The sequence below is a fragment of the Nomascus leucogenys genome, unplaced genomic scaffold, assembly GCF_006542625.1.
Source record: "Nomascus leucogenys isolate Asia unplaced genomic scaffold, Asia_NLE_v1 000914F_71817_qpd_obj, whole genome shotgun sequence".
In the NCBI taxonomy this organism is placed as follows: domain Eukaryota; kingdom Metazoa; phylum Chordata; class Mammalia; order Primates; family Hylobatidae; genus Nomascus; species Nomascus leucogenys.
This window is the reverse complement of record NW_022097334.1, coordinates 3,668-71,760: the sequence shown is the minus strand read 5'-3', so window position 1 is coordinate 71,760 and position 68,093 is coordinate 3,668. Positions and strand designations below refer to the sequence as shown.

Here is a 68,093-nt window from a genome sequence, read left to right as displayed (position 1 = left end):
AGAGGTTTGCACACAAGTGTTCATATTAACCCATGGTCTCCTGTGGCTTGCTTTTCTTTCACCTCCTGTTTTTGATGTTTGCCATCATGGAACACTTCATAGAGAAATTCTTTGACTGTGACTCCAAATTACACAAGGAGGACCCAATTTGTGAAGTTTTCATATATTTAGGAGAATCTCCATATTAATTTTTTATCCTTATGTTCATATTGTCACCAGTAAAATACTATTTTAGTCATTGTGTTCATTATCATGATTATTAATTTTTTTCATTTATCATTTCTTTTTATTGGTTAATTTTTGTGGCAGCTGTTATTAAACAATCACTAGAGTTTCTCTATTCATGAAAGGTGTCCAAGTTAATGAAGAAAACTAGGAGTGTTACTTTACAGGTATGTAAATACAGATAATCTTGGCTGAACTGTTGCTATATTGTCTGGTGGCACTTTGAAGGTGAAGACTCTTGTATTATTCTAAGTGACCTCTGGAGACGAAACTGTCTCATAATTGCAGGGATGACTTGAGAAGGCATCCCGAGCCTATACAGAAATGCAGAAGCACTTCCATGATCTAAACAACCTATGTGAAGACCTGAAAGCCAAAAGCAAGTTCCTCTTATTACAAAGCTGTCCAACAAAAAGTTTCCAAGTAACACTGGAGGTCCATCAGTCACTCTTCCTGGTCTGGAAATGCCAGAAATGTCCTCCTTGGTCCTTCTGAGAGTTGAGATCTTTTCAAAATCACCTCAAGAACCACAGAACCACTCCATCCTTCCTGAAATTGCAGGATGACTTCTTCTTTTGACCAGAGTCTCAAAAATATATTGTTGATAGTTTTCATTCCTGGGAGCCACAATTGCTTGCAAAAGATGTGCCAGAGACTAGACATTTTCTGTCTCTCACTGTCCAGGGAAGACGAAGTTTTACTGAAACACAGATGGGAATCTGACCCTCTGAGCAGCCTCAGGATTTTCTAAGTCTTCCAAGCAGAGTGGAAATACTGGTGGGACCCATTGCATCCCCTGATGGTCTGGAATCACATAGGATGATGCCTTCAAACAACTCTAGGTGGAGATACATTTTCTGAGATATTCCGAGGAGGAGGGACACAACTGGACCAGATGTTAGAAGGACAACTGAGCATTAAGTGCCTATGTAGTGTTTGCAGCTTAGTGTCCCATGCAGAAGGGGAACCTGGGCCCTGGTGTTAGAATTCAGTGTAATTCTGGGTTCCTGCTTTCCTTCCAGGAAATCCCACTTCCAACTGGATGTCTGGATGAACTACTGAAGGCTGCTGAGTGTCCTGCAGCAGGTGAGCTGTGGCCAGAGCCCAAGGATTAAGGGGGCTCCCTCAGTCTGCGACTGTGAAGAGGAAGCCTGAGGTGTAGCAGGCCCAGGCCCCAGAAGTATGGAAAAAATAAGGTAGAGAGGGAGGGACCTCAGGAGAAGACTGAAATCTACAGAATCCCAGGGTCAAGGGGATGATGCGGTGTCCTGGCACTGTCCTTGATGTTCCAAGAGGGGCGAGAATCCATCTCCTGAGTAAAAGCTTCACATGGGGTGATGAGGGGAGAAGTGAACACAGAGGAAGCAGGGAAGGCCAAGACAGCGACCAGCCTTACAGCAATTTTAACCAGAAATGGACACAGAACCTGGACCCCATTACAGAGGTGCAGGCCTAAGACCGTCTCCAGGCGATGCATAGCTCCCTTGTCAGGTTAGCGGGTGCAGGGATTGTGACATCTGCAGGGGTGTGGAAGGCTGGGCAATGAGAGCAGCTTACTGGGCTGGACCAGAAATAGTGAACTTCTTTTCCATCAGTGAAATCCGCTTCCAGGTCAGAAAAAACTGCAAGTTCTAGAGTGGCAGGGCCTAGGAGGAGGTCAGGGCCTGAGCCTTCCTGGTTTGACGCCCCCCCCACCCCATGTGTTTCTGGGTCTGTCCTCACTTCCACCCAGTGGATCCTGAGTCTCCTCCTTTGAGTCCCTGCGAGTGTGTTGTGTGCAGTGGGGCCGGGCTGCTTCATCCACTGCGCGTTAAATGTTTCCAATACTTTCCAGCCAAAGCTTAGAGTTGTCAGACGACTGACTGAACGTTGACTTGGTTCCTTGTGGAATAGGGTAATAGCTATTGAAGTTTAAGGTCACTTTTCTGCGTGGATGGTGAGGAGGAAGGATGTCCAGGCATAACTGCCCTCAGGCCTGGAGGGTGGTGGAGGTCACCATGGGCGGTGGGTGGATCTGGAACCTCTGTGGCTCTAGACTTTCAAATACTTCATTTTTTCTTTTGTAGTTTTTGTTTGTTGCCTGTTTTTTTACAATGGGAATTGGAATGTAAGATACCAAACTCATCCTGTGGGGAACATGGATTTTCACAACAGCAACCACAGAGCGTGGTTTCCATTTCTATTCCCTGTTCATGTGGGAGGCAGAGAAGGAAATCAGGTGCTCAGTTCCAGGGACATCACAGGACTAGGACATGTGCAGTGAGGGTGGAAGGCAGAGGCATTGCTTTAGGAGAATAAAATTACTGCATGCACACACATATGTATGTATATGGATGTATGTACACAAACATGTATATTTATAGATTCTGTTCTCCCTCTGTATATATAATTTTCTTTGTTTTACACTTGATGTGATTTCTAAATTTAAATACCTTTGAGACAAACGTGAATTGTGAAGGGATTTAAAATGTCAGTGAAAAATGAAATTAAAAATAAAAATATAAATATGAACTTTATTTCTCAATATAAGCTCTACTGAGGTCAAGACACTCCATTAAGGGATGATCCCAGCCATCCAGTCCATTGCTAAAGAACTGAGGGTAACGGGAATTTAACCGTGTCAATGCAATCTTCTATTATTAACTAAAGAAAAATGGGTGCCCTTTACAGTTATTTTAAGATTAGGGAAAAAAGGTCAGAAATAAACAAATCAGGTCTGTAATGTTGATGCCTAATAATTTTCCATGAAAACTCTTGCAAAATTACCCATGTTTGATGAGAGAAAGGAACAGAAGTGTTGTGGTGCAGAGGGACTCTCTAGTGAAGCTTTACAGGGCACTTTTCTGAAAAAGTATTTGCTAATTTTCTGTAAGAACTCTCCTAGTAAGCAGACGTTATGGTGCTTTGATCCTACAGAAAGTCAACAAGCAAAATGCCTTGAGCATCCCCAAATCCTCCATGGCTTTTGCTTTTGAGAAGTTTGCTTTTGCTTTGACTGGACCACTTCTACCTCTTGGTAGCCATTGCTTGAATTGTGCTTTGTCTTCAGGATCTTATTGAGAAAGCCAGTTTCACTCCCTGTTATAATTCTTCAAAATAATGCTTCAGGATCTTGATTCTGCTTGTTCAAAATAGTCACTAATAGCTCTGCTTTTGTTCACTGCTGATCTAGGCACAAGGGTATTTGGGAATCATCAAATGTAAAGTTTCTCAACTTTCACGTTATAGTCAGTATTGTGTAAGCTGAACCAATTGAGATGTCTGTGGTGTTGGCTATAATATCTCTTGTTAATTGTCAATCCTCCTCAATTAGGGCATAGAAACGATTTTTTTTCTCAAAAATTGGTATGGATGTCCCTCCTCTGTGGGCGTCATCTTCAACATTGTATTATCTCTTCTTAGAATAAGGTATCCATTTGTAAATGACTGATTCTTCAGGTCATTTTTCCCATAGACTTTTCAAAAATGAATCAATGCCTTCACACCATTCTCTCTCAGCTTCGGTGGGACTACAGGCCCGCACACGCCGCTAATTTTTTTTTTTTTTAGAGACGAGTTTCACCGTGGTCTCGATCTCTGACCTGATCCCCCCCTCGCCTCCCAAATGCTGGATTACAGCTGCCACCCGCCCCCAAGATTTCCATTTTTTACCCCAGCTTCACCATAAATTTGATGTTTGTTCTTGCTTCAGGTTTGGCAGAATTCACGTTGCTGTCATAGAGGGGCTCTTTCCAAACAAATGTCTTAAATCTTGTTCAGATATGTTAAAACAGGGCCAGGCACGGTGGCTCACGCCTGTAATCCCTGCATTTTGGAAGGTTAGAGAAAATAAAGTTTTTTAAAATTTTATTTTATTTCATTTTAAGTTCTGGGATACATGTGTAGGATGTGCAGGTTTGTTACATAGGTAAATGTGTGCCATGGTGGTTTGCCGTACCTATCAACCCATCACCTAGGTATTCAGCCCACATGCATTAGCTATTTATCCTGATGCTCCCCTCCCTACTCACATCCAGACAGGCTCCAGTGTGTGTTGTTCCCCTACCTGTGCCTATGTTCTCTCATTGTTCATCTCCCACTTATAAGTGAGAACATGTGTATTTGGTTTTCTGTTCCTGCATTAGTTTGCTGAGAATAATGGCTTCCAGCTTTATCCATGTCCCTGCAAAGGACATGATCTCATTCCTTTTTATGGCTGCATAGTATTCCATGGTATATATGTATCACATTTTCTGTATCCAGTCTAACATTGATGGGCATTTGGGTTGATTCCATGTCTTTGCTATTGTGAATAGTGCTGCAATGAACATATGCACGCATGTATCTTTATAATACAAAAATTTATATTCCTTTGGGTATATACCCAGTAATGGGATTGCTAGGTCAAATGGTATTTCTGATTCTAGGTCTTTGAAAAATCACCACAGTCTTCCACAGTGGTTGAAATAACTTACATTCACACCAACAGTGTAAAAGTGTTCCCATTTCCCCACAGTCTCACCAGCATCTGTTGTTTTTTGACTTTTTAATAATCACCATTCTGACTGTCATGAGATGGTATCTCATTGTGGTTTTGATTTGTATTTCTCTAATGATCAGTAATGTTGGGCTTTTTTTTCATGTGTTTGTTGGCTGCATAAATGTCTTCTTTTGAGAAGTGTCTTTTCATGTCCTTTGCCACTTTTTAAATTTTTATTTTTTAAGACAGAGTCTTGCTCTGTCACTCAGGGTGGAGTTCAGTGCACAATCTCGGGTCACTGCAACCTCTGCCCCCCAGCTTCAGGCAATTCTTCTCTCTCAGGCTCCTGAGTAGTTGGGATTACAGGCCCCCACCACCACACCCAGCTAATTTATTGTATTTTCAGTAGAGACGTGGTTTCACCAGCTTGGCCAGGCTGATACTGAACTTCTGGCCTCAAGTTATCTGCCCACTTCACCCTCCCAAACTGCTGGGATTACAAGCATGGGTCGCTGCACCTAGCTTTTTCCCACTTTTATATAGGGTTGGATTTTTTATAGTTTTGGGTTTTACATTTAAGTCTTTAATCCATTTTCAGTTCATTTTTGTATAAGGTATAAGGAAGGGGTACAGTTTCAGTTTTCTGCTTATGTCTAGCCAGTTTTTCAAGAACCATTTATTATTAAATAGGGAATCCTTTCCCCATTGCTTGTTTTCATCAAAAATAAAATGGCTGTACATGTGCAATCTTATTTCTGATATCTCTATTCCATTCCATTGGTCTATGTGTCTGTTTTGTACCACTACCATGCTGTTGGGTTACTGTAACCTTATAATCTAGTTTGAAGTCAGGTAGCATGATGCCTCTAACTTTGTTATTTTTGCTTAGGATTGTCCTGGGTATATGGGCTCTTTTTCCTCTCCATATGAATTTTGAAGTAGTTTTTTCTAATTTTGTAAAGAATGTCCATGGTAGTTTATAGGAATAGCATTGAATCTATGAATTACTTTGGGAAATATGGCCATTTTCATGATATTGATTCTTCTTACCCATGAGCATGGAATGTTTTTCCATTTGTTTGTGTCCTCTCTTATTTCCTTGAGTAGCGGTTTGTAGTTCTCCTTGAAGAGGTCCTTCACTTGCCTTGTTAGCTGTATTCCTAGGTATTTTATACTCTTTGTAGCAATTGTAAATGGGAATTCATTTGTGATTTGGCTCTCTTCTTGTCTATTGTTGGTATATAAGAATGCTTGTGATTTTTGCACACTGATTTTGTATCTTGAGACTTTACTGAAGTTGCTTATAAGCTTAAGAATCTTTTGGGCTGAGATGATGGGATTTTATAGATATAGGATCATGTCATCTGCAAACAAAGACAGTTCAACTTCCTCTTTTACTATTTGAATATGCTTTATTTCTTTCTCTTGCCTGATTGCCTTGGCCAGAACTTCCAGTACTATATTGAGTAGGAGTGAGAGAGGGCATCCTTGCCTTGTGCCAAATTTCAAACGGAATGCTTCTAGTTTTGCCTATTCAATATGATATTGGCTGTGGGTTTGTCATAAATGGCTCTTATTATTTTGAGGTATGTTCCATCAATACCTAGTTTCATGAGGTTTTTAACATAACGGAATATTGAATTTTTATCAAAGACCTTTTCTGAGTCTACTGAAATAATCATGGGGTTTTTGTCTTTAGTTCTGTTTACGTGATGAATTACATTTATTGATTTGCATATGTTGAACCAGCCTTGGACCAAAGGGATGAAGCTGACTTGATCTTGGTGGATAAGCTTTTTGATATATTGCTGGATTTGGTTTGCCACTATTATATTGAGAATTTTTGCATCAAAGTTTATCAGAAATATTAAAGTCTAGTAAATACATTGAAAATAATAACAGACTGATTAAAAGACTAAATAATATGAATCCTAAGTGTTCTCACAACTGATTTATAGAGTAAAAGCATTGTCAAACCAAATGAGCTTGGCCAAAAACTGCACAGAGTCTGAGATGTTGTCTGAACTTCCAGTTACTCATTGTGAGGTGGACCTGCAGTAACTATATTTGGTGCAAAATTTCATGTTGATGGAAACTGAGATGTCCCACAGTCTCAGAGGGACAGAATTCTGGTATATCTCCCTTTGGCCTATGAGGAATGAAGATCTAGGCTCTGAGGGTTTTGTCAAAATTTATAAGATGTAAGAAATGGGGACATATTTAGGCCATGAGGCAAGGCCTAGAGGTGTAAAGAAACAGCTTCTGACCCAGGGCTCATGAAGTCAGGATAGTGTCAGAGGTGATGGTAGAGTGAGCATAGTACAGTCTTTGGAACCATTCCTTACCCTTATTTCTTCATAGGCCAGGTATGCTCAACAAGGGGGCATCTCGGGCCAGATGAACAGAGTCCTGAAGAGACAAAGGGGCAATCCTGAGGAAGAGACTTGACAGGGAGGAAGGAGCCACCATTTTCACTCCTGAGAAAACTCCTCCTCCCTAGTAAACCATAGGATTTTCCTTGGTCCCAGTGAGAGTTTTCCCGAGTGAAGAGAAAAGACAGAACAAGAGACTGATGTGTTATCTGTTTCCACTAACTGCAGTGATTCTGAAACTTTGGGGGACAGGAGAATTATCTTCAGAATCATGAGCAATCCAGATGCCATGGTTTCACACAAGACACTGGAAGTTCTTGTCTCTGGGGGGTACGCACTAGGCATTGATATTCGTTAAAGCTCATTCACTGATTACAAAGTGAGACAAATAAATACTCTGCTGCAGGTTTTACTAATGGCATTGTACTTCACACACAATGCACTTGTCTTCAGCACAAAGACCTCTTGATTCCATGCCTATGGACACACTGTAACTGGGTATTCGCAATTCATTCTTCTGGATGTAAAAGAGGACATAGGCTTGTTGACTCAGGACAGAAGTGATGCCAGAGGCAGTGACCTCAGCATCATCCATTTTATACCACTGGCCTTCTTGAGTTTGACATAAGAGAAGTAATGTCCATTGTGACAACTCCACCCAGTGTGGACCAGCACAGGATAGAGGACATAGACAAGAGGTCCTGTGTTCTGCCGAGACATATATAGCTGCATGTCAAGGCACTCAGGATACTGCACATTCTTGGCAAGTTTGTTGCCTGTGACATCAGAGAATCTCTTCAATACAAGGATGAGGACCTTGGCAGAAGTATGTAAAGTTAACGTCTTGGAGGCAGGCGCCTCCTGGAGACAAAGACCACAGTGGTAGGCATTCTCTCCATTGAGTTCTTTGGGCTTCACCAACTGTTCCAAAGCTTGCTTCACACTCTGAGCTGCCTGGATATCCAGGGCGATGTCCAGGTAAGGGTCAAAGGTGTCTGAAATGCCCTGGCAGTGGAGACACTTGATTTAAGATCTCCAGTCCCCTCCAAATATTTGGTGGATGACGGTGGTGTCCTTAGAGTGTTGATCTACCTGCTTGTGCCTGGGAAGTCATGCCTTTTTTCATGGCAACCACAGTGAACATCAGAAATTCATGGGCATCTTCCTGCTTGCCTCTATGGAAGCCAGTGGCCAATGCCTGTGAGGGCTGGATGACATAGGAGGGCCCGTGTGATGTGAGCTTGCATAGTACAGAGAATCAGCACTTGTGATGATGACAAATTAGAAAGTGCTCCCGGGACAGCATGTAGTTGGCAAGGGGTGGTGTGAATGTCAGGCACTGCAGGGAAGCATTCACGTAGCAGGTATTTCCCATACTCTGGAGCCCACAAGCTGTCTTGCCACAGTAGCCAAATCATCACAGAGGTCAACACGGGTCTCAGATGACAGTGGTAACTTCTCAGGGAGAGAAGTCCGCTGGATTTCAGCAAAAGCTGCATCTGGCCGAGAAGATGTGAGCTTTGAAAAGTGGTTGAACTGCCACTCACCTCCCAAGTAGAGTGAGTCGTCATCTATGTCGCCTGGAACAAGGATCACAAGGTTTTTCTGCTGGGACCGCAGGTTGCAGAAAGACGCTATCTCTTCCGAGAGAGTCTTGAAATAACCAGCTCTCTGGCCACATCAGCCCTTATATAACTCACCCCACCAACAGCGAACACCCCATCCACCCATCAGGTGCACGATAAACCAATCCACTATCAGCACTCAATTAAGGAATGAGTCACAGGGTGCGCCCCCTTGCATTCCTGGGAATTCAACAGACACAGCCCACATCATGATTTCTAGAACACCTGAATGAAACTGCTCCTCAGGATGATAGGCATATATAATATGAGTGTAACCGGGTTAGGACAGTGGCCACACAGTTGCCTTATTTTAGTTAAAACAATGTCAGGGAAGAAATCTTTACCTATGAAACCGTGTGTGTGTGTGTGTGTGTGTGGTGTGTGTGTGTGTGTGTTTGTACTGGGATGTACTTCCAAGTATCTGCTTTTGGCGGATATCATCATCCTTTCAGCGACTGAAGGACAAGAAGTCAGAAGTGCGCTTTCTGACTTGAGAATAGTCAATGAAGTATAGTAATTAGCACAGCATATTTTTTTCCTTAAAAAAAAAGGAGTGATCCGTGGAATCAAATAGATCTTCCAGCAATAACCTTTCCATATTCAGCCTATTGATTCTATATCCGAGTGAAATTACCTGCCAGTGGGGAACAAGACAAGTCTTTGCATGAAATGCTCTTGTGGAAGCTAGATTCCCAAATAATAAAGCATCAAGTGGTAGAAACATGCACTGAAGTTTGAAGACAAACTCAGCGCACAAAGTAGACTGTGAAACACTTTCTGGAAATCATGCAATCACGGAGAGACTAATTGATGACATTCCCCAAATTTATGTTTGCCAGAAAAGAGAAATAGTCATGACATTGTATAGTCAGTGGTTTCGGACGTACGATGGCAGTTTAAGAAAACATGAAACAAAAAACTTGAGAAATCAGAAGGTATCCCAACTAAAACCTTTGGTTTATTAAAGAAATGATGAAAATAAAAATGATGTATCTCACAGCATGGGTGATAATATTTTCACACGTATGTGAGAATGGATCAACATTTGATAGAGATGAAATAAAAAGTTCTAAATTTGACAAAAGCAAACAATGAAAATTATACCATAGAAAAGCCTGGGTGACAGGAGTGAGGCCCTGTCTCAAGAAGAAACCATCGGAGAGATTTAAAAGCAGACAGAGGATTGTATAACATTGTTAATACTGGCACTTGTTTCAGTGGCAAAAAGCAAAAATAAGCCGTGTATCTCATGGATTCTTGCATCAATTGTTCAGGATCCGAGATGTTGCCTCCATTTCCAGGTATGCATTGTATGGTGGAATTGCAGTTAGCACATTTGGTGCAAATTTTAATGCTGATGAAAGTGGACATGTTCCCTGAACTAAGAGGGACAGAATTTTGGCGTGTCTTCAGGCTCTCTGGCTTACCAGGAATGAAGATCCTGGCTCTAGGGATTTTCCCAAAATATCTTAGACGGTAAGAAACAGGGCAGAATTTAGGCCTGGCTCCAAGGCCTTGAGGTGTAAAGAAACAGCCCTGGCCTCAGGGCCCATGAAATTAGGATGATTTTAAGGAGGCTGGTGGAATGAGAGGACTGTGACCTTTCTTTTATCTTTTCATGGGCCAGGTGTGCTCACTCAGAAGGCTTCCTGTGCCTGATGTAAAGAGTCCTGGGGGAAGAAAGGAGCACTGCTTAGAAAGATGCTCCACAGAGAGAAAGGAGCCACCATTTTCAGGAGAATAATCCCCAGAAGCATGAGCAATCCAGATGCCGTGGCTTCACACAAGACGCTGGAGGGTCTTATTCCTGGAGGCGGGACCTGGGCATCGGTGTCCTTTAATGCTCATAACTGATTTTGAGGTGATCCCAATCGATAACCTGTCTGCGAGTCATGCTCATCGCACTGTAGTTTTCACACACATCACACGGTGACCCTGTTCATATGCACATTTGGGTGCTTGAGGAGGGTTGCACCCAAGATTCTGTGGTTCTATGGAGCCCTGAGTTGTGCCCTGGACAACTTTCCTCAGGGGTTGGTCAACTTTGATCACTGCACCTAATGAGAAAGGGACCATGAAATCTAATCAGCAAATACAGAAAAGGAAGGGGCCATTTCCCACAATCATTTCCACTGAAACACCACGTCGAATAAATAAGTCTGATTGCAGGACAGGGATTGTGCTTCAGAGATGCACCTTTCACAGCTGGACAAATGACCTGGAATCTCCCCAAATGCCATTTGTAAACACACCAAGTGAGATTTATTTCAGGGCTTTCTGATTTTATTTTAGTTGAATACACACACTCCTGTGTTTGATTTTCTTTATTATCAATACGACTTACTTCCAAATGACTTACGTGCCAGTGGGAAAATTTTCTGTTTCAATTCTTTGGAAATGGACACCATGAAACAGGCAAGTCGGTCTGTCTATTTCCAGCATTATGTGCGTTCCACCAAGAGCACAAGTCCTAGGGTGCCTGAGGTCCTTTCAAGAAACAATGTAAAAACGGCGAGCCAGAGTAAGAAAGAACACCCTTCCTATCTTCCAAATGCATTCCAGTTCTACTATTCAAGGTGGCAAGGATGATCCACAGATGTCCCACATTAGCAAAATTTCACCTTCTCCTGCCGACCAACAACTGACAAATGAAACACACTCCAAGAGAAAATAGTAAAACCAGTTCCCTGCAATAACCTCATATGCAAACCTACATGTCAATATGTCATATTCAGAAATGCACACTGAATGTCATCTGCCATAAACACAAACACACAGACAGTCCCTCCACTGGTTCAGAGCACTACTGACTCCAAAACTCAATGTTTTCCATGTGTCAGCTCATCCTTAGACACAGCCATCACTCTCCAGTTTTCTCTCTTGTATAGACAGAACCCTGGTTTCCTCATTACTTTATGTAGGATTGACAGTGTAGGTGTTTGTGTGTTTGTGTTCATGTGCCTTTGTGAGTGTGTGTATGTGTTTGTGTTTGCTTGTGGGTGTATGCGTCTGTGTGTGTATATGTGTGTCTGTGTGATTGTGCTGGGATGTACTTCTAAGCATGTGCATTGTCAGATACCATCATCCTTTCAGCGATTGAAGGGTAAGAAGTAGGAAGTGGGCTTTCTGACTTGAGAATAGTCAACGAAGTATAGTAATTAACACAGCGTATGTTTTTCCTTAACAAAAAAAGGAGAGATCCGTGGAATCAAATAGACCTTTCAGCGATAACCTTTCCATGTTCAGCCTATTGATTCTATATCCAAATGTAATTACTTGCCAGTTTGGAACAAGACCTGTCATTGCATGAAATGGTCTTGTGGAAGCTAGATACCTGAATAATAAAGCATCAAGTGGTAGAAACATGCACTGAAGTTTGACGAAATACTCAATGCACAAAGTAGACTGTGAAACGCTTTCAGGAAATCCTGAAATAGGTGAGTTACTAATTGATGACATCCTCTGAATTTATGATTGCAAGAAAAGAGAAATCATCATGACATGCTATATTCAGTGGTTTTGGACGTACGACGGCAATTTAAGGAAACATGAAATAAAAAAAGTTGAGAAATCAGAAGCTTTCCCAAATAAAACCTTTGGTTCATTAAAGAAATGTTGAAAATTAAAACAATATATCACACAGCATGGGAGATAATATTTTAATACGTATGTGATAACGGATCAACATTTGGTAGAGATAAAACAATACTTTTGAAATTTGACAAAAAAAAAAAACAAAATTAAACACTGGAGAAGCCTGGGTGACAGGAGTGAGGCACTGTCTCAAGAAGAAACAGAGAGATTTAAAAGCAGGGAGTGAAACAGAGGTTTTTATACCATTGTTAATACTGGCACTTGTTTCATTGGGAAAAGGCAAAAACAAGCCTTTTATCTCATGGATTCTTGCATCGATTGTTCAGAATCTGAGATGTTACCTCTATTTCCAGTTAGGCATTGTGTGGTGGAACTGCGGTTACCACATTTGGTGGAAAATTTCATGCTGATGAAGGTAGACCTGTTCCCTAAACTAAGAGGGAAAGAATTTGGGTTTGTCTTCAGGACTTTTGGCTTACCAGGAATGAAGATCCTGGCTCTCAGGATTTTCTCAAAATTTTTCAGACAGTAAGAAACAGAGTAGAATTTAGGCCAGGTGCCAAGGCCTTGTGATGTATAGAAATGGCCCTGGCCTCAGGGCCCATGAAATCAGGATGATTTTAGGGAGGATGGTAGAATGAGGGGAGTGTGACCTTTGGCCTTGTTCCTTTCCCTTGTCTTTTCATGTGCCAGGTGTGGTTAATCAGAAGGCTTCCCCTGCCTGATGGACAGAGTCCTGGAGGAATAAATGAGCACTGCTGATAAAGATGCTCAACAGGGAGGAAGGAGCCACCATTTTCAGGAGAATGATCCCCAGATGCATGAGAAATCCATATGCCATGGCTTCACACAAGATGCTGGAGGGTCTTATCTCTTTAACCGGGACCTGGGCATTGGTGTTCTGTAATGCTCATAAGTGATTTTGAGGTGAGTCCAATTGATAACCTGTCTGCGTGTCATGCTCATTGCACTGTAGTTCACACACATGTCACACAGAAACACTCTGAATAAGCACATTTATGTGCTTGAGCAGTGTTGCACCCAAGATTTTGTGATTCTACGGAGCCCTGAGTTCCGTCCTGGACATCTCTACTCTTGGGTAGGTCAACATTGATCACTGTACCTAATGAGAAATGGACCATGAAATCTAATCAGCAAATATACAAAAGGAAGGGGCCATTATCCACAATTGTTTCACTCCGGTAGGTCAACTTTGGTAACTGTACCTAACAAGAAATGGATCTGTGATGATTCCAAATCAAAGAATCTGTTGGTTTTTTGCCATCTGAGTGAATTCTGTTAACATTTAAATAGAGTTTAAAACCTGAGATTTGGCATGAAATCTAATCAGCAAATACACAAAAGGAAGGGGCCATTCTTCAAAATCGTTTGCACTGAAAGACGACCACTGATAAACAAGTCTCATTGCAGGACAGGGATCCTACTTCCAAGATGCAGCTTTCACAGCTGGATGATTGACCCAGAATCTCCTCTAATGCCAGTTTTTTACACTCAAAATGAGATTTATTTCAGGGCTTTCTAATTTTATTATAGTTGAATACACCCACTCCTGGGTTCCAATTTCTTTCAAACACCTTTAAATAATTAAGTATCTTGCTGCATCAGCCCTCATATAACTAATGCCCACCCACCGAGACCATTACATTTACCCATCAGTTACCCTATTTACCAATGAAATATCAGCATTCAATTAAGTTTTTTGTCTTAGGTTGTATCCTCTTGCATTCCTCAGGGAATTTAATGGACACAGCTTACATTGTGATTATGGAACAGTTGAAGCAGATTTACTTGTCAGTGTTATCAGCAAATATGACTGGAGTGGAACCAGGTTAGGATAGTGGCTAAACATTTGCCTTATTTCATGTAAAACAATGCTAGTTAAAAATTGTATACACATTAAACAGTTTGTGTGTATGCATTTGTGTGTTTGTGTCTGGATGTGTGTGTATGTGTTGAGAAGTACTTCCAAGCATATGCATCTAGGAGATAAGATCATTCTTTCAGCGACTGAATGACAAGAAGTTAGAACTACACTTTCTGATTTGAGAATTTGCAGCAATGTTATGTAATTAACACAGCATATTCTTTGTCTTAATTAAGATGGAGAGATCAATGGAGTCAAATAGACATTCCAGAGATAACCTTCCCATTTTTGGCCAGTTGATTCCATATCATGTTGTAATGATCTGGCAGTGGGGACAAGTCTTTGCATGAAATGGTCTTGTGGAAGAAAGATATGCAAATAATAAAGCATCAGATGGGACTACTGCCTTCAATAGTGAATGTAGAAACATTCACTTAAGTTTGATGAAATTCTCAATGCCCAAAATAGATTGTGAAACTTTCAAGAAAACATGCTATAACCCAGAGACTACCTGACAATATCCACCGAAGTTATGACTGCAAGAAAAGAGAAATATTCACAGCATTTTTAATCCAAGGGTTTCTTGTATATGACAGCATTTTTAAAAAAGTCAAAATCAGAAAAGCTTGACAAATTCGAAGATATCTAAGCTAAAACCTTTTGTTCCTTAAAGGAATGATGAAAATAATTGCAATGTAACACACGGCATGTGAGATAATGTTTTAATTTAATACATATCTAAAAATGCCTTGAAATTCAATAGAAATAAAATAAAAACTTCTAAAACTTGACAAAAGGAAACAACAAAAATTACACATTGGAAAAGCCTGACTGACTGGAGTGACATCCTGTCTCAAGAAGGAACAAACAAGCACACAAACAAGCAAAGGATTCTAAAAGCAGGTAATCAAACAGATACTTGTACACCATTCTTCCTACTAGCACTCTTCATAGTAGGAAAAGGCAAAAACAACCCAAATGTGTGACGAATTACTTCATCAGTTTTTTAGGATCTGAAATACTGCCTCAATTTTCAGTTACTCATTGTGGGGAGAACCTGCAGTTACCACATTTGTTCCAAAATTTTATGCTGATGAAGGTAAACCTGTCCTGCATTCTCAGAGGAACAGAACTCTGGTGTTTCTCCAGGTTCCTTGGCTTACCGGGAATGAAGATCTGGGCTGTATAGACGTTTTTCAAAAGTATGTACGTATGTACGTATGTATGTATGTATGTATGTATGTATGTATGTATGTATGTATTTCCTCTTTTTAAATTAAAAAATACAGGATACATGTGCAGAACATGCAAGTTTGTTATATAGGTATCCTTTGCTATGGTGGTTTGTTGCACCTGTTGACTTATCCTGTAAGTTTCCTTCCCTCACCCCCAGCCCCCAACGGGCTGTGTTGTGTGTTGTTCCCCTCACTGTGTCCTTGTTTTCTCAATGTTCAACTTTCACTTATTAGTGAGAACGTGCGGTGTTTGTTTATTTTTGGTTCCTGTGTTAGTTTGCTCAGTATGATGCCTTCCAGCTTCATCCATGTGCCTGCAAAAGACATGATCTCATTCCTTTTTATGACTGCATAGTATTTTATGGTGTATATGTACCACATTTTCTATATCCAGTCTAGCACTGAAGGGCATTTGGGTTGCTTTCATGTCTTTGCTATTGTATATAGTGCTGCAACAAACATACGTATGCATGTGTCTTTATAGTGGAATGATTTATATTCCTTTGGGTATATAGCCAGTAATGGGATTGCTGGGTCAAATGGTATTTCTGGTTCTAGATTCTTGAGGAATCGCCATACTGTCTTCCACAATGGTTGAACTAATTTACAGTTTCACCAACAGTGTAAAAGCATCCGTCTTTCTTCTGAGCCTCACCAGCATCTATTGTTTCTTAACTTTTTAATAATCACCATTTTGACAGGTGTGAGATGGCCTCTCACTGTAGTTTTGATTTTCATTTCTCTGATGATCAGTGTTGTTGAGCTTTTAAAAATATATTTGTTGATTGCATATATGTCTTCTTTTGATAAGTTTCTGTTCATATCTTTTGCTCACTTTTGATGAGGTTGTTTTTTTTTCTTGTAAATATGTTTAAGTTCCTTGTCAACTTTGGTTATTAGACCTTTGTCAGATGGGCAGATTGCAATAATTTTCTCCCATTCTGTAGGTTGCTTTTTTATACTAATGATAGTTTCTTTGCTGTGCAGAAGGTCTTTAGCTTAATTAGATCCAATTTGTCAATTTTGGCTTTTGTTGCAATTGCTTTTGGCATTTTTGTCATGAAGTCTTTGTCCATGCTTATGTCCTGAATGGTATTGCCTAAGTTTTCTTCTAGGATTTTTATGGTTTTGGATTTTACATTTAAGTCTTTAATCCATCTTGAGTTAATTTTTGTATAAGGTGTAAGGAAGGGGTCCAGTTTTGGTTTTCTGCCTATGGCAAGCCAGTTTTCCCAGCAGAATTTACTGAATAGGAGATCCTTTCTCCCTTGCCTGTTTTTGTCAGGTTTGTCAAAGATCAGATGGTTGTAGGTGTGTGATGTTATTTCTGAGGTGTTTGTTCTGCTCCATTGGTCTATATGTCTGTTTTGGCAGCAGTAGCATGCTGTTTTGGTTACTGCAGCCTTCTAGTATGGTTTGAAGTTAGGTAGCGTAATGCCTCCAGCTTTGTTATTTTTGCTTACAGTTGTCTTGGCTATATGGGGTATTCTTTGATCTCATATGAAATTTAAAATAGTTCTTTCTGATTCTGTGAAAAATGTTTGATGGGTATAGCATTGAATCTATAAATTAGTTTGGGCAGTATGACCAATTTCACAATATTGATTCTTCCTATTCATGAGGATTGAATGTTTTTCCATTTGTTTGTGTCCTCTCTTATTTCCTTGAGCAGTGGTTTGCAGTTGTCCTTGAAGAGGTCCTTCACATCCCCTGTACTCCTAGCTGTATTCCTAGGTATTTTATTCTCTTTGTAGCAATTTTGAATGGGAGTTCATTCTTGATTTGGCTCTCTGCTTGACTATTGTTGGTGTAAAGGAATGCTTGTGATTTTTGCACAATGATTTAGTATCTTGAGACATTGGTGAAGTTGCTGATCTGTTCAAGAAATTTTTGAATTGAGATGATGGAGTTTTCTAAATATAAAGTCATGTCATCTGCAAACAGAGACAACTTGACTTTCTCTCTTCCTATTTGAATACCCTTTATTTCTTTCTCTTGCCTGATAGCCCTGGTGAGAACTTCCAATACTATGTTGAATAGAAGTGGTTACAGAGGACATCCTTGTCTTGTACCTGTTTTCAAAGAGAATGCTTCCAGCTTTTGCCTATTCAATATGATGTTGGCTGTGGGTTTGTTATAAATAGCTCTTAATATTTTGAGATATGTTCCATCAGTACCTAGTTTATTGAGAGTTTTTAACATGAAGGGATGCTGAATTTTATCAAGGGCATTTTTGCATCTATTGGAATAATTGTCTGGTTTTTGTCTTTGGCTCTGTTTATGTGATCAATTACATTTATTGATTTGTGTATGTTGAACCAGCCTTTCATCCCAAAGATGCAGCCGACTTGATTGTGGTGGATAAGCTTTTTGATGTGCTGCTGGATGCTGTTTGCTAGTATTTTATTAAGCATTTTTGAATTGATGTTCATCAGGGATATTGGCCTGGATTGAGCAGGTATGTGTGTGTGTGTGTGCGTGTGTGTGTTTCTACCTTGGTTTGCCAGTAGATTGATGTGTGAGTGTGTGTGACTTGTGTGTCTCTGTGTGTATGTGTGTGTGTGAATGTATGATAGAGAGCCCAACTAGGGCAGAGGAGGTTCCCTGGCCTGCCATGACATTAAATGTTCTGAATTCAAGATACCAAGAGTGGCATGAGACCCAAGGTCAAAACTTCATGATGTGGCCAGGTTTCAGGGGTTTCTGGGAGCTGCCGGTGGGCATGTCTCAGGCTTGCTCCCACTGACAATCCATGTCTTCTCTCTAAATTGGAGATGGCTCTGTATGGAGAACAGGCAACTGAGAGCATGATGTAAGGGATCTACCTCATACTCACTAGGAAAGAAAACAGTTTTCATCATCTCTCACTCCATTCCCATTGTAAATCTATAGACACAGGGGTCAGTTACCTGAAATGTTAGCGTAGCTAAAGTCCTCAGACCAAATTAGATGCCCTACCTTATCATGTGGATCAGATCCTAAAAAAACAACTGCTTCCTGTGGTCATAATCTTTTATCACAGGCCATTTCCAATCCAGAGGAAGACCTTCTAGAAGAGGTGGTGGGTGGGAGAGTGCTGACATACTATGTGAAGCTATAATTTGTAGTTGGACATGAGTGCATGTGACCTTGCACCACACAGGGAATGTGAGCTGGATGACAAATGGAGATTTGGACTTGTGATAATTGGCCTCTGTGTCATGGTTTGGAAGACTGACTGGTCCGTTTATTTCCTGTAGCTTGACTACCACACAAATGAATCCACTCAAATGTTGGCAAGTGGAGCAGAGTCCCAGGACAGGTAAGGCACTTTCCCTGCTTTTTCTTAAGATCAATCCCCATGCCTAGAAATTAATGTCAAATCCCACAAAATCATTAAAGTAGAGAGTGCATTCTGCAGGATGAGTGAAAAGGCATTTACAATTCTTGGGGGCAGATGTTCTGCAATTGGCCTGTGCTAGTTCATGTCTTTCTGCAGATCACATCCTTAACCTCTAGAGAGTCTTGCAAGACCAGAACCTTACCTTTCCCAGTCCACAATCTCTACAAGTACAGAAACACCCCCAGTTCAAGGATCTTCACACCTGGATTTAAGCCTACTCCTGCAACTACCCCAGGTAAGTTTCCTTGTTCTTAATGGCAAAGTTTGGACAATGCTGTTCAAACTCCAGGCAACAAGCAACATCTAGGGAATGTGCTTTTAGGTAGGGTCAGCATAATATCCCATTCTGGCGGACATTTTTATTTTAAAGTTGTAGAGGGTGATGCTGCTGGCAGCTCCCTCCCAATCAGCACCATTTGCAGCCTCTTGAAGACAGAGAACTGAGGGCTGTCCTTCGAATGGAGCAGTGTGATTCCAAAAAAAGAAATGCTCCTTGTGGTCCTGGGACCAGGGATAGGACTCCAGTTGAGCCTGGTGGAAGAGGTTCAACAGAGAGCCCTGCAGCTGAGCTTGGGTAATGTGGTCCATGTGGTTGTTTCTGAGTGTGTCCTGAGGTTGATGGATGGCTTGCAGTTCCCTATGCAGATCCAATGCATGTTTTGCTTTCTTGCTTCTACAACCTGGAAGTTATATGTCCAAGATGGAGCCATCTCAGCCATGACAACAGAGAATGTACCACTCTCACGTGAGGAAGAGGGGTAGGCAGTGCTCCTACAGCCTTTGATGAGACCCTGAGGAAACCACATCATGGAGATCAGCCCTTCTCTCCTGTAAGGAACTCATCCTATGAAAGAGCAACTGGTGGCTGCAAGAGCTGTCTCTGGGACAGCTGTTCATGTCTATATCTGCAGGGTAGCCCTCATAGTCATATGCAGTCATATCCATAGTCATATCTGGAGTCAGACTCCAGTTTGACTGATTGAGTGGAGAAACTAAACATTTATTACTGAATAATAACATTAATCAACCATCTTAATGATAGTAATAATAAACATATTGATGAGCATTAACAGGAATGATGATGATTATTATGATACTAATATCCATAGTTAATAATTTTAATATTGATAATAATACTAACCCTGTGGACTTGGGACCTAAAGAACCGTTTCCTCTGGCAATTATCCCATATTTGGCCACATGGGGTAATATTGAGTTCCAGAAGGCGAAGATTAACATTCAAAAAAATAGAAAAAACAACTTGCAGGTAGGCATGTGCACACATGGGGACTCTATGGAAATCTCAGGTGTCTCAGCCTATGAATAAATACTAAAGTGACTCTTGTTCTGGATCTCCATGCTAACAAACATGCACCAGCTTTCAGGAGGTAGGACAGCTGGCTGATGGGGCAAGGCTTCTTGAAAACATGGCAGGAGTAAGAAATCGCACATGCTGCCCAGCAGCAGAGCTCATGACAAGCAGTAAACCCCAGCGAAAGGACCTGGCTACCCTTCTGCCATCTGCTTTCCCATGGCCCCTCTTGACTGGTACATCTAGGCACTGGCATAACCTTCACTGGCTATAGGAGGGCATAATCCTCAGCATTCTCCCACCTGCAAGAAAGACAAAAATTAACTGAATACCATGGCTTCTGGGTATCCTTAGTGGGCTTAGCGTATTTTGCATTTGCTTTAACAGGCCATTTATCCAGGCAGTGACTTTCAGTACAGCTACAGTCACCTCTGGACACCTGTGGAGACTTTAAAAATTTCCAGAAGGTCAGGAATTTTTGGAGACCTTTCTCATGGCTATGTCGCCTGCAAAGGTGAATCAATAAGCTTCTGAACTGACTTAGAAAATGTTGCAGAGACTCTCGTGAGCAGATAGACCCTCTCCTGCCACTCCAGATAGACATATCTGGGTCACACACACCTGATTTAACAACATCTCATTATCTCAGGTGGGTAACAGACAGCAATTTGGATATCCCAGTGTGGATGAGAGATATTGAGTTGGCTTAGAAAAATGTTAGATAGACTAGATGGGGCAAGAAAGCCCGTTCTGGGGCTCAAAAGCCTGCACATAGAGTTGCTGGCACATAAAGGGTATGTATAAATTCTTTCTCAGCCCATGAGAAGATCAGGATGTACTTCATCAGTATACCATGCTGTTATGAAGAGATTCTTGCCTCTAAAGGGACTCAGAATACTTCAGGGAACCTGTATTAGTCCATTTTTACACTGTTGTAAAGACACTACCCCACACTGGGTAATTTATAAAGGAAAGATGTTTAATTAATTCACAGTTCTGCATCGCTTGGGAGGCCTCAGGAAACTTACAATCATGGTGGAAGGCAAGACAGAAGCAGGCACCTTTTTTCACAAGATGGCAGGAGAGAGAAGTGAGTGCACAGAAAAAGAAACCTCCTACTTTTTTTTTTTTTTTTTGAGACGGAGTCTCACTCTGTCACCCAGGCTGGAGTGCAGTGGCATGATCTTGGCTCACTGCAAGCTCTGCCTCCCGGGTTCACGCCATTCTCCTGCCTCAGCCTCTCCGAGTAGCTGGGACTACAGGCGCCCGCCACCACACCCGGCTAATTTTTTGTATTTTTATTTTAAAACCATCAGGTCTCCTAAGAATTCACTCACTATTGTGAGGATAGCATGAAGTAAACTTCTTCAACACATGGCGATTACAGGTCCCTCTGTTGATATGTGGGGATAATAATTTGAGATGAGGTTTGGGTGGGGACACAGAGCCAAACCATATTATTCTGCTCCTGGCACCTCCCAAATCTCATGTCTTTTATATATATTTCAAAACCAATCATGCTTTCCCAACAGTCCCCCAAAGTCTTAACTGATTCCAACATAACTCAAAACTCCAAGTCCAAAGTCTTATTTGAGACAAGTCTCTTCTGTCAATCAGCCTATAATATTAAAAAAAAAAAGTTACATCCACAATGGGGACCTTCTGACCCTGACCAGTGCCCTATCCTACTATGGCTCAAATGATATCCAAGAAGTAAGACAAAGTCGTTTTTACTCTTTCCTCTAATCTCCTCTAGCAGAAGGAAGGGGTCTTTTTTGGAGCTGCAAGCTGGGCTGCCTGGGGTTGGAGGAGTGGTAATGCAAGTACTCCTTTAGCTGTCGTGGCTGGTGTCTCAGTAGGTTTTATGGCCGCTCAACTCAGTACACTGGCTCTGAGCACAGTACTACTGTGTCTGCAGTAGTGTATGAGATGGAAAATAAGTCTCCATTCTCCAAGACCCTTCTTGAGCATCAAGGCTGCCTGATTGTTGGAATATAGCTACAGACTTTCCTCGCTGAGCCTAGCATGCACATGTTCTTCTGCTGGAAAAAAAAAAAAAAAACACCAAACAACTTCCCATAAGTGGAATGTTCTGGGACTCAAGGCCATCTACATTATTTTGTCCCCAGGGTGCTCCCTTGATGTGGTGTGCTTCCTCTTTCCTCAGAGCAGGAGTCCCTGAAATTCAGATTACTGCATATGCTGCTGCTGCTTCTCTGGGTCTAGCTACCCAGTGGGGCTGCCGCACACCAGGCTGGTGCTCAAGAATGTCTGCAATGGATCCAGTGATGTAATCTGTCCTCAAGTCTCACAGCAGTGTGTATCAGCAGCTGATCAGATGGGGATAGCAGGGGAGTGATGTAGACTCTGAGAGATTCCTTGGTTATAAATAGTCCTAGTGTTTTGTGTGTTGGATTTCTCAAATGCCAGTTGTAGTAGTAATGAACTCATCACATGGACAGACTCAGGGCCTCCTGGTTAGCCAGAGTGATGCAAGCAATGGTAACAGTTGTGGTCACTCACAACTTTTCTCCTTCCTGGGTGCTATGTTATTCTACCTGCAGATGCTGTAAAGGACTGTGTCAGTAGGACTTCAGCCAGGAGGTGGTGCTTCCAAAAGACTGCCAGCTGTGGTGGTAGTAGTGAGATTTGGACTTGCCTTATGTTACCCATGGGAGGCACTCTGGTGTCTCAGGAAATAGGTGGAGCTATAGAGCTTCTAAATGTTTCTTCTGTTTTTTGTGTTAATCTACCAGAGTAGGTGGTTGAGCAAAGCCAGGTGGGAACTAGGTCAGGTAAGGTGATGCTCTGGCTCTCTACGTGTGGGACAAACACTGGCTGCAGTGGGAATTGGAAGGCAGTTCTTGGGCCACTGGGGTAATTTTCCAGAGAGAAGTGAAGCTGTCTCTGCCTCTGTACAAGGAGAGTCCATATGAAGAACGGGGAGTAGCAGCTTGGTAGTAAGCCCCATCCAGCTCCCACACACTTGGCAAGGCAGGTCTCACACCCACAGTGTTCCACTGGGAGTAGCTAGTTAAGTTTCAAGAAGTCGGAGCTCAGAACTGAAAACTGATCTATACCATAAGCCTGTCATATGGCAACAGCAACTGCAACCTTCAGGCCACACCCTTCCTGATCCACCTGAAGAGTAGGGGCCCCCAGCTCCTGTGCTTGCTCCTGCAGCACACTTCCCACTCACCTATCAGTTCTGGCCTGGGCAGTTTGTCCCCAGTCAAGATTATATCAAACATTTCAGTTGGGAGGTTCTCTCAACCTGTGACTACCATCTGAGTTAGCTGGCAGACTTCTAGGAGGTCCTCTCTGAGGTAGAATCAGAAATGGCTTCCCTCCATCCTGCTAGAAACTGGGAATGTGTTGGAGATTCAAAGCACATCCCAATGCCACTCCTCATATACTCACCACTCTTCCCTAAATCAGCTCCAGCGCTGAGTAGAGTTAAGGCCTTCCCTCACGGCCTGGATTGATAGGTTTCCCAGTGGAAGTGTATATCTTAGAGTCAGTTTACCCCCCTCGCACACCCTGGAAACTTACAATTTTCTGCCTAGCTTATGGTGTAAGCTGCATCCTGCTGCTTCTTTCAAATGGTCTGTGGCTTATTTCAATTTTCCTGTTAAATTTCTGTGTTGCTTCTTGAAAGAAAGTTCACAGTGTGAATCTCTACACACCATTTTGTCTTTCCAAGTGCAAGAGGCAGACTAACAATGCCTTCAATCCACCATCTTGGAAAACAAAATTGACAGTTTTCTCATTTTTAAAAGTTTTGTTAAGATCTGTTAATGACTCACAAAGAAATAGTACTTGGGTATATTTGAAATTAGTATTTATTCATTTGTGTTCATAAGTGAAAATGCAAGATGGTTATCAAGATGGAAGTACTTAATATGTATATTTTAATATTCTTAGATGCAAACAACTTCACTTTTGATGTATTTTTATTTTATCTCAGTTTCATTTCAACTTAGGTTTAAGGGGTTCTTGATAATCTGACATAATAAGTGGTGTTGGAACTGGCATTAAAATCCACCCTGCTCTACAGCACTTCATCCTTCTTCGGCAGGCACCAATTTGATCTTCTACTACTTTGCAGACATCTCTTCTGCAGACACCAGACAAATTGAGATAATGACCTTCCGCAGCACCCAAACCACCTCTTACTGCAGGAAAGAAGATCCAGTGAGATAGTTAGTCCACAAATGGAATGTAAATCCATAAACACTCTTAAGTAACAGAGTAAATTTAGTATGAGGGTTTTTATGTGGGAGCTCTTGAAATGGTTGCTGCTCATATGTCAGAGACACATGCAGATTGAGAAAGGTAGCAGTTCCAATCCTGGTTTGGCCCAACAGTCACTGCATTTTTGGTGGGGAAAAGGGATGTGGGAGGAGATGGTACATCTTCATCTTTTTCTCTGGGTTTTCTGTCAGAAAGGGCTGTTGCTTACTCCAGTGGCAAAAAATGCCAGTGTCTTCCGCCAGAGTGGGTTACTGAGGGCCATGATGGTTCCACCTTGTGGCTGATACAGATAGTCCCTTTCTGCTTTTGTTTCTAGCCAAAAAAGATGTTTCTGGCATCTCAGGTATGCTGATTTCAGCAGCTGTTTGTTCTATGTGGCTATTCTTTTTTTTTCTTTCACTCTCTCTTTCTCTCTCTTTTTTTTTTTTTTTGGCTTCACTATGTTGCCATAGTTTCTTAAATGGTACCTTGAACCCTCCCAGGGCTATTTTGGTTTGTACATAGCTATCTATATATTTTTTTCTTGGGGGGAGGGTGTAGAGCTAAAGGCTGGTATATCCTGCTCCTGCTCCCCCAAGTGACGTTACTCCCCCAAGCTAATATTGCAGGCTTTCAATTTATTCATGCTTTCATCTGTTCAAACATAATTAGAAATTACTTTTTCTCTCCACATTTAGATTTGATCTATCTACTTTAATTGCTAATAGTGGCTTAGTCATAGAATAGATTAGTTAGAAAAAGTATGTTTTTGACATTATAAATGGTTCTTTCAATTTGTGTCTAAAAGTGGAAAATACTAGAAAGCTTAACATTTATTATTGTATTCAGACCATTATTTCCTCCAGATGACCTTTATTACAACAAAGATAATTTAATGAACATTTCTCTAATGGTAAAGCTGATGGCTTTGTGCTATTACAATATCCTTAAAATAAAGTGATGGTCTGGTGGAAAGAACAACTAAAGCAAAGACTAGGAAAAAAAAGTTAATACCTTCATTTTGATCTCACTCTGCATTAGGAGTTTTCAATGTGTTAAAGGTTTATTATACATTAAGTAATTTAATATTCATTTAATAATAAATGGGTTCTATTAAATATGATTTTTAAAATTATAATCACATTACTTTTATCCACATCTGTCTACTGATGCCATTCTTAGATGAGAATGGTATAACATTATTTTATTTTTTTCATTTTGCCACATCTTTATTTACTTAGGTTTATGCTGTATCAAACAATGTATGTGTGGGAGTAATGGGTGATTCAGGAACGCATGAGAAGGAGATTTAAGCTCTTTAACCTTGAACGACTAAAATTAGCAACATAAGATTGAAATACATACATAACACTCAAGTGGTACTTTCAAAATAGTGTATATTTCCTCTGTTTATTTGTAGCTTTTAAATCCAGCTAGAAGCATTGTATTTCCTTTAGGCACCATAAGTCTGAAAGTCTGTAGTGAAAACTACAAGTAGTAAATGATGCTAATATATGTGCTCCCACCTGTGGAAGAATTGATTGTCTTAGATAAAAAAAAAGATGTTGCGATTGGTGTACAAAGTATCTAGAATATAATCTGGTGGTGGTTTTTCTGTTTCCATAGCAGAGTAACATATATAATATACCCATTTCATCAAGTTATTTAAATATGCCTTTGAACGTGGAGAATTGAAAATAATACTGTGAATCCTGGTAAACATTTAAAAATAATGAGAAGAATATTGCCTTTACAAAGTCAAAATTTGACTGAATACAAGCCATATAGCAATTTCATAGCAAAACACTTCCTTCAATCCTATTAAAATCAGAAGGAAAAGAAGAATACCCACTGTCAATTCTGTATTAATATAGTTCTAAAAGTTTTGGACAATGAAATATGTTGTAAGAAAATAAGTCAGGGTAGACTTGAGCCCATTCTTTTTCCTCTCCTTCTATACCTCCCAAAATACCATTGGAATGTTGTAACATTTTGGAGAATCTATAGTAGTGTCCCAAATCATAGAATAGTATGAATACATCTGAATCTGAGATATCTCCAAAAGACACAAAATAGGTGTCATTAGAATGAAAGAAATATTTAGGCTTTTGGTCATGACTGCAAGTTAGCTGCTCTCAAATGACTGCTGCTATCGAACAAATACACTTTAGAGGATCTCTTTGAAACATTTCTATTCTTGAAAATGGTTAGGCAAGTTCTTAAAATATCTCCTCTTTGAAACACAGAAATAGTCTGTGAACTGGAGCTTGAACACTGAGCACTTTGTATTGGCTAGCTGACGGAGGGGGGTGAGGATTTCCCAGATCTTCTGGGAAGATCTGCTATTATCAGCAATGCTAATGGTGGTACTACTGACTCTTGGGCCATCAGAAATTCCAATTCATTAATCCTAGAACTTCTATATTGAGATAAAGTGTTGAGTCAGTTTCACAGAGGAAGTTTGGATAATAGCATTTTCATTTCAGACCGTAGAATGATGGCAGATTAAGGATGAGCAATGAGTTCAGTATTAAAAATGATGAGGTAAGCAAGACACCATGAATAAAAGTTAATGAAATGAATAGCACATTTAAACCCTTGAAAACTAAATGTATTGAAATTGTCAATGTGGAGAAATTATTAAGCAGCTGTGTATCGACTGTTTAAAGAAACAATCTACTATTACAAAGATGTAAAAACAATAGTAAAACAATATAGATGATAGAAAAAATGGGCAGGTCTGGCTGGGCGTGGTCACTCATGCCTGTAATCGCAGCACTTTGAGAGGCCAAGGGGGGGGTGGATCACGAGGTCAGGAGTTCAAGACCAGCGTGCCCAAGATGATGAAAACTTGTCTCTACTAAAAAAAAAAGTATATATATATATATACACATACACATAAATTAGCCAAGCATGGTGGTTGGCACCTGTAGTCCCAGCTACTCAGGAGACTGAGGCAGGAGAATCACTTGAACCCAGGAGGTGGAGGTTGCAGTGAGCCACGATTGCACCACTGCACTCCAGCCTGGGCAACAGAGTGAGACTCTTGTCTCCAAAAAAAAAAAAAAAAAGGCAGGTCTGAATAAAAAAATTTAAAAATAAATGCAAGTTATTAATGATATGTTAGATATAGGTAACAGGATAATTAGTAAAGAAAAAAATGTTTAAATGATATACCCAGAATGTAGCATGGAAACACAAGGTCTAACATTTATTTAATTCAAATATGCGGGGAGAGAAGTGTAAGAGGATTCACCATTTCAAGAGGTTCTCAAAAAGAAATTAGGAAAAAGTATAAATCCACTGATTCAAAGAATAGATTTCTAACAGATAATATAAAAATAAATTCACATTAGTTAAATTATAAAACATTAAAACCAGACACCAGACCATACAAACATTGAAAAAAGGACAATTTATAATGAAATAATATTTATCTGAATATTATAGAGAAGCAAAAACTAAAAATGAATAAACTAGTATCAACAAATGTTGAGAGAAAATAACTGTTAATATAGAATTGGGTACTCAGTAATGCTGTCTTTCAAGAACAAAAATAACAATATGAAATTGACAGATAAAAACTAAAATTATTCATTACCAAGAGATCTGCAGCAAATAAAATTCCAAAGGCTATATATCAGGAGGAAATAATTTAACCCAAAAGCTGATCTCAGAGTCAACTTGGAGTTCCATAAATATCACTAAACTGATGATAATAGTAATACTTTCTGACATGGGGGGATTCTGAAAAGAACTGAACTTTTACTTTTGTTTAGAATTTAGAAAGTTATAGAAAAATGCTCTTGCCCTGACAAAGAGAATAAGCTGGATAATCTATAGATCATAGATTTCATTTTAAAAGACAGAGCCGAGGTCTCAAAAACAGCTAATTAACTTAAATTCAGAGTGATGAAGCCCTACTGAAAAAAGAACAGATCCACAGATGCTTTGTGTGTACCTGAGTTGCAGCAGCAGAAGAAGGAGGAAGCTGCCCTTGATGGAGATAAGAAGGAAACAAGTGAACCTCAAGCAAATGTTGAAAGGCTGAGTGTGGGCTTGTGATAGTTTAGCATCAGTAGGGGCCCAAACACACTCACTCTCACTCACTAATGCTTTAATGCTTTTCTTTCTTTCTTTCTTTCTTTCTTTCTTTCTTTCTTTCTTTCTTTCTTTCTTCTTTCTTTCTTTCTTTCTTCTTTCTTTCTTTCTTTCTTTCTTTTTTTTTTCTTCCTTCCTTCTTCTTTCTTCCTTCTTCTTTCTTTCTTTCTTTTTTTCTTTCTTTCTTTTTTTTTTCTTTCTTTCTTTTTCTTTCTTTTTTCTTTCTTTCTCTCTTTCTCTCTTTCTCTTTCTTTCTTTCTTTCTTTCTCTCTCTCTCTCTTTCTTTCTCTTTCTTTCTTTCTTTCCTTCCTTCTTTCTCTCTCTCTCTTTCTTTCTTTCTTTTTTTTCTTCTTCTTTTTGTTTTTTTTTTTGACGGAGTCTCACTCTGTAACCCAGGCTAGAGTGCAATGGCAGAATCTTGGCTCACTGCAACCTCTGCCTCCAGGGTTCAAGTGATTCTCCTGCCTCAGCCTCCCAAGTAGCTGGGACTACAGGTGCGTGCCACCACACCCAGCTAATTTTTTGTATTTAGCAGAGATAGAGTTTCACCGTGTTAGCCACTGACCTCGTGATCTGCCTGCCTCAGCCTCCCAAAGTGCTGGGATTACAGGTGTGAGCCACCATGCCCGGCCCCACTAATGGTTTTTTCATGACCTATCTTGTGTGCTCCTAGGTAAGATCAGATGGAGAGCGGGAGAACTATCTGAGACACTTTTGAGAGACAGGCATGTAAGAACTGCTGCAATTTGAGGTCAGAGCAAGGTAAAGATCACACTGTAAGAATCGTGGAAAATCCTCTGTTACTGGGGAGTGGGTTGGGAAGCTGAGAGAATACCCCCTTCACTCTCTTTTCTCACAGGTGCATAAGAAGAGAAGCCTGATGAGGTCTGAAGGCAGGGCAGGGCAGGTAGCTGAGAGAAGTAGATTCTCTGGTCTTTCAATGAGTGTGAGGCAGCTACTGCCCGAGGTTGGGCAAGGGATGGGAGCCCTGAGAGATTCTTGAGGTGCAGAGATAGAGGCTTGCTGAGGATGAAAGTGGACAGGAAAGTTAAGAGAGGCTCCAATGCTGACCATGGCACTCTGCAAGAAGAGAAAATCTGTATGTAGAGGTTTCTGAGGGAAAATCGTGAGTTTAATTTTGGATATACATTACTTTTGAAATTAAGTGTCGAAGTAGATATACCAGTTATGCAGTTGGATAATTTATTATAAGCCTGGAGTTCAAAAGGAGGTCCAAAAGGAGAATTTAAAAGGATGAGACTTGCTGAGCCCTTCCAAAGAGTGTGTGGTGAGGGAAAAGAGAAGAGGACCAGGAACTGAGCTCTGGAGCTCTCCAATAGGAGGTGTGATGCAAAAAGATGAGGAAGAAACAAAGGAAGCTGAAGTGGTAGCTCCAGTGAGATAGCTGAGAATCAAGTGAATGTGCTATCCTGGAAGCCAAGTGAAGAAAGTATACTGTGAAGAAGGAAGTGATTATTTGTGTCAAATGCTGCTAATAGGCCAATTGAAGTTGTAGTGAAAAATGATCATTGGATCTGGCAATACGGAGATTATTCGTAACTTTGACAAAAGTGGTGTCAATAGCATGATCAAAAAGGCGGAGAGAGCCTGACTGGGATATATTTAAGAAACAATGAGAGGAGAGGAATTGAAGACAGAGAGTATGGACAACTGGTTTAAGATGTTTTGTTTAAAAATAGAGCAAAAAATGGGATGACAGCTGGCATCAGAAGAAAAGCAAGGACATCCTTTTTCTTAGATCAGATAAACAACAGCATATTTGTATGCTGATGGTAATAATTTACTAGCATCAAAAATGATGACACAGTCATGATATAGTGAACTGCAACAGGAAAATCCCCAAGTACCCAGTGAAGAGGGAATATAATATACAAATTTAAAAATTATTTGCATCTCTGAATCATGTTTTGATATTAACCTTTCATTCCTGCAGTAGTTATTTTAAACATGTTCTAATTTTCTCTTGTTCAGTATTGCCAGATTATTACAAAGTTTATTAGACTTTTTGAAAAACATTTTTTAAAATACTAGTTTTTTCTCGTTAGTTTCATTAATTTATATTTTGCATTTATAATTTTCCCTTTATCTTCTTTAGGTTTATTATGCTGTTTTTTTTTCCAAAAGCCCCCAAAATGCATGCTTAGCCCATTACATTTTAGCCATTTTTGTATTGAAAGTTATGTTACCCATTTCTGTGTGGTTACCTGTAATATACCATGAGCATCACTTCTTGGTGCATTTCCTCCTTATTAATTCACTTGTCTGAAGTTCCTTTAACTCTGCTTTCTAGTCTTCAGTTTCACTTTGCAAATCATTTTTTATTCATAACCACACAAAACATAATTTATTTTGAAAAGTCTCTCATATAATTTTCAATTATTCTAGGATTATAATTTTTCCGTTTGTCTCTTTGAAAAAATCTTTCAGATTTGTCAACACTCATTTAGCAGTAGCTCCTATTGATAGGATTCCATCCCTCTCTTTTGACCTAGTGAGTGTATATAATAATAGATGCCACAGAAATTCAATCCTGTCAGATCTAAGTTCCTGCATATAAATTTCCATGTCCCACAAAGGCATCTCATTGAGATCACATTCTGTTGTATCCTTACTTTGTATCTTGAGATGCCTTGGTGGGGCATCGAAATTTATGTGTAGGCAGTGTGATCTGACAGGATTGAATTTCAGCAGCATCCATTATTATATCCACTCACTAGGTCAAAAGACATGGATGGAATCTTATCAACAGGAGCTACTGCTAAATGAGTCTCTTTTCTATTTTTCCCTATTATAATCGTAGTGAAGCTGTAAATATTAGGTTCTTGAACCCACAGGACTGATTTTAGGATCTTGTCTGGCCAGGGATATAGCCTGCTAATCTGCAGAACCTTATAGTAATCAGCTACCAACCTACCTGAGGATAAGATAATTGAGAAAAGAAGGAGAATAAGGAGAAGCAAATGGAGTCTCATGGCTGAAGGGCCAGCATCAATGTGGGTTGAGCCTGGAGTCTCTGGGCATTGTGTGTCTGGGCCTTTTTATGAAGCTCTCTGAGTCTGTGATTTGTCCTTGGTTAGTAGAGCCTAAAGAAAAGAGAATAACTGAATCTCCCACAGGAAACTTCCAGGGACACACAAATACATAAATGTGGTGATATCTCAATGGATGAGAAAGCAGGTGAATGCTATTTATTTCCCAAAGATTCAGGATGTCTTTATTGTCACCCGCTTTCTTCATTATTTTTGACACGCACATGCAATAATCATTGATCTTACTTTATACATCTATTGTTTACCAGGCAATACAGTAGGAACTGAAGTAAAATTGTTATACACAAACAGTACATAATTAATGGATATAGTTTGGCAAGTTTGCACATATATATTACTCTTGTTACCACAACCAATATCCAGGTAATAATATATCCATCACCTCCAAATGTTTCCTACGTCCCTTTGTTATTGTTGTTGTTGTTGTCAGAACCCCTAAGATCGACCCTCTTAACAAATTGTTAAATACAAAATACTTCATTGTTAACTATAGGTACTATGTTTTGGAGCCTATCTCTGTAATTGACTCATTTTGTATAGCTTTAACCCTTGAATAATAACTCCCCATATTGTTCTTTCCCCACTCAATAAAACAGCAAACTCTTTTAAAGCACATTCTGTATAATCCACTTTATGAAGCTTTTCCTAACGTTCTTTTATCTGCTCCCCCCCCCATTAAAGGGAACTACTAATATAACAATTACCTGTTTTGGATTATTGTGTCTTTTACATACATTCCTTCATGAACCCATTTAACACCTTATCTCCCATTATCTTATTATGAAGTAAAATAAAACTTGACATGATTTTAAAAATGAAATCACAAAAGGACTTTGTAAAATTATGATGTATCATTGCTTATTTGTAAGAATTCAAGTTACACTAGGGGTTTTTAAAAATCTTTTGTTTTTATTTGTTGCATATTGTGAGCACAGTGTCTTTTCCAGCTATTTGCTTTGGGAAGAAAAGTTAGAGTTACAATGAACATCATAGGCTATCTTGTCTAGTCACTTACATTACAGATAAGGAAATGAGCTGAGGGAAAGGAAGAAACTTGCCCAAGATCACCCAGTGATCTAGTGAGGAAGGTGATAGGGACAGCACTAAGGCTTGGTATTCTGAGCCTCATTCTATTTTCTCCTCTTGGCCCTTCTCTGTTTCCTCCTCTCTTCCCAAGCCTTCCAGAAAAACTTTACAGTGATGCTGCAATGTCTACCTAAGGACACCCAGAGGAGACCCCACTTTTCATTAGACTGCTTTTTTAAGCACTGTCTTGCATTTTCTTCTTCAGTCTTGTTGTATCCCATTTTTGGCTATAAGTAATGCTTCTGCTGTGCTGTTCTATCCAATTAGTTTCTTCTATTTTCATTGAGTGAAAATTAAAACAAAAAAAACCCATTAGTTAATCTAAATTTGGAAGTTTTAAAACTTGATTAGAATTTCCTGGGGATATGGATATAAGACATATATTTTAAAATATTTTTCATTTTCAAAATTAAAAATCAAACCCATATATTTAGCCAGGATGACTACTTGATAACTACTAATCAGTTGGGTCTTCAGTAATGCCACAAGGATAATAATCTTATAAATCAATTCCCTGGTGTTGTGTGCTACTGAATTAATACAATTTGATATGGTATCACCTTTAACCAGGCTTTACGGTGTCACACAAAGGAACAGCACAACAGAACCATAGGGTAAGATGTATAGGGAAAGCCGGGATGTAAAACCCAGCGTTGACTCTGACATTTACTCCACTGTTGGGAAAAGCACTTCAGTTCCCAGAGCCTTAATATTTTCCTCTATAAAACAGGAAAAATAGAGCCATATTCCAGGTTTTGTCAAATCTTGTTGCTGAGTGATTTTATAGTGTCTGCAGCTATCCTCTCTGCTAATCATAACAAGGCTAACGAACTGTTCTTTTGTTTAGTTAAAGATATTTTTGCATTTGTTTACAAATTCTTATTCTTCCCTTCACAAAAAAAGAAGCATTTTAAAGATAATGTGTAAAATGTTAAGAGTCTCTTACATATCAACCCTTCACAGTGTGATAGAGTAGCTTAACCCCATCCCTAAGAGTATAGTTTCAGATCAGCCACAAACCTATGCGGAGTGTGGGATAGAGAATATATTTCAAACACATTCAAAGGCACACACACACACACACACATACACACACACACACACACACACGCAGTATTACCTAAGGCAGAGGTGCAGATAAAAATCTTGGATAGACAACTCAAAATTATTAGTACTAAAATAATCCTAATAATTTTCCTTCCAAACTCACCACCGACAATCAGATCTCTTAAGGGTTGGTGCCTTAGGTTTTCGAGCCTTGTGTAACTTTTGGCTTTCTTTTTTGGTCGTGTGCTATTTATCTCGTAGAAAGAAACCTCTTCTTCATCCTATGCCAGTGCCATATTGTAGGGGCTTGTTGACATCTTCCTGGTATGTAGCAATCCAGGTGACTGGCCTCTGGCTTCTTAGGAGCAAGGCCATCACATGCTTTTGTTCTTTGTCTGCTTGTTTCCTTGTAAGGACCCCACATACAATGGGTGCTTAACAAATATTTGATCAACTGAACTCATTTTCCACCTCCATTCTCTCCACTTCAATCTCTCCCTTTTACTTCTTCCAGATTAGTTTTCCTACAGCAAAATGGGAATTGTTCAAAAATTGCCCTTCATCTTTATAACTTGAAGGATTCGTTAACCCTAAGCAGTCCTTTGAAATTTACTACCACAGACTAGATTAAAATGTCTGGGTTCACCAAGAATAGGCATGTGTGCCATCATATTTTCTGCTAAAAACTTTGTAAAGTGTTTTTAGCAAACAATGTAAAGCATAGAATTTGACGATCTCTGACAATGTAAAAGGATCATCCGCATTCTCACATGTTCATGGCTACTTTCCCACTCCTTCCCCAACCTTGAAATCCTGAATTCAAAAGAAAATATGAGAAGATAGTTTGCCTCATATAAGGCAACATGTTGCTTGATCTTTCTTGCCTATACAAATTCAAGAGCTCCAGAAAATTTTCTGATCTACTTAGGATGCCTGATCATCTTCTTGGGTAAAAGCAGTAAGTCCTACACATAATCACCAAAACCATGTCTGTTCAAGGGGTCTTATACCTGTGATTCATGATTGCATGCTAAATGCAGAATGGTATGCTCTGTTGCAGGGTCATATCTGGTCATTGTGTTTAAGTTCTAATTTAGAAGACTAGTTGCTGAGAAGGAAGAGGGAATGATAATGTTAGGAATTGGAATGCAACTTAAGGGGAAAAGTCAAGTACAAGGGACCAACAGTACTGCGGGGCAATACATTGAAGATTTCTTAGATTACTGTAATATCTTCAAGGAGATCCCCATGAATCCCTCCTGGCTGACCCCACCAAAGCTTTGGCATAACCTTTATGCCAAATGTCTTAGGCTAACTTTTCCTAAAGAAAATAGAGGAGTTATGGAGACCAATATTTAGTAGAATAATGCCTGATTATTTTGCTTTTGAGGTCTAGTAACTGCTAGTAAACTTGCCTAAGTAATTCACGTTTAGAGGTAGAGTAAAGAGGGTTTCAAGCACTTGAAACACCACTGACTTCATTTCATGTGAGAGTTGCTATGGAGAGCTAATGAACCATGAGGCTGCAGGTCTCTCAGCCAACAGGTCTTCTAGATTTCCTTTGTGACTCCTGCTTTGAGTATTATAGCACCATAAGGTGTCAGATACTCTACTCTTACCAAGTCTTACACAAAGTTTATCTTGTTATTTGGTGGAGCTTGGCTCATAAAAAAAAAAGAGAATGATAAAGAGGAGGACAGCAATCCTCACGGCTGAGGAAAGAAGAAAGCTTGGCTTTATTTCCAGTAGGCAGAGAAAACTTCCATCTGTGGCTCTCTAGCACCAGTGGAATGTCTCTCTTTGGATAATAAGTGTCCTTCCATACCTCATTAGGCATATTCACAAACAGAGATATACTATGCACACAAAATCACCTTCATGGGATGACTGAGAGTCCATGTTTTATTGGACACTAAGTTCATTAGAATGATGTGGGTGCACAGTTTTGACCAGAAAACCTTGTTAAATGGGAACATAAACTACCAATATTTTGGCAAAAAATTAAGGTTTATGAACAACCATTTATATTAAGTTGCAATTAATTAGGCCATGCTGAGAAACCATTTAGTTTAGTTAATGATTAGAACATTTTGTTAGTGAACACTTCCCAGACTTTACTAGCCCTATTAATCCCTGCTTTGCCCCTGGTCTGAACACCCACAGTGCCTTGTTTATGGTACAGTGCCTACTGCCTTGTACGTTAGATTAGTGAATGTATATTTGCCTCCTCTACTACTGCAGGAGCTTCTTGTTTGCCGGGACAGGGCTATATTCCTCAGAGCTGAGGAGGAGTTGAATCATGTGGTCATTTTTTTCTCAAATCCTCTTCATCAAGTGAAGCAAAAGAGTACAGTGAAAGGTCACTGCATATGGAAGCAGGAGGTCTGGATTTCAGTTCTAAATCTCTAGATCTGTTACTAACTGGAGGTATGGATAGAGTCAGGAAAATTTTCTTCCTTAAGTCTTGATAGCACCTATGTAGGTCCAGATCCATTGGATCTAGATAAGGGGATTCTCAATAATTACTGTGCATAAAATCAACTGAAAGAGTTAGTTTGCAATGCAGATTATTAGCCCCATTCTATGAAATTCTTACTGTTTTATAAATTGATAATTTTTATTAGACTATGTAAATTTCCTTACTTGCACCAGCATACAAAAATATTGAATAATATTAGCAGCAGAATCTTTCAACAAAATAACTATGTATAGCTATTAAACCACTTGGTTTCACTGCTTTCTATTTTCTTTTATTTATCACCATTGTCTTCATTATTATCATCATCACACATTATTGAACACCCATCATGGACCATATGGCATAAACATTGTTTCTGCTCATAAGGAGTATGCATTCTCTACATGTTTGTAAAATTAATGCCTGAATAAGTTTGCTTAAACAAGGCAGAAGTTGATTTCTTTTTCACTTAAAATTAACCTGTAGTTATACCATTCAGGGCTAGTACAGATACTTTCTAGTATCATTAGGGATGCAGGTCTCTTCCAGCTCTCTGCTCTGCTATATTTTAGAAAAGGCCCTAGTTTGGCTGCTAAATTCCCACCTATTATTTCTGAATTCTAGACATCAGGGAGAAAACAGGCATGAGAGAAGGGCAAAGGAACATCTACCCTTCCTTTTTAAATTTTTTAACCAACCCCCCTTAAAAACACTTTGTTGAGACATGATTGCATTCAAAAAGCTGTACCTATTTAATGTGTATATCTCAGTGAGCTTGAGAATAAGGATACATTGTGAAAGCATCACTACCATCAAGATTATAAACATATTCATCACCTCCCAAAGTTCTCCCTCTCATTCTAATTATTATTTTTATTGGTAAGAATAATTAACATAAATTCGCCCTATTATATTTTAAGTATGCAATACAATATTCATAGCTATAAGCACTATGCTATAAATTAGACCTCCTGAACTTATTTATGTGGCATATCTAAAACTTTGTACTATAATCACACCTACACATTTACCTGCACCACAGCTCCTGGCCAGTCTACCCTCTGCTTCTGAGTTTGTTTTTTTGAGATTTTAAATACAAGTGAAATCATACAGTATTTGTCATTCTGTGTTTGGTTTATTTCACATGACTTCATGCCCTTCAGATTCATCAATGTTGTCACAAATAACAGGGTTTCATTATTATATAATACTGAATAATATTCCATTGTGCATATATATATAAAAAACATTAATTCATCCGTCCATGAATGAATGACAACCTGTATGTCTTCTTCATAGAACTTGACTATTGTGAACACTGCTGAAAGGAACATAGGAGCGCAGATATCTCTTTCACATACTGATTTCAATGACTTCATATATATATATTTTTATATATATGGATATATATTATATATAATATAAGTGGAATTGCTGGAACAAAATGGTATTTTTATTGTTAATTTTTTGAGAAACCTCCATACTATTTTCCAAGGTGGCCATACTAATTCACATTCCCACCACCAGTATACAAAGGTTCCCTTTTCTCCACATCCTTACCAACACTTGTTATCATCCATCTTTTGGATCATAGCTATTCTAACAGGTGTGAGGTGATATTTCTTGGTAGTTTTCATTTGCATTCCCATGATGACTAGAGAGGGAAAGAATTGTTTATATATATGTTGTCCATTTGTAGCTCCTTTTTTGAGAAATGACTGCTCATATATATTTGTTCATTTTTTACGTTTTTAATGTTTATTTTAGACACAGAGGATACATGTGCAGGTTTGTTACATGGATGTATTGTGTGCTGATGGGGTTTAGAGTATGAATGATCTCATCACACACGTAGTGAACATAATACCCAATAGGTAGTTTTTCAGGCCTTGCACCAACCCTCCCTCCTCCCTCTGAGAATCTCCAGTGTCTGCTGTTTCCATATGAGTGAGAGGTAAACAGTGTATAATCCAATGTTTAGCTCTCACTTATACATGAGAATATGTAGTATTTGATTTTCTGTTCCTGCGTACCACACCAGACTGGGCTAATTTTTGTATTTTTAGTAAAGATGGGGTAGCTTCAGCATGTTGGCCAGGCTGGTCTCGAATTCCTGAGCTCATGCGATCCACCCACCTCACAAAGTGCTGGCATAACAGGCATGAGCCCCTGCACCTGGCTTTTCTGAACTTTTTTAGCTTATGTTAGATTTGTCTGTTCTAGAATTTTGTATACATTTATGTATGTTATAGGACACTTTCTAGCTTAGCTTTCCCCACTCGGGGTTAGAAAGATTATATTGATCCATGATCATGATGTTGATTAATAGAGTTTATTATTCCCCTTTATTGCTAAATACTACTCTATAATATGCATATAATTTATCAATTTCCTCTCAATAGATATTTGAGTTGTTCCCAGGCTTCAGCTATTGTTAATAGAACTCAAGGACACATTTTTAAAAGAAAAAATTTCAACCCAAAATGTCCTTTCCTTTTGGCTCTCCAATATTGTGTCAGAGTTATATTTTTGTTGTCTTGAAAATCCAATTACATTGAACAGGATGTGTCTCTAGAATCAAGGTTCAGTGTATGTGTGGTCTGGCTGTGTCCTGGAATGTAGCCCTTATTAGTTTTATTAAGCATTTTCCTATATAAATTGAAATCAAGTAGAAGACTCATTTTTCCACAGTAGGAGAAATAGAACAGTTTAGGACTTTGGAGAGATAGCAACTTGCTGCTTGCCTGTGCAACCCACCTCAAAAGATACAACTCCTGCAACTTTTGATTTCTGGTGACTTGTCCAAACAATTAGATATGAATTGACCTTATTCCCTTACATTACTACAAGTCGATCTTCTGCACCTGGCCAAATACAGTATAAAATTGATGAGCATATGTTTCTTTTGGTTTCATACTTTCTATTTAAAGCTATTCTTTTTGGCTGGGCACTATGGCTCATGCCTGTAATCCCAGCTGATTGGAAGGCCAAGATAGGTGGATCACTTGAGGCCAGGGATTTGAGACCTGTCTGGCCAACATGATGAAAGCTGTCTTTCCAAAAAATACAAAAATTTTTTGGGCATGGTGGCATGTGCATGTAATCCCAGCTACTCAGGAGGCTGAGGCAGGAGAATCACTTGAACCCAGGAGGCAGAAGTTGCGGTGAGCCAAGATCCCACCTCTGCATTCCATCCTGGGTGATAGAATTAAGCTCCATCTCAAAAAAATAAAAAGCTAATCTATACCTTTCTTTTGGTGCATTATTAGAACATAGAAGGCAATAAGGCAAAACTATTGTGGGTATATTAGTGTGTATCTGTAGCTAGTGCCTAGCCCATCACTTGTGTTGAAAATTAAGAAACCTTCTTAATATCACTTTTCTGCACTCTAGTTCTGAATTTAAAGAAAGAAAAAGGTAGGTTAGCAAATATAGGTATCAGTTATTTCTATTGACAGATCATTTGGAGAACATGTTTTTGGGTGTGGGAGAAAAAAATGTCACTAACTCTCCACCCCAGAAATAATTTTGCTGATACAAAAATCAGCCAGACATGGTGACACATGCCTATAATCCCAGCTACTTAGGAGAAGGAGTTTGAGGATAAGGATACATTGTGAAAAAGGTGGGAAAATCACCTGAACCCAGGAGGCAGAGATTGCAGTGAACCAAGAGTGCCCCACTGCATGCCAGCCTAGGCAACAGAGAAAGACTCTGTCTGAAAGAAAAAAAAAGTTGTTGCTATACAGCACATAATTTTATTGTCATCTCATTTAAAATTGAATAGTGCATTTGGGTTGAATTCTTATGCCTGCAGAGACATTTGCTTCTGGCTTAAAATCACTGGTTCTAGGAGGAAACTCCAGCAGAAGGCATTGTAAGGATTTCATAGTGTCTAAGGTCATCTTGATAATTCCTCAAATAATTCCTGGCAATTATGTTAGGTCTTGAACTTCACTTACTTCTTACGTGTTTAATAAAAATAAGTTCAAAACGTTGCCATGGCTGTTGAATTCCCACAGGCTTGTCTTCCCTTTAAAATTCATCACATGGTTTGTACTCTTGTGCAGATATAATACGTAAGTTTGGAGGTGGATGCTTTGAGCCATTAAGTTTAAAAGTACTGCTACATGGGCCAAGTGTGGTGGCTCACACCTGTAATCCCAACCCTTTGGGAGGCCAAGGCAGGCAGATCATGAGATCAGGAAACTGAGACCATCCTAGCCAACATGATGAATCCCCATCTGTACTAAAAATACAAAAATTAGTTGAGTGTGGCAGTGTGTGCCTGTAGTCCCAGCTACTCGGGAGGCCAAGGCAGGAGGATTGCTTGAACCCGGGAGGCAGAGGTAGCAGTGAGCCGAGATTGCGCCATTGCAGCACAGCCTGGTTACAGATTGAGACTCGGTCTCCAAAAACAAACAAACAAAAAGTACTGCTACACAGACATCCATTGTCCCAGCATCTCTGCCATAATAGCTGAGGAATTATCGAGAATGTCTGTTAATTTCTTTAACTCCAAATTTGTGTAATGTCCCTTGATCTCCTGTCATACCATAAATTGTATTATTCATAAAATGGACACTTTATCTATACTTATTTCTTCTCAGTATGCTACATCCTTTTAGAATTTAAACATACAGTGTCCCCCAACCTGAAATTTGAATTTTTGAAAAACCAGAAAAATGTTTTCAGACACCTTTTATTTCCAGCTGTTTTTATGTCCTCTCCTGAATCCAAGTTGAGGGTAAAGTCCATTCATCAGCATTTCTCCTCAACTCACAACAACCTCATCCCACTCCAATATGATGTTTGTCACCACGAATTGATGCACATAATTCTTGCTGGCAGTGGTAATATCCTAATAAAAAAAAATCATGAGATGGCATCAGACTTTACCTTATTTTCTAGCTCAGCACAATTTGATTCCTGTCTGATAAGGAAACCCTGTCTTCCCTAGAAACTTTTCATTTTGGTCACAGGTTTAGTTCCCAGGGAACTGGATATAGACGAAGTTTAGTGTGCAGGATGTTTATTAGGAAGTGATGTCAGGATCCACATCTGTGGAAAGGATTGGATGGAAGCCTTATGTGCAAAGGGACAAGTCTAATGGCAATGCAGCCTGACATTGTCTGCTGGCCACACAGACAGAGCTGTAGAGCTAAGAAGGACTCCCCTATTTGTCCCAACTGAATCATGTGGCAAAGCCTATGCACCCCTTGCCTCCATTAATAATTGTGTGCTTGCCACTTGTGGAGGATGAGACTTTGAAGCAGGTGGTTTTCTGCAGCTGAAGAAAACCTTAAATGTGCTGACAAAGTTTTCCAAAGAGACAGAGAATGGCATCTGCCATGTATGTTGCCCCTTTCCATAGAGGACGCAACAAGGGTATGGCCTCCAATGGCTCTGTATGCAGATATGTGGATGGCAATGTCTGTCCCTCCTGTGACCTAAGAAGAACAGATGGCAGACATGCAGCCAGGCAGTTAGAGGTGACACAGTGTTAGGAGATAAACATCTGTCAGAAGCAGTGCTTCTTTGAATCAGGTGTGACACGAGCCTTGCTTCCCTTGCATGGACCCCTTCCCAATTATCCTGCTGTCCTACCTCATGAAGGTGGGTTGGGGCTGGCTGTGGGGCAGTCCGCGTACCAGGTACAATTTGCCTGCAGTATTTCCACATGAGTTCCAAGGTAGCCCATGTGGTCATCCATGAACTTTGTGTTTTCCTTATGCTGCTTGTCCTTTGCCTTTGAGGAACACGATTAATTTAACTCTGAGTCCAAACAACTCATGTGTCCCTATGTCTGTACATTGTCCTTCACTTAGGGGAATCTCTAATCTCTAATGCCTTTGTTTTATTTTTACTATTAATATTATAATAATTAACATTGTTATTATTATCTTCATTGTTGATATTCAGTTGTTTTTATTAATAGAGTTAATATGAATTATTATATTGTTGCTACTTACACCAAGATGAAGATAATTTATTAGTTCAGGGAGAATCTGCATTCTGAAGGCAAAGAGAAGTTGCAGCTACAGATGGGCAGAGGCATGCCCTCTCAATTCCTGATGGACCTCCTAGTGCCTCCTGGACCTAAGGGGCCTCCCGAAATGTTCCAAGATGCCACCAAGGCAGGAACCAGCTTGTGCATGCCTGAGAGCATCCAGGATGAAGTGAGGCTATGCAAAAATGCAAGAGTTTCCACAAAATCCCAAAAAACCTTACAGGTGAACTGCATGCCACAGAAAGAGGAGTGCTCTTTGACACAACAAAATCACCAAAATTATTTCGAAGTCAATAAGGAAACACACGAATCACTCTTGCTGCCATTAAGTGGAAGAACAGGAGACTGTGAATGGCGTCCCAGGCCTAACTGAGACTCCACAGATATTTCTATGTGGCTTCAGACACGAGAAATCTCTGTGATTTTCAGAAAGACAGGGACAGCTCATGCCAGCCCATCCCTCTGCAGAATGTGTCCCAACAGATCAGTGGCATGGAACCATCATGGACAGCACAAAGGCTCAAGGGCCCCTTCCCAGGCCAGCCTATGATCCTAGATAAGTTCTCAGTCCCCATGGGGGCCCAGGAAAGGTTAGTGATGACCATGAAAGAAGGGACAAGCTGAAACCAACCCTAAGCAATCTGCCGGATTCCAACTTCAGCAGGAAGCCAAGGACCACCTCATACCACACTTGTGCCATCTGAAAATCCCAGGATGCTACCCGACTCCACAGAAAGTTCCAAAGAGAAGTGGCTGGGAATTTTGCATTCTAGAATGCATTTTACAGTGCTTATGGACAGGTGATGAGAAATTTCACATTGTTGTATCTAACTCTCACATTTTTCATGAAGTGATTTTTTAAAATGTGGTAATAAACACAAAATATAGTACGAATATATGCATTATATGTCAAAGTATGCTTTACTTGCATCAAGTAGACTCACCTTGAGATACAATCGTGGAAAACCTCCATCTTCAGAATATCTATTTTTCACATTGAAAATCTCCAAACAAAAATAAATAACATCACAAGTTTTCAACTACAACAAGCAGACAGAAACTAAATACATAAATTCTACCACGTGAATTGGACTGCACTGGGAAACACAGATGAAGGAAGCCAAGACCGCTTTGTCCTTCAGCGCCTGGCTCTCTTTTCAGCTCCTCTTGCGACTCCAGGCATTATGCCTGAAAAGTCTCCCGGATGCTTGTGAGGCTCTAATTCCCTCGGTCCCATTGCCATTTCTCTGGATTTGCGAAGATCCAGCGGACCTTCTTTGGAACTCCCATGTCGGTGAACTGTGGTGCCACGTCCCCTAATTCTGTCCTTGGTCATCTGCACCTGCATGGGTTAGGCTCCAGGTTCCTTGGACGGGAAGAGACAGGCAGGAGTCGGAATGCTGAACCCGCACACTGGGGCATTTTCTCATGTAGCCCAAGTGACCCCATGGTCTGGTTGAGCTCTGGAACCAGTCGCGTCCCCCTCGACACTGCACCCGACTCCCAGTTTCTCAATCTTGTTGGCCCCCCGGCGACCTCCGGTTCGATGAATTGCACCTGCTGAAACTCGAGTCCCCTATGACTTGAGCTTCATTAATTATTCGTGATTCAGGTTGGAACCCCAGCTTACGACCCCCTGTAGGCCGTTCTCTGAGCTTTCCGGTCACATCGTTCCCTTTCACGCTCTTTGGTTCATCGTGGTCCTGCTCGTTCTTCTGTCAGAGGAGGGGAGAGTTGATCTTATTGATTCTGGATACCGATACTTTCTAGGCGATCTGGATAATCAAGATGACGACCCTCAACAGCGGCGGAAAGCGAGCAGCCATTTGCTGTGCCGTAGGGAATCCCGCTCAGTTCCGAGGGCTCCTAGATGTGGAATTCTGCTCAGAGTTGTTCCCAGGTCAGAGAATGGAGATAGCCTGTGCATGATGGGACAGCCCTGCCTAGATCATTCAGTGAGTCTCTAGCTCAGCTACTCTTAGGATCGGGGGGAGAACCACGGAAAGGCCCGGTGTCAGACATCCGGAAAGAAGACGGGATGAATGTCTTACCTCTGAAGTACATCCCGAATCTGGGAGTTAACTTCAGCTTTGCTGGGGTCTATTTGGCGAATAAAAGTGTGCCTGGTGCATACGCACATCCGGAAGCCACTTCATGGGGGCCATCGCAATTGGAACCACGCACCTGGCGTCGGCGTTTGAGACAAATTGGGACCCGTGGTGCAAGCAACCCTCCCGACGTGTTAGCGTGCGTGAGATTCAGTTGGCGGCATTTTACTAGGTGCGTGTTGGTAGAGTGGGGCTGAGGTTTTCTTGCTCCTGTGGATGTAGAAGAAGTCAAAAGTCCTGCCCAGCCCTGCGGTCCCCTCAGTCAACTCTGTTTCAGAGACATAAGGATTTGGATTGCTAACAAGTCAAGAAAGTTTCAAGCCCTTGGAAAATCAGTTAAACACAAACACGGGGTGAGAGTCCAAAGACAATATGTCATCTTTTTGAGAATTTTATTCACGTCAAACACATTAAACACACATATTTACAAAGGCGTGCCAGAGCCCAGTTTTCGAGGCTGAGGAAAGACCCCGAGAGCTCGTAGCACAGAACACTTCACAGCGTCCCAAACACTGCTGTCGGGGCGGGGCACAGCGGAAGGGGTGCACCTCTCAGGGCTCCCGAACTTTTCCCTTATTCAGTCTTCTAGAGAGCAAATACACAGTCATTCCCCAGTTTCCTATTGACGTCCCAGCGGAAGTCTGACTCCTGCGCGTCGCCCAGTTTCTCAGGCAACCAATCACTGGCACGGAAGCTTTTCCCGGCGCGTTTCCGCAGAGCCATGCCAACTACAATGTCCCTCACCAGAATTCAATGAGGCAGAGTCCCTGCATCGGCTCCCTTCCTGGCCTGGGCTCCCACATCCGCAGAAGCGCCACAGCCGGGGAGCTTCGGAGTCACCGCAGAGTCTGCTCGCTGCTCCGCGCTCCTCAGACCCACAGTCCCCTCCAAGTCACGGGAGCTGGAGGCCAAGGAGCCGCTGCCACCTGCAGTCTCACTCCAGGTCAGAATCGCTGTCCTCTGAGGAGGAGGAAACCTGAAGGTCCTCATAGAGGACACTCGGTGGGACACGAACACCGGGACCCTGGGACTTCTCTGAGTCGTGAGGGCTCTGAGCGAGGAAGGCTCCCGGCTTCTCAGGAGAGTGAAATGAGGGAGCTGTCAGGAGGCTGGAGCTCCACCATCCATTGTCCAGTCTCCGGAAGAGCACTCTGAGAGGCTGGGTCCCGTCATGGCTGGCCGCTGGGTGACGGGACATGGTGCAGGCCTGGGCAGTAGGCAGGCAAGGTCTGCTGTGCGGAGGCTGCCGGTGGATGCTGGGCACCTGGGCGGGTGTCCTCCTGCCCATCTGGGGCGGCGTACTCGGTCCAAGTTCGGTTGCGGCCGGCGGAGGTTGGAGAGTGTCCGGGGCCCCCAGCTCACCACCCTGGATGGCGTCTCCGGGGATCTGGAAGGGACCCAGTCTCGGTATCTTGGGGAAGTTCAGGCAAGCCTGAATCGGAGCCTGGGCAGGCCTCTTGGCTCCTGGCCTGAAGCTGAGATTGGAGCCTAGGCCCAAGCTGCGTGTGGCGGCTGGTGGGCAGGGCTGTGCGGTCAGCGCGGGACGTCTCTCTTGTGCCCGGGGGCTGATGGCCTGGAGCAGGCCGCGGGTTTGGGAGGCAGCCTGGGGAACTTCTCGGCAGCCACCCTCCGGGCTGCTGTGTGTCGGCTTCACCACGAGGAGAGGCTCCGGGCCCTGGCGCCTGACTGCAGGCTGAGGGATGTCGGCCGCAGCCCCTGTCTGTCGTTCCTTTGGTCCAAGACCAGAGGCGGAGCTCACACTGGCTTTTCTGAGGGGAGACCGTGAAGCCAAGACGGAGCCCCTGTCAGACATCTCGGTAGCTGAGCCATCAGTGCGGACAGGGTCCACGCGTGGCCTCGTACTGGTTGTGTGGAGCGGCACTGGCCTGCTTGCAACCTGAAAGAAAGGAAACCACACACGTTACAAGTTCCTCAGCCTGGAGCCGACACGAAAATCAGCCACGTCCAAAGACAAGGGGCACGCGCCATGAAATTCTCAATACAGAATCGACAGGCGGTCCTTGGAAATAGGGACAGACCCTCCACCTGAGTGCTGACCAGGACAAGACACATGAAAGATGCGCTCTCGAGCTACGTGTAGCTGATCCGAGCACACCATTGTTCAAAAGAACAATGTCTTGGGCATTAACTGGATCAGAGTGCCTCCACTCAGCCTTCCTTGAAGTGGAAGGGACTAATGCCCTTCTGAAGGCAGGTTGGTGGCTCAAGGGTTCTCAGGAGGTGTTCTCTGAAAACCTGCGTGTTCCTGGGTTTAGCCTTATCCATGTTTGGGGCCTCTGAGGGACGAATTTCCTCACGCCGCTAGGAACATGTTGTGGGCAAGCTTGCCGTAACTGGACAGACAGAAAGCAACGGGAAATAAGGCATCCTCAGATGCCTTCACCTGGAATCAAACTGACCTGGAAGGACGGTGGAGTCCCTGACCCCAAGAGGGCAAGAAAGAGGGGTTCCCCGATTTCCTCCCGCAGACGGGAAGCTGAAAGGAAATCAACCAGTGTGACCGAGAGGAGAAAAAGACCAGGGGCCCGGGGTGACACTCACCCTCAGATCATCACAAGATTCCGTGGATCCTCTTCGATTTGACAGCGGCTTCTCTGGAGGTTTCCCGGAAAATATCCGGAGGAGAGCCTTCCTCTGCGGGTCTTGCTGCCTGCAGAACAGAAAAAGGTCAAACCGTGCCCCCTGGTTTTCCCCAGGAGACAGGGAGAACCCTGTCTGGGGCCCAGGCCCATTCCGTGTTGCCTGACACAGGAATGGACATCTGTTGCCCTTTCTGCCTCTGCACCTTCCCTCACCGGCCAACCTACCCATCCTCCTGGTGGCCCTATAGGCTTCGCAACTAAAGACTGTGATTTGGACTCCATTGCTTTTCCCCCTGTCACGGGGAACCTGCACGAAGCGCCCCCGCCTCTCCCCGTCCCCGAGTCTCCCAGAGCCAGAGGAGCTCCTGGGTGTGGAAGAACGGAGGACAAGGAGCTGCGCTCTATTTCCTGCAGCGTTCCTTCCCCGGCCCGGAGACGGAAAGGCACACGGTGTGCAGGTGCAGAGACACCATGTCCTTAGGAGGCAGTACTCGAAGAGTGGTGAAAACCCCTCCCACTGCTCACCTTGGTCTCTCTTCCTTCTCTCCCTTATCCTTGTTCAAGGGCCCCGGGTTCGCTTCCACCGGGGGCTTCCACGGTTTCCGGTTTTCCTTCCCTTCCTTCTTCCCGAAGGTCTGTGGAACCAGGGCTGCCTTCCAGCACTTCATGGGGCACCTGGTACTTCTGGCCGTGTGGCCAAAGGCCCCGCAGTTTTTGCACTTGAGCTGTGGGTGGAAAGGAAGTGATGTCAGTGAGTGAGCTGAAGCCACAGGCAGCCATCCGGTGTCAACATTGAGAGGGATTATGAATTCAGAGCTGAATAAGGATTCCAAAGAGGGGACCCCGGCATGGGGGCCGTTCAGAGCTGGGAGAGTTCGGATACGATGTTCCCTCCCAAAGCCCACGTGACGGAGGACCTCTAAAAGGATGGACTCGAGGTTCTAAGGGGCACGATCGTGACCCCGATGTCAACGACACAGCCAAAGGTGGCTACACAGGATTCTAAGTAGAAAGGGAGGTTGCCCCCAAGAGCCTCTCAAGGGACCTATGGGGCCGGGGAGGAGGTCCCAGGCCACGCCCACCTCGGATGGGAAAAGCAACCTGGGCGGTGGTGACAGAAACCTTTGGAATCCAACCCAGTCTCTGAGGACCCAGTGACAACCCCTCCCCCAGCCCCCACCCCCACCCCCACCCCCACACCCACCCCACCCCGACACCCAAGAGATCCAGGGCTAGACTTACCCTGGGATCTTCTTCATCGGGCGGGGGAGCCCTTGGCCCAACTGGGGCCCTCCGCTGCTTCTGGACGGTCTGGGCTCTCCCGAGTCTCTTGGCCCCAGTTTTGGGGTCACGACGGGCCAACATCTTCGTCTCCTGGGGTTTCTATGACCGCCTTTTTCGGGGGTTGATTGTTGGGTCACCTGAAACACACACAAACACACACATATCGATGGTGAAGCACACTGGATATTCACACCCACCCACAGGAAGCCCCCAGCTAACTCCTTGCCGCTGTGGTCGTGAGGAGACCTCACCACCGGTCGGTCAAATCTGTGGCTCACAGTGTGCTGCGTACACCCTCAGATATTGTGTGTTCCTCTGCCATGATTACCTAGTCCAAGAGTAAACCTCGCCTGCCACAGGGCCCATGGCCTGGGGATGGGGAGCTGAGCTTTCTGCCCCAAACAAACAACTGATTCTGAAGACTGGACTGAGGTGTATCACGATTCACGCCGGTAGAAGACACGATGATTCTATCTCCCCTGACGGCCAGAAGGATGGAAGCCGCAGGGCATGGCGTGTGTCACCCTTTGGCAGGTCTGTTTGAAATCAGGGATAAGGGAGGCTTCCTGTCACAACTTGAACCGCTACTCTTGCCATTTCTCGTTAGGCAACTTCCAAACACAAACTCATAGAGAGAAGTTATCTTCCTCTCTATCGCACTAGCAGGTGAGGGTCTTTCCTCTTCTATCGTTTTGGCTTTAGCTCCAGCCCCTCTTTATTCATTTTTCTGGTATTTTACACATGCCACACGAACCCGTCTAAACAAACGGTGAACAGGTGCCATAGCGTATCGATTTCTTACACGGCTGAAGGGCAAGCCACCCTTTTTTCCAAACTTCTTTTCCCATTTCCCCACCAATTCAGCATGCTGGATTACATTTCCTTTCGCATTTCCATCTTGGTCTTATGCCACACATGGAGACGGGAATGTTTTCTCGTTTTCTGTTCCAAGAATTACCAGTAACCAGAATACATCCTACCCCATCAGCAAGCCCCAGTGTGATCCATTTCTTTCACTCTCCTTCGTCTCTTCCCCCCATCCCCCGCCCCACCCCTCAGGGACTACGTGAAACACACAGTTGTTCAGTGAAACTAACCTGAAGTTACACGTCAGCTTTCTTTCCTCGGCTGGCGCTCAGATGGGCAGGTGCTGGAGCAGCCCCGCTGGAAGCGATGCAGCATCCAGGAAGACGGAGGAAGGGGCGGAGAGGGACCTCTGCTTTCCAGGCTGCCTTTTATACTGCCTCTGGTCACCGGACGGGGAGCGCACCCTCCCCTAATCCCTTACAGGTACCTTAATTACAATTAACTTAATCCAATTACATGACCCGGAGGCCTCTGTCTGCACAGCCCACTCTAAGATCATGTTCACCTTTGGCCGACATTCTGAAACCTACGAGTACAGCTGCAAGCTTTGAAGGATACTTGTTCCCCGTCAGACGTGTGACACTGCTTCGTGTACCCTTGTCTTGTTTTCCGTCTTGATTGCCTCTTTTTTGTTAGTTTGTGTTAAAAAATGTGGTAAAATAGACGCCTTTTCATTGCGCCGTGTCTACTATATCTCGACGTAGGCCTCAGTGTCATCAAGGAGATTCTCCTGGACGTGCCGTCACGGCCATGATCCATCTTCAGAGCTTCTCTTTCTTCCCCACGGTAAGTCTGTCAGCAGAGAACACTGACCACACCCTCATGTGTTTTCTCCTCCAGGAGGCGCTTGGGAACCGCCGTGAGTTGGACTGCACTGGGAAACACAGGTGGAGAAAGTCAAGACCGCTTTGTCCTTCAGCGCCTGGCTCCCTTTTCAGCTCGTCTTGCGACTCCAGGCATTATGCCTGAAAAGTCTCCCGGACGCCTGTGAGGCTCTAATTCCCTGGGTCCCATGGCCATGTCTCTGGATTTGCGAAGATCCAGCGGGCCTTCTTTGGAACTCCCATGTCGGTGAACTTTGCTGCCACGTCCCCTAATTCTGTCCTCGGTCATCTGCACCGGCACGGGTTAGGCTCCAGGTTCCTTGGACGGGAAGAGACAGGCAGGAGTCGGAATGCTGAACCGGCACACTGGGGCATTTTCTCCTGTAGCCCAAGTGACCCCATGGTCTGGTTGAGCTCTGGAACCAGTCGCGTCCCCCTCGACACTGCACCCGACTCCCAGTTTCTCAATCTTGTTGGCCCCCCGGCGACCTCCGGTTCGATGAATTGCACCTGCTGAAACTCGAGTCCCCTTTGACTTGCGCTTCATTAATTATTCGTGATTCAGGTTGGAACCCCAGCTTATGACCCCCTGTAGGCCGTTCTCTGAGCTCTCCTGTCACATCATTTCCTTTCACGCTCTTTGGTTCATCGTGGTCCTGCTCGTTCTGCTGTCAGAGGAGCAGACAGTTGATCTCATTGATTCTGCATACCAATACTTTCTAGGTGATCTGGATAATCAAGAAGACGACCCTCAACAGCGGCGGAGAGGGAGCAGCCGTTTGGTGTGCTGCAGGGAATCCCGCTCAGTTCCGAGGGCTCCTAGATGTGGAATCCTGCTCAGAGTTGTTCCCAGGTCAGAGAATGGAGATAGCCTGTGCATGATGGGATAGCCTGGCCTAGATCGTTCAGTGAGTCTCTAGCTCAGCTACTCTTAGGATCGGGGGGAGGACCATGGAAAGGCCCGGTGTCAGACTTCCGGAAAGAAGACGGGATGAATGTCTTACCTCTGAAGTACATCCCGAATCTGGGAGTTAACTTCGGCTTTGCTTTCGTCTATTTGGCGAATGAAAGTGTGCCTGGTGCCTACGCACATCCGGAAGCCACTTCATGGGGGCCGTCGCAATTGGAACCACGCACCTGGCGTCGGCGTTTGAGCCAAATGGGGACCCGTGGTGCAAGCAACCCTCCCGACGTGTTAGCGTGCGTGAGATTCAGCGGGCGGCATTTTACTAGGTGCGTGTTGGTAGAGTGGGGCTGAGGTTTGCTTGTTCCTGTGGATGTAGAAGAAGTCAAAGGTCCTGCCCAGCCCTGCGGTCCCCTCAGTCAACTCTGTTTCAATATAAAGGGGAATAAACAGATAATTAGGCCAAACTATATGAGTTTGGATCTCAGTGCTAATCTTTATAAGCTGTATGCACCCTATGTTTTACTTTCCATTCTATAAATGATAATAATAATAGCATTCTTTTGAAGATGAATAAACTTGTTATATTAATTAGAAACTAACTTGTTTTAATAAAGAATCTTAATGATAGAGTGACTGAAGAAAGACAAAACCTTATTTCTCTTTCATGTAAAAGTCCAAAAATAGCTAAGTTGATTAGGTGAAGGTAGAGGGTTCCTTTTCACCAAGTTATGTTGTGATTTGGGCTGAAGTTCAACCCTACCATCCTAAACAGTTGACCATTTTATTTGGTTCCACGGATATTCTAACAGGCAGGGTTAGAAAATATAGAACCCGATTAAGATTACATAGAAGCAGCTCACATCATTCCACTCCTTTTTCATTTTTCCAAATTTGTTCATGTGAACATATAGAAATAGGAAGCTAGGAGCTGATGTGATTAGCTAAGTATTCATGTGTCCAGCTAAACCCAGAGGTTCTGTGACTAAAAGTCTGAAGGTAAAAATGACTGCTTTGGGACAGTTTAACAATCTCTCTGTATAACTGCTTGGGCAGTGGCAGGCACATACTCTATGCTATGTTAGAGTTTACCATTGTTTGTCATTTGTTCTACTTATTTTTTGTTCTCTGCCCTGATTCAGTATTGAACACCCTATACATGTATATACGTATATATATATACGTATATATATGTGTGTGTGTGTGTGCATCAACTGATTGTCCAGATACCTGATAAATTTCAGTGATCTGTAGTTCACAGTATCCCAAGTTCAACTTCGGATTATTCAAAAATTTCTCCTTAATTTGAGCAGAAATCTAAGTCCCTGCAATTTCTTTGCATTAGTCTTTGCCTTAACTTGGCACTAACAAAATATATTCCACATGATAATATTTCAGATATATGGCAGCTAATATGTACTGTCTCTCCCCCAAAGTTGTTATTTCCACGAATAAACATTACTCCTTTCGAGAATAACTGCTACTTCTTCCACTATTTTTTCCTAAGAATGTATCTTACCAATTAAAAAAGATTCCTGTTTTGACATATTTTTTCCTCTTCAACCTAATCTCTGTTATGAATGAATACACATTGTCTATGTCTCTCTAAATTTGCTTGCCAGAGCTAAATACAAGATTCCATTGGTGTTCTTTGCACAGTAAATTGAGAAGGACTAGCCTCAAGTTGTTTATCTTTCTACCTAAAACTATGAGACTCCAAAACCATATGCCAGGCCATATGATCTACTATTGGTCTGCCTATAATGTAACAGAACAATCTTTAACTTTTGCTATAAATCAGAGACTATTTGGAGACATGAAAACAAAATCCGTTGGTTAGGATTTTTCACTGGAATTAGAAAGTATTTTGTCACCTTCCTTGGAAGAAACATTCTGTTTCTGTACAGGCTAGATATGATTTTGACGTATGAAAATCTTTTCTGTTTTTTCCAATTGGCTATTTAATAAGGACATTGAATATATTGTACCAGGGGTCTGAGCTCATACATGACTGTTCAGGTAACATCTGATTTTTCTAATTTCTAGGTGTATAGTCTGTGTCTCTAGGAGTTATGGTAATGAGGAAGTCTGAATTTGGCCTGGGCAATGTAATTTTATCTTACAGTTACTAATTACTAGATAACTAAAGACAAATTTCTTTCTTTACTTAGCCAGGACAGCAATTCACAGAGCACTAATTTGTAAGAGAATGGAAGGTCACTGTGAAGCTGAATGTCTTACCTTTGAAGTAAAGATTGGGGGCTGTAGAGCTGAATTAGCACCATTTTGCTGCAAAAACAGAAAGAAACATTAAAAACTAAGCACCAGCTGCAAGAAAGAAAGAGGTGAAAATTCTCTGGCTGCGATATCAGTGGGATAAATCTCTCTGGTCTGTCTCTCTTTGATCTGCAAAGTTTGGATTATCTGAAGCCATGTCAGTCCAGTTTCCAATGCTACAAGGAGATACCCTTCCTAGGTTGTGAACTTCTTCCAGGCAGACACTATATCTTGTTGACCTTTGCACTCTCAGTTCCTGACATAGGGCCTGTTAATGATTTTTTTTTTACTTTATATAAAAGTGAGCCATTGAATACACAGATAAAACAGATGGAATGGAATGGTTGGACTGGCACTCAGGTGAATTGACTTCTAAAGTTATAGCTCTGGCTTTAAACAGATGTAGGACATTGGGCCCTCTGTGCCAAGATTCTGATATCTATAATGTGAGCAGATTGAAACTCTCAGTAAAGGGAATACCTGCTAGATGCTAATTGTGGCTGCTTCAGCAGTATCACTGTCATGTACTCCTTTCTCTCTTTTATAGGTAGAAATTGTTTAGATTCTTGTTCATTTACCTGTTCGATCTAAAACATCAAGTTTTAGAATGAAATGCACCCATCTCAAAATTCAAGTTGGCTGTAGATTGAGCAACATCTTCATTTTGGCCATTTGCAATGAGAATTGATCAAATCATGTGTTTCTGAAACAGTAAGTTCCCTAAAGGTCATCGAATTCAATGCCCTTATTACAAATGAGGAGAGTGAGACTCAAGAAGATTATACAGTTACTGACTTAGTCACATTTATATTCCAACTTCGGGCTTTCTGGACTTGTCTGCTTAGCATGTCCACAAAATAGCATGCTGGAAGATAATAGAACAACAAAAGGCAGTCCTAAAGATGGAACGTTTCTCAGCGGGTTCAGGTGAACAGTTAAATGGAGGAAGAAATTGAAACAAACTGAAAAAAAAAATAGAAAGGATAAAAGACGCTTTCTAAAATTTCTGTTGTAATCCTGCAATCCTTGCCCTTTCAGAGCATAACAATGGCAAACTGAGGCTTACCTTTTCCCTAATTTGCCAAAATTTGGAGTCCCAGCTTTCTAGCAGAAAAAAGCATATATCACAGACCATGTCATCATAGAAGACTTATAGTACACCATCCCAGAACAGAAGAAGTAAAATCCCTCTGTGCTGCTCTAGAAAATGTCCTTCTCTTTTCAATTAAACTGGCTTCCTTTAGAGAAGTAAATAAAAGAGAAAAAAAAATCTGGAACAGGACAATGTGTAAAATGTTTTAAAATAAGAAATAAAATGTGTTTTTGAAAGATCTTCTGGTATTGCCACTTGTCTTCATGGTGCTAATTTTCTTATTCTGAAAACTATGCTGGAGGAAAATGTGTAAAGTTATCTGTTTCAATCAGAGGATTTTTCTGTTCTGCATTTTCCCTGGAAATTCCTTAAACATTGTCTCAGATAAAACTAACTGTCTTTGAGAATCTAAGTGTGTTTAGACTTTTTCATTTCTTCATTTTTTCTTTTTCCTCTTCTTTCTCTGTCAGTGTCAAATGACTTGAAATATAGCATACATTTCCTGTCTCCAGTGTTTTTATACCCTATTTCCTTCTCAACCTATAGAAATGTCTTAAAGCCGGGCATGGAGGCTCATGCCTGCAATTTCAGCACTTTTGGAGGCCAAAACAGGAGGATCCTTTGAGCCCAGGAGTTTGAGATCAGCCTGGGCAACATAGGGAGATCCCATCTCTACAAAAAATTAAAAATTTAGGCTGGGCACAGTGGCTCATGCCTGTAATCCCAGTACTTTGGGGGGCCAAGGTGGGCAAATCACGAGGTCAGGAGTTTGAGACCAGCTTGACCAACCTGGTGAAACCCCGTCTCTACTAAAAATACAAAAATTAGCCAGGCGTGGTGGCATGCATCTGTAATCCCAGCTACTTGGGAGTCTGAGACAGGGGAATCACTTGAACTCAGGAGGCAGGGGTTGCAGTGAGCCAAGATCATGCCATTGCACTCTAGCCTGGGTGACAAGAGCAAGTCTACGTCTCAAAAAAAAAAAGAAACCAGGTATAGTGGCTCACACCCATAGTCCCAATTGTTTGGGGGTTGAGCCCTGGAAGTTGAGGCTGCAGTAAGCCTGACCATGCCATTGCACTCCAGCCTGAGTGACAGAGGGAGACTCTGCCTCAAAAAAATAAAAGAGACCCTGTTTCAAAAGAAGAAGAAGAAGAAGAAGAAGAAGAAGAAGAAGAAGAAGAAGAAGAAGAAGAAGAAGAAGAAGAAGAAGAAGAAGAAGAAGAAGAAGAAGAAGAAGAAGAAGAAGAAGAAAGAAGAAGAGGAAGAAGAAGAAGAAGAAGAAGAAGAAGAAGAAGAAGAAGAAGAAGAAGAAGAAGAAGAAGAAGAAGATTATTTTAGCTTCATTGTACTACTGGAATTTCTCTTTATAAAGGTACCAGGTACCTCCTTAGTCAGTTAATAGTAGTTTTTCTCTTAATAAATTACCAGGGCCAACTCCTATGACCTATGGCCAGTATTCATCTTTCAGGACCTTTCTGAAACATTTTACAAGGTGATCTATCTCCTGCACCTTAATTTCTCTCTCTTCTGGCTGTGAGAATACTTGTCTGCTGGACATTTCTCTTTGTCTTCTCCACACATTCTCAGTCTTCTTTGCTGACTCTTCCTAATATTCTCTTGGCTAGGATTCCTTTCACCTATGTTTCATTCTCTTCTTATTATACGTGTTATCTCCAAACAATCTCCTCCATTCTCATGGTTCCCATTCTTTTTGGACTAATGACATGGTGTTACTTCTTTACTTTTACGACTTCTTTACTCTGCTCTGTGGTGCTGTGCTGGGACTCTGAAAACTGCATGTGTCATACTGCTTGGCCAGTTAGCTTCTTGTTAGCACCTTTAATGAAAGGTATTAGCAGGAGAGTGGAAAACAAGACAAGGAGTGAGGGTATCTGTTCCTATGCCGTTTTTTTCAGCAGCATTCCAATAGCAGCAGATGGTTGGCTCCAGGCTTCAGGCTTTATATTCTTTCCACTTTCTCAGCAGCCCCAGAAATATGCCAGAAAAGGACCAGCAGCATCCTAGCTCTACCTCCTTGGTTGTAAGAGGACCGGCTGAGCTACAATCTGCTTTACTATGCACCTTGTCTATCCAAGCACCTGTTGGACCGTGTCTCCTCCTCAGAAGTCTGAACACTGGCTATCAAGTGCCTCTGCCTCATTTGCCTGTGCATCAGTCATTGAGCATTGCTCCCTTAAAATTTTAAGCATGACTTATGTGGTGTAACCCACTAAGAGACCTGGGCACCTGGTACTGTGTCTCCTCCTCATAGGTTCAAACTCTAGCTGCATACAAGTAAGATAATTTTGAGCGCTAGCCCCTGAGAGTACGTTTACTCCTTTGTTCCTATATGTTAAAAGGCGATATCTCTTTCGTGTGGTTATCTCTGTGCCTTTTCAACCTTCCACTTCTTATGTATCCAATTTAAGCTTACTGAGCTACTCTAAGTGGATTTCTGATAGGCATTTCAAAGGTAACGTCTTTATTGCAATTTATTGGTTTGCTTCCAAATCTGGCCTTCATTTAATATTCTAAATCTTAGAAAATATTGTTATCGTTTACTTGACATTCAGGTTATAAGTAGAGGTTTACTCAGGAATGCTTATTTTTCTGAATAAATCACACAATTTACTCATGACGTTAATCTGCAAAAATTGCCCATTAATCTCTGTAAATCTTAATGCAATTATCTCCTTGCCTCTTTCTCCTCACTGATGTTGTTCTAGATCAGTGCCTTATTATCTTCAGCCTCTACTCTTACTCTGTCAAACTTGGTGTTAACAAATTCATCCTCACTACCAATTATCTAAAATTTACTTATAATTTGTGGATTGAACTTTGCATGAAGTAAAGGAATAGTTCTACTTTTTCATGATGTATGAGCACTCACATGAGCATACACACACCCATGTGAATTGACAAACCATAAAAATTAGTCTAAGATTTATATTCAGATGTCTACGAATCCTTAGAACACTCAAATATTAGAACTAGAAGTAGCCTTAGAGATCACTTAAGTCCCTGTTTCCAGAACTATACTGGTTAATTATAATCAGTGTAACTAGCCTAGAATACTTATAATTAGAGCTCTACGCCCCACTCTAACACTTTCAAATGGGGTTCTCTTAAGTATCTAAATTTGTAAAATGACTTTTCCAACTAAGTGTCCTGCACGATGACATTTGAGACCTGTTGATCACTGAACACAGAAGCATCTGAGATCCATTGATCTTTGTCCCACACCTCCAGTTATTTGCAGAAATAGATCCAGGCTCAAATCCAGGATTCCTGCCTTCATGTCCAGTGGCATATCACTGTGTTGCACTTTTCCATTTGTAAAGGAGGTATGGAGAGGGCATGACCAAGTGGTTCACCTTGTTCAACTTCAGGAACAGAAGCTCAAACTTTATTGGGTAGACAGACACATGTACAGCAAACGAACATTCCATGTGTTAAGTTCTACAGCCTATCCGAGACCTGCGGGAGTTTAGAACATGCGCAGCTAGACTAATTATGACTGGAGTCATTGGGGTGCAGACAGGTTTCACAGACAAAATGTCCTGTGACCATTTAAACCAACTGGTTTATCAACTTAGTGTAAATCACTATAACTGAAACTGAAGGAGTGTTGTTGCTAAACTTCCTTTGCCAATATATTTGTAGTTATGTTCCCATTTGACAATTATTTCCTTTCAAAACTGCTCACTTTCATTCTCCTGGGGAACTGAACCAAAAATGTTAAGGACTCTCTGTTCTCTTACGAAAGCCATTCTGCTCATATGGTGCACTTCTGTCCCTGGTTGTCTATATTGAGGTGTAGAAAGGTCCTTTTTATCCAAACAAAGACATTCCACTGGCCCAGGTAAGCTGCTGACCAAAATGAAGCCATCTATCTCCTGTCTCTATGGACACCTTCACCTGTGAGGACTATTATCATTCTCATTTGCCACTTAATTTTTTTCCCATTTCACTTCTTTTTTTTGAAACAAGTCTCACTAGGTGGCAAAACAATCTGTGGAAGTCTTGACAAGTTTAATGAAACTGAGACCTTGAGGGAATCCACTGGGCAAAATCTCCTGTATCTATACATGGAGAAGGGGCTGTATGAGAAACCAGGAAAACCGATGACAGAAAGAACTGTAGTCGTCTAACCCGTGTACAAGCCCTTCTGGCTGTGTGAACTGCAGAGCAGGCTAGGTAAAGGCTGACTTAGATGAACTGCAGTAAGAGGTGCTCCAGGATCCACCTCTGTTTCATCACTGAAACTGAACAAGATCTGAGTAGTAGAAAATGGGGCACTTTCCTGATTTTTTTTTTTTTTTTTTGAGACAGGGTCTCATTCTGTTGCCCAGTCTGGAGTGCAGTGGCACCATCATAGCTGGGATTACAGGCACATGCCACCATATCTGGCTAAATTTTTTTATTTTAGTAGAGATGAGGTGTCACTATATTGCTCAGGCTGCTCTCAGACACCTGAGTTCAAGCAATCCTCTTTAGTGATTTTAAGAAACTTACGAGAGAGCTATGACAAAGCTCTGTGGACCCAAGGCAAACAGTGTAACAGGGGCTGACTTGTAACGATCACCATCAATCTTAGCAACCTAACCCATTGTTCTTCAATACTGCTGCTCTTCTGGGCTTGACTATGTTCCTATGACTTTATTCCAATCCTTGGCTGTACGTTTGTTTTTTTTTTGTGTCAACCCCTGGTCTTTTCAAATAGGACTTACAGAGATCAAAACCCTCACTCTGAAACTGAGTGTACTCCTTCACATTCAAGGTAGGAACAAGAACTACAGGTACAAAGTCTTCTGCATGGACAGGTTTTGGAGCAGCTCTGAATCAGACTCCCTGCCTTTGTCCAAGGAAATGCATGTGCATTAGGATCAGATCCCCTCTGAGGAGGTAGGGCTAGTTATGCCCAGGAAGTGATGTGGACACATGTTGCCTTATATACACTGCATTGCATTTTAGATGGACCATCTTCTCATCAGGACTTGTTAGTGACCCAGTCAAACAACCTTCCTACAACCATTGTGCTTTGGTAGGGTTGTAGTTTCTTCTGGAAAAGCTAAGGAAATTTTCCAAGGTAGGACAGGAAAATCTTGTTTTAGATAGTAATAATAAATCATAATTTTAAAAATTATGCTTCAATGCATTGTCATTTTTTTCACTCCTCAGCTGTTTTTTTTTTTTTTCTTGAGACAGAGTCTTGCTCTGTCACCCAGGCTTGAGTGCAGTGGCGCAATCTTGGCTCACTGCAAGCTCCGCCTCCCAGTTCACGCCCTTCTCCTGCCTCAGCCTCCCGAGTAGCTGGGACTACAGGCGTCTGCCACTACGCCCAGTGAATTTTTTGTATTTTTAGTACAGACGGGGTTTCACTGTGTTAGCCAGGATGGTCTCGATCTCCTGACCTCGTGATCCACCCGCCTCGGCCTCCCAAAGTGCTGGGATTACAGGAGTGAGCTACCGCACCCGGCCTACTCCTCAGCTTTTATCAGATCCATTTTCTAGGCAAGGAATCAGAGACACAGTGAGCAGACCTTAATTTACCAGACATTCATTTAGTGGGTTAGTTTCTCCTAAGGATCTTCCAAATGTAGACAATGTGTGTCCCATGCAGACTCAAGAGGAATCAACTCAGTCTATCTGAAGACTCCCCAAACTCTTATTTTGTAGAAACCAAAAAACAAAATATTTGGTAGAGAAGGTCAAAGTGTCTGAACGGTACATACAGGCAGAGCTATATTACTTGGCTCCTATGTGAAGAGAGAGGGAGCTGCAGAAAAACTAAATGGGAGGGCTCAGGTATATGAATTTCTTCAACTGAAATTGCATGCAATCCTGGCTCCTTAATCTGTGTCCACTTCCCAGCAGGTATGGGAGGTATGAGCTCAGCTTAGGGGAAACAAACTTAGCTCTGGAAATCTGGAGAAGCAGTGAGCAGGGCTGATCCCCCAAGTACCCTGATGAATCCCAGTGTTCTTTCTGTTCAATTACCTAGGGGAAGCTATTCAAATTTTAAATCCATTTTGAATCAAAATATTGATATATTTTTTTAAAAAATCTTAAAATTTAAAGAAACTGGTATTAGTTATGGGAAAACCAGAAGGGTACCCTCATTTGGAAATAATCTTTGAGAAATCTTTGCAGTGTGAACAGTTGGGATTTGGTCTTTCCAAAATCCAGCTAGCATGCACTTAAGAAAAAGGAAAATCAGGAAATGCAGAAAATGAAATGCTAATTTACATATTTCACTTTAACATTTACTAAGGATATTAATGAGGCTATTGAAAATTGAAAATGCAGTTTTGCTATTTTAAAAAATGTTCTTGTGTGAGAATAGACATCCCTTGGTAAATGTCCATGGAAATATTGAACGTTTAATTTTTCATTAGTTCTGAACAAAATCATGTATTTCCTAAAAGATATGCATTTTACATTCCTCAATATCCATAGTTGACACAAAATACTCTGAAACAGAAAACAAAACATTAAACTATCTCATATTTTAAATTAAAAATATTTTTTCAAATAGCTCTGAGAACACTGAAATATGTGAAATTACAATATATTCTAAAATGATTACCTAAGAAAATTAGGGGATGTCATCCACGTTTGTCTCAAAGGAATTCAGATTTATGATTCATCTTAAGAAATGTGAAAAGAACACATTAAATATAAAGATGGATAAAGGAATTTATTAATATACACAGTAACTTTTGTTCCTTAAAAGCAATGATTCGGGCCTCCTGGGTCCAGCTCAGGTCCTGGCCCGAGAAGTCCCTGGAACAGAGCCCTTGCTTTTGTCCCTTCCTCCCAGGTGAATGAGGAATAGAAAAGGAACCTACATTCCTCATCCTTGGTGTGAATTTGCACGCTCCCCACCGGCCAAGTGTAGCAATTCACATTGTAATTCTGACAATAAATGGCCCGTTCTGACTGGGCTGGTGGGGGTCCTGGTCCAGCCACCTCCAGCCAGGGGCCCCTGGGTCGTGAAGACGCCACCACCTGCTCCACTCAAGACGTGCAGCTCCACCCACTCACGCTAGAGAGGAAGAAGAACTTCTGCCATAAACTTTTGTTGTTATTGTTTTGTTTTGTTTGAGACAGGGTCTCGTTCTGTTGCTCTGCCTGGAGTGCAGTGGCCCCATCACGGCTCACTGCAGCCTCGACCTCCTGGGCTCAAGTGATTCTCATGCTTCAGCCTCTGGAGGAGCTGGGGCCACAAGCACCCACCACCACACCTGGCTAAGTTTTTGTATTTTTGTAGAAACAAGGTCTCGCTCTGTTGCCGAGGCTGGTCTCAAACTCCGCCCACCTCAGCCTCCCAAAGTGCTGGGATTCCAGGTGCCAGCCACCGCACCCAGCCTCCTAAATTGTTTTTAATTTGTCCAGAATGAACCGGGTCATCAACCACTGTAAGTGCTCTGACTACCCTGACCATAAAGTATCCGAAACATTCAACTTGCAGCTGGTGGAAGCAGCCTAGCCCCACTGCACATAAAACACTCGCGTGGTGGCAAAGGCAGAGACCAAGGCTGCACTGTCCGGAAGTGGGGACAGATCCCGATACGCCCTGGGGACAGAGCAGGATCCCCACCGGTTCCACCCTCTTTCTGGCCCACTACCCCATCCTGAGACCGCAGGTTCCGGCGGACCCGGATGCAGATTTTCCGGATGAAAGGCCCCTTTCCTGGAGGGGGCTTTGATATTTTCTGTTCACGACTCCGTGTTACCATCCTCCACAGCTAGGATCTGGCGTCTGGGGACACTGCCGACGTCACAATCCCCGCACCTACGTGTCTCAGCCGCGGTAGCCCTACGTCGCTGTCAGACGCTGGGAAGTTGGTGCCCCGCCACGCTTTTCTGTCTTTTGTCTTTTCACCCTCTCCCCTCCCTACCCAGTGCCCCGTCTAAGTCCCCACTGGCAAGTGGATTCTCACCCCTCACGGCCCTTTGTGGGCAACGCCAGGAGGAGGAAGGCCGCAACCTCCCACTGGCTTTGGGGTTTCTTAGGCATCAGTAGTCTTCTAAGGCCCTCCACCGTGCCCGCACCCCTCCTTCATCCTCGCGTCTCTTAGGACCCTGCCCTGCTGCCCTCAGGCCTTTCCTTAGTCACAGACTCGGGAAGGCCCCTGAACTCCCTTGGCTTGGACATCACCGGCCACAGTCCTGTGACGCCCTGTGATCTTCTGTCCCAGATCTCATTCCACTTGCTGTGCCTGTCAGGGTGTGCTTAGATTTTGGTGTCCCAGTGTAAGGTGTGCTCTTACTGGGAAGGGGCTTCTTCATTCTCTTCTTGTGAATGTAGATGTGAAGCCAGGGGATAAGGAGAAAAGAGAGGCCAAAAGAGAACCAGAGATCCAGGGAGCTAGGGAGAGTGAGGTTGAAAAAGAAGGTAAAATTGAGTATTGGGAAGTTGTCTCTGATGGATTTTGAAAAGCAGTGATAGTGAAAGAGTTCTAGAAGCTTTGGAGAAGGTGTTGAAAAAAATAGTGAAAGTTACGTGGGCAAGAAATAGCCGGATAGATGACATAGACAAAGAGAATCAGTAGAGAGGTGGAGGACAGAACAGAAATGGGATTCTGACCAACCACAGCAGAGGAGTAAAGGAAAGATAGATCCCCAATTCATTAGGGTTTCTTAAAAAAAGTCTTTATTATATTCTCTTTTAATTTTGTTTCAGATTCAGTTGATAAGGACGCTTTAGTTTTTCAGCCTTTATTATGTTTTGGAAATATCTTTTAGTACTCAGTAAAGGATTTTACGCTATTTCAATGTGCTCTTGGAAAGGGTATTGATTTTTTTATATTAACAATCAAAACCTAGTTTAATCAGTAAGTCCATTCTTCTACTGTCTCTGTTATTTCCTTACATGGCCTTTTAACTGGGTCTGTAAAGCACAGTTTTCAGGGAAGTGTATGTTACCTTGACCTCTCTCTGCAAATTTTCAAGGATGGGCTGAAGTGATCAGGAATTTTGTTCTAACAGAGCCATTCTGTTTATGATTACTAAATTGCTCAGAGCTATTTCAAGCCAATAAGTAGGTATCCTTAACTTCATATTTTTGAAAATTCAATGAGTTGTTCTGTAAAAAAGGAATTAAATGCTTGAAATTAGATTATTGTGATTAAAACCATGAGAAAGAAGTTGCTCTTGCTCAAGAGCATGAAATATGGTATAGAATCTTTAGGGGAAGGAGCAGGAAAAACCCTATCACAATTTGTCACAGCACATCATTCTTGTGAACCTAGTGGTGGTTACTCTCTACTGGCATGTCCTACTGACCTTGCCTGCCCCAAGTCCCAAGTACAGAATGTCAAGGCAGCCTGATGGGGGGAGAGTCAAGACTTTTTATACTAAGTACGGAACAAAATTATCTCTCCAATTAGGAGGGGACACTTGGTGCTATAAATGAATATAAATGACATGAGAATGAAAACTGTCAATATAACAAATAGTTTGCAAAAGCTCTAACTTAAAACACACAGGACTTTCAGGGTAGAGAATTCCTAGCTCTGTAAGGAATTTGGGACTCCGATTGAGAGAAGCCTTGGTCTCTACTCACTGTGAACCAACATTCAGCCAGATACCACCCTTGGTATGTTACAAAAAAAACTCAGTAAAAAATACCTTCTTGAGAAGGAAATAGGAAAGGAAAGTCTTTATAAGGGCAACCGATCATCTTGTGGATTACCAAATACTGCAGATTTCAGGTCAGAAAACTGAGTCATGGAGAATAAAAAAAAAACTAACATACAATTGAGCAAATAATTCATAATTTAGAGAATGTATCTATTCATTAAAAATGTGAAGTGTAAATGTATAATAGTTATGTGACCTGGCAATTTTGAATAAAAAATTACGTAAGCAACTTTATTATTTTTAATAGAAAAATATTTGCAAATATTGAAACAATAAAACCTGTTGCCGAAAAATCTAATATGTTGTTAAAGTTCTAGTTTTATTTATGCGGGTCTGACATATAGATTTGCATAAGCTATCCTTGGCATGTGAGTAGCGATTCATCCTTCTCTTCCCGTTTCCCCATCTTCAACAGCTTTTATTTTTCTTTCCACAGCCAAACTCCCTTCATTCCAACTTCCACCAAGACCGCTTCTCTGGATCCATCCCTGGAGTTGACACAACAGGGATCTTCAGCCCCAGGTGCCAGGTTTCTCAGTGATCCATTACACAGATTTAACAGGGAAATGGGGGCAGTATCAAAAACACCCAGTATAAACCATCGAATTACCCCAGCCGTTGTCTCTGCTCATGAACAACTGCCTGGGGCCAGAGAATTAGGCATTCCTGCTCTTCTTTCCCTTAGAAAGCCCTTGGGACGTTCTCCTTGAAGCTCCCCTAAGTGGGAGTAAAAGTTCATCTCCTGACACTCCACGTTTTATTCATGAGTCCTGAGTTATGACACAGAGGACACAGTTGTGTTCCCCTTACTGTGGACTAGCAGATAAAGCACCTTAATCTCTCAGCCACCATGCAAACCCTTCTTATCTTTGATTCAGTATACTTTTCCACAAGCAAAATAAAAGTTCTGACTAAGGAGGCGTCCTCTGATTTGACTCTAGAACTTGGAAATGCATTGGCTTTCAGCAAATCTCAGTACTGAATGTAAACTTCAAGGAGAAATGGTTCCAGGAAATAAATTGGGATGACATTGAGCTTTTAGCAACCTGCAAAATCCTGAAACCATGGACCTTACTGAGGCCAATTAAATGGGCTAATTCATGGGTGAAAGTGGTACACCCTAAAAATTCTCCACAAGTGATTCTACACTGAAGCCAGAATTTATGTCAAGTACTGTGTGAGGATGAGGATGGCAATCTGCTTGGCAGGCAATCTGGTCCAGGCGGGGCTCACATTATTGTTCACAGTTTAACCTATTTTATTAAATATGTAATTTTCCCCCAAATCGTATATGACATTAGCTGTTGTCTTGAGCCACATTAAAATGTACTATTTATGCGGCAAAATTGTATGGGATTTGACAAATGCATGGCAGCAGGTTTCCAGCATTAAAATATCACAGAACCCTTCTCTTATTCAAGTTCCTCTTCCGTCCACATACAGGGAATCAATCGCCTTTTGTATATGGTCCTTGGACGTTGCTTCTTTATTTCAATTATCTTCCATCAAAGCAAGTGATACCGTGCTCTATTTTCATTTGATCCTCCAAAAGAAAGGTACTGAATAATCTAAACCAGAATTTCAGCCATTCAGAGACTTAGGTCCATCGCTAAGCAGTAAAAGCCAAGCCTCCTGCGCTGCAACGCCATGGCCGGCAGAGGGCGCCGGAACAGGCCGTTCCGCCCTGCGGGGCGCATGCGCGTTCTGCCTGCGGAGGCGGGGCTGGGTCTCCAGGAAGCACGTGAGCTTCCTTTCCTCTGGTCAGGGAGGAAGCGCCGCCCTGGCTTTGGGGCATCTCAGGCGGTGTCCATCAGGAGGAAAACTTCCTGTCCGCAACCCTAACTGCTGAGAAGGGAGACTCGCTGCAGAGTATCCCGGATATTTTTCTGAAACAGCAATAAAGACTTCATTTTCAGGGCTGTTGCCACGTGTTTTATTCTGTATTTTCTGTGGGGATATTTTAGCATTATTTTACAAATGTATAAATTTGGGGTTGGGGAGGGCTTTCTGATAGATAATAGAAGCAGGCTGTAACATGTCCTCCCTGTGACCTCATTGAGGATTGATTGTGAGGAGAAACAAGAAGAATTGTGAGGAAAATCTACATAATACGGGGACCCTGCAGAGGAAGGAGTCGGGCCAGGGCAGGGCCACACAGTTTCAGTGCAGCCCGTGGGAAAGGGGCCCTTGCAGGGAAACCCGCGCTCTACATCCGTGCATTTCCACATTGTGAGGGGCTCATCTTTCCTACAGTGCTAAAGTCATTGAAAAATAGACAATGAAAGAGAGGGACATTAATTCAACATTCAGTTGTTGACGATAAAGCATTCAGAGCCACATCTTTCTTTTCATCATAGCACTGCAGATTTAAAAAATGGTTTTAATTACAAAGGCAAAGGGAAGAGGTACACTTGTGAACAACAGTTTGGACCCCAAATGAAAATATATTGCTTAAATATTTCTTCAAAAGTAAGTCACTATTCTGTGTTGCAGGATATATCCTGAGATTTTAAGCTGTAACCTTATTAATTTATTGGTTAAAACACATTTTGTCTATAGTCAAAGCGAGTATAAAGGTAGAATATTTGGCAAGTCCCCCATATTTTTATTCTTCTGCTAGGTTTTCAGCTAGAATTGACACACAGCAACTCACAATGAGGGGCCTCTTTCTTGACCATAAAATATGCATACTCCAGAACCCTCAGTGTAAGCTGTTTCTTGAATATCTCAACCTGATCCCTACAAACGGAGAGAATGTAGAGAAGTAACCCAATTTTTTTTTTTTTTTTAAACAGAGTCTCGCACTGTCACCAGGCTGGTGTGCAATGTTGTGATCTTCACTCACTGCAACCTCCCCCTCCCGGGTTCAAGGTATTCTCCTGCCTCAGCCTCCGGAATAGCTGGGATTGCAGGTGCCCGCCACCATGCCCAGCTAATTTTTTTGTATTTTTAGTTGAGATGGGGTTTCACTATGTTGGTCAGGCTGGTCTCAAACTCCAGACCTCCTGATCCGCCTGCCTCAGCCTCCCAAAGTGCTGGGATTATAGGCATGAGCCACCGTGCCTGGCCAAGTAACCCAATTTTAAAACTACATCTGGCCGGGCACCATGACTCACGCTGGTAATCCCAACATTTTGTGAGGCTGAGATGGGCAGATCACTTGAGGTCAGGAGTTTGAGACCAGCCTGGTCAACATGGTGGAACCCCGTCTCTAACCAAAATACAAAAATTAGCCAGGCATGGTGGTGCAGACCTGTAATTCCAGCTACTCGAGAGGCTGAGACAGGAGAATCACTTGAACCCAGGAGGCGGAGGTTGTAGTGAGCCAGATTGTGCCACCTCACTCCAGCCTGGGCAACAGAGCACGACTCCGTCTGAAAAACAAACAAACAAACTACATCTGATCTTCAGCAAAGTGTCTGCTGTTCTCCTCAGAAAAGACCAAAAACCACAAAGCAGACAGACCTCTGAATAAAGACACTAAGGTCCGCCATGGGCGCTTTTAAGACGTTAGCAGAATTAAAGGAATCATCCTGTTTTTCTTATTTAAATGATTTCTTACTACAGCGGAAGGTTCTGAAAAACACATCTTGTAATTAGATTTATTTTTAAGAGCATCCAAGGGAAACAGGGTCTATACTTCACCTAATAAGACTGATGAGGATATCAGCTAAATGGAAAGAATCTACAAACAAATTTATACAATTTCTAAGGAGAGAATGATGTCCTGAGCTCAAGGGCCTGTTAGTGACGGCACGCTCAGTAATGGTGCAGCCTCACAGAATTTCCATTTAATTCAATTTTGGTATTTACTGGTCATCTTTTCTCCCCAATACCATCCAACTTTTTTATGTTGTCAAATAATTTTTAATCATAAAATGATTAATTCTGAGTTTGGGCATTTGCTTGATTAATGGGGGCTGGTGTCCTGAGGCTGGCCTGTGGTGGGCTGTGGATTTCCGAAGGTCATATTCTGAAATCCAAGAGACTCTTGCTGGAAGAGCCTTAACCTCCCTCACTGTGATCTCTCTGCAGGTGCAAAAACACCCTCAATTCCAGGAGCTCCGCACTGAATTCAGGCCAGTCCCTGGAACCTCCTCAGGTAAGTTATTATGTCATTGCATGGCAAAGATTACAAAAACACCCTCAATTCCAGGCGCTCCACACCTGAATTCATGCCAGTCCCTGAAACCTCCCCAGGTAAGTTCGTATGTCCTTGCACGGCAAAGATTGGACAGTGCTGCACAATCTTCAGGCTCAAGGGACATCCAGTGGATGTACATTTAGGTGGGTCGGCATGAGAGCCAATTCTGGGAGGGAGTGTATTTTAAAGTTGTAGAGGGTGAAGCTCCTGGCAACTCCCTCCACATGAGCATCATTTGCAGCC

The 68,093-nt window shown here is 42.0% G+C and overlaps 2 protein-coding genes and 2 pseudogenes across 2 annotated transcripts; 1 reads left to right on the top strand and 3 right to left on the bottom strand.

Annotated features, from left to right (window-relative positions):
- Positions 1-7,468: 7,468 nt before the first annotated feature.
- LOC115834239 lies at positions 7,469-19,722 on the bottom strand (annotated as a pseudogene).
- A 4,336-nt stretch (positions 19,723-24,058) lies between these two features.
- LOC115834240 (beta-defensin 109-like) lies at positions 24,059-31,416 on the bottom strand. Its single transcript, XM_030808993.1, has 2 exons — positions 31,359-31,416; positions 24,059-24,264 (listed from the first exon to the last, which is right to left on the bottom strand). The coding sequence occupies exons 1-2, from the start codon at positions 31,414-31,416 to the stop codon at positions 24,059-24,061; spliced, it is 264 nt and encodes an 87-aa protein (XP_030664853.1).
- Positions 31,417-45,137: 13,721 nt separating this feature from the next.
- On the bottom strand, positions 45,138-48,171 carry LOC100607115 (putative protein FAM90A26). Its single transcript, XM_030808992.1, has 4 exons — positions 48,049-48,171; positions 47,332-47,531; positions 46,766-46,874; positions 45,138-46,100 (listed from the first exon to the last, which is right to left on the bottom strand). Exons 1-4 carry the CDS (start codon positions 48,169-48,171, stop codon positions 45,138-45,140), a joined length of 1,395 nt encoding a protein of 464 aa, XP_030664852.1.
- A 17,182-nt stretch (positions 48,172-65,353) lies between these two features.
- LOC115834238 overlaps positions 65,354-68,093 on the top strand; it is a 3,406-nt pseudogene continuing 666 nt past the window's right edge.

Coding starts and splice junctions, on each gene's coding strand:
- LOC115834240 (XM_030808993.1), bottom strand. CDS start 31,416: ATGAGACTCCATTTGCTTCTCCTTATTCTCCTTCTTTTCTCAATTATC. Junction 24,265..31,358: donor CTCAATTATCTTATCCTCAG/GTAGGTTGGTAG, acceptor TCTTTCCTGCAG/TAAGAGGTGGTTTGGGTGCT.
- LOC100607115 (XM_030808992.1), bottom strand. CDS start 48,171: ATGTTGGCCCGTCGTGACCCCAAAACTGGGGCCAAGAGACTCGGGAGA. Junction 47,532..48,048: donor CCGATGAAGAAGATCCCAGG/GTAAGTCTAGCC, acceptor TTCCACCCACAG/CTCAAGTGCAAAAACTGCGG. Junction 46,101..46,765: donor AATCTTGTGATGATCTGAGG/GTGAGTGTCACC, acceptor CCTTTCTTTCAG/GTTGCAAGCAGGCCAGTGCC.